The sequence below is a fragment of the Gymnogyps californianus genome, chromosome 2, assembly GCF_018139145.2.
Source record: "Gymnogyps californianus isolate 813 chromosome 2, ASM1813914v2, whole genome shotgun sequence".
Lineage (NCBI taxonomy): Eukaryota > Metazoa > Chordata > Aves > Accipitriformes > Cathartidae > Gymnogyps > Gymnogyps californianus.
This window is the reverse complement of record NC_059472.1, coordinates 121,097,691-121,168,566: the sequence shown is the minus strand read 5'-3', so window position 1 is coordinate 121,168,566 and position 70,876 is coordinate 121,097,691. Positions and strand designations below refer to the sequence as shown.

Genomic DNA, 70,876 nt, shown 5'->3' with positions numbered 1-70,876 from the left:
AGACATCTGTATGAATGACAGTGCATATTATATGTTGAAATTCCTTTTCCCAAGTTACCTGAAACATCAAACCCACTTATTTTAGGTACTGACCTGTTTGTTCATAGGGTGGGTAGGCAAGCACCATAAATATCTTTCTTCACACTATAACCGGAGAGATACAAACACATTAGCATTTATTTTAGAAGTGGTCTGCAGGTGAATGTTTTTAAAGTGCTGAAAAAAAACCCAAAACACCAAAAACCCAACATCCACAGCGTTTTAAAACCCATAATGAAAACCTGTGAGGAGATTTCACAGGCCTTCCTTCGGAGGAGAAATTAAGTAAAAACAAGCACATGGACCCAAAATTAGCGGCTGAACCTCAGAGCTTTCCCTCAAGCTCACCGTCGTCCCGGGTGAGAAAGCTTCACACAACGACTGTGATTTGAGAGAAAGCATGAAGTTTTCCCCCCCAAAATAGCGCGGAGAGACAGAGAGACGCCCCCGCCCCACCAACGGCCGCGGCGGCGGCACGCGCCCACCCCCTCGCCTCAGCGGGGCGGCCGTTGGGCGGGAAACCGCCCCTCAGCCCGGCTCCTGCCCCGGCTCTCCCTGACCCGGGGATCCCTCGGCCCTCCGCCGCCTTTCTCCCCCACCGTGGCAGCCCCGCGCCGCATCCCAACCTACCTCCGTAAGCCGCGGCTGCCCGGCTCCGTCCCGGGCTGAGGAGAAGAGGAAGGGGGTGTACCCTCGCAGCGGAGAGGTGGCGGTTGCGAGCGCCTCTCGCCCCGGAGGGGGTTTGTAGGGGGTCACTCGGTGGTTGCTCGCCCTCCGCTCCCGTATTTCCAAATAGAATTACAAAAAAAAAAAAAAACAAAAAAAACCACCAAACAAACAAAACAAAGCAACCTACAGGTAAAAAATCCGGATGAATTGATTCAAGTGGAGGAAGGAGATCTGCGGCGAGTCGACGCATCCGAAGCGTTACCGCACCCAGAGATGTGGCGGGGAGCCGGGGGATGCGGGGTGAGGCTGTGCCTACCGAGGGGTGCTGTGCGCCGCCGGGGGAGGAGTGCCCGGGAAGGGGGGGCCCCGGGGTGCAGTCCCTTCCTGTCAGCCCGGCTCATGCACTGCCGCTGTTGGACAGGCTCCGGGGGGGGCTGGGGAGGGGGGCAGGTCGCGCTGGGACAAACCATCCGCCTGCAAAAACTCCCGCAACACGGCCGTGTCTCCCTCTTTTACCCTCCACCAGCTGCTCTCCTCTTTCCGGAAACGCAGATTTGGCTTTGCCTGCAGCTGATAACAGGAGGATGTTGTTGGCTGTCCCTAAATCATATTCCTCAGTTCCCTCCCAAAGCAAAGACAGAAAGAGGGTTTTGCCTAGAGATGACACTGTGGGTGAAAGAATGATATATCTCTGCCTCTTCTAAAAGGAACAAATGCTTTCTCAGGAGGGCTTTTCTCAGCCCTCAGAAATTAGTAGCCCTCCAGCCTCAGGGCTACCTTGCCATTCAAGTTCAAGCGTACTGGCACAACTTGCTTTGTAGTTTTGCTGGAGTTCTTGCCAAACCTAGACGGCTCAGTGGAGCTAGCACATACCCAGAAACATACGTAAAAGCAACGTCACGGAGATCCTGCTCCCATCAGCTGTCGGACCTGTGTGATCAGCTACAGTCAAGGATCATCCTACAGCCTGCAGGATGGGTTTGCCAGAGGCATGAGCTCTGGAATCACAGTGAGACACTTCAACCACTTTGCCACCATTTGCTTATTGTTCTAGGATTTAGATTCACATAATACAAAAAATTAAATGCACCTCTTTGATTTCTTTTCTCATAATGATCTTGATGAATTACAGTATCTTTGGCCTTTGAATAAAGAAAGGAGAACAAGGAACCAGCTGCAGCCTTGTGAGCCATCTATAAGCATCCTTCCATAGTCTACTAATTTTGGGAGAGGAGGTAATTTCCTCTTTTTGATGACAACACATTATTAAAGCTGGTTTAATGATGATCTTGGTGGATCAGTTCAGCTATTTCTAGCACATGAAGACAAAGCCTCCCATCCCTCCTGATTCCCTGTCTGTTGCATGTAACTCCTTTCTTTTTTTCTGTATCATTTCCATTCCTGTGGCATCTTTTTCTTCTCCCATCCAAGTGTAGTTGTTTTAATGCATGTAGTCCAACTGACTGTATTGGTCTGCTCTGCTGCAGCAGAATCTGTCTTGGGTGTCCATTTAAAATGACAAGTTAGCTGGGTTGATTACCCCACAGAAAAGCATATTCTTTTTCCTACCATCAAACATAAACATTTTGAAATAAAAAATAAAACATCGACACCCACTTCAACCAGTCCTAAAACTAATGCCCTCCAGTGACTAAAATTTAATGCTTGCAAAGAAAGCAAACCCTGTCTCCTATATCATCTACTTCTATAAAAACAGACATAAGAGATTCTTTTTTTTTCTGCACCATTTGCAAGAGCTGGGCTGTTGCACAAGCTGCTTTTTTTGTGACATTTATTGCCATGCTAAAGCCATGATAGCAGCATAAGTGATATGGGCTATAAAATCCCCCAGCTGCTTCAAAGTCCAGAACACAGGTCCTGAATCAAATGAACTAGAAACAAGATTCCCCTCCAGGCCTGCCCAGTGCCTGTGGCACAGTAACTGGCTTCATCGGTTCCTCTGCTTTAACCCTGGGGACCCATCTTAGATCCACTACTTTATCTTCTTTTTTTCCTAAGCCTACCTCTTTGGCTTTTCTTCAGTTTCCTCCTCAGCCCTCTCCTCCCTTTTATAGTTCCCTTCACCTGATCCTTCATCCCCTCCTTGCTCCCAAGGCGTAGATTAAACTTGCTGCCATTTTCCCAGCCTTCGCCAAGCCTGTAGCATGCATACTTCTCCTCTCCATCACTTCCTTTGCTGCAGCACCTTTTTCTTTGCCCCCTTCAAGTATCCTTATTTGAATGCATTTAGTGTAACTAACTGTATTGATTTGTTTTGCTTGGACAGAATCTGCCCCAGGTGTCCATTTAAAAATGACAAATGAGCTGGATTGCCGACAGCCCGAAGGAAAAATTTATTGCTTTTGCTACCACTGAGCACGCATATGTGGAGTTAAAAGACAATGACTGATACTGGCAGATTCATAGATGAATACCAGTTGCTATGATCAATAGCAAATCTCTGGAAACTAGAAAATATTATGGACGTGAATAAAGTGTTTGTTACAGACACATTTCTGCAATGCATTTATGGTATCACATTTACACAGGATACACAGCAGATACTGCTCCATTTTCCTATAGAGTGACAGCAGTAACATCAGGAGAGGGGACGGATGATTATAGATCTCAAGAGACCATAGAACTGCACCTGCTCCTTGTGTAATGCTCGTACAGCATTTGATGCTGGAATATTAGGGGGCCTCAAAATGTTCTCTGAAGAGAGAGCAATAGGGTGAAATGGTGAGAAATGTTAATGTAAAAATGGAGGTAAGAAGGTACTGGTGGCTGCCATAAGATGAGTCTGGTTTCTTGCATGGTATTTTGCAAGTTCACAGGAGCGAGGTCTGTCCCCTGTTCTTGTGCATTCTTTGCAAAGTCCAGTAAACAAAGGGCTTCTCCCTTTCCTCCTGAGCTTTCACTGCCTTTTTCACCATTTGTGTTGATGTCAGCAGAAGGGTGTGGTGCCCTTTAGCTCAGTTCATCACTTCCGTCAATATTCCTGGACACTTTCTTCCCAGGACTTTTCATCAGTGTTGACAAAGACCCTTCATTCACTAGGTTTCTGCTCCCAAAGACCTCCTGTCTTCATGTTCACCTCTTTACCTCATGATCAACTGTGAGAACTGGTAATGCAGGCAGAGCTGTCTAAAGAATTTGGGACCCTCTGGGCCAGCAGGAGTCATGACATTTAAATAAAGTTTCTAGGCCATTTTTGGGTCCAACATTTTATTCCAAGTCAAAAAGCACTTTTTCTGTTTGTTTCAGACAAATGTTCTACATATTATGCGTCCAAAGAAGAGCATCGAAGCTGGTGAAGGGTCTAGAGAACAAGTCTTATATGAGGGCAGCTGAGGGAACTGGGGTTGTTTAGCCTGGAGAGAAGGAGGCTGAGGGGAGACCTTATCGCTCTCTACAACTACCTGAAGGAGGTTGTAGCGAGGTGGGTGTCAGACTCTTCTCCCAAGTAGCAAGCGATAGGAAAGAGAGGAAATGGCCTCAGGTTGTGCCAGGGGAGGTTTAGACTGGATATTAAGAAAAAATTCTTCGCCGAAATGGTTATCAAGCACTGGAACAGGCTGCCCAGGGAAGTGGTTGAGTCACCGTCCCTGGAGGTATTTAAAAGATGTGTAGATGTGGCGCTTAGGGGCATGGTTTAGTGGTGGACTTGGCCGTGCTAGGTTAACGGTTGGACTCAATGATATTAAGGGTCTTTTCCAACCTAAAGGATTCTATGATTCTATAATTCTAGCAGCATACCTTGTTAACTGCCAAATTTAGGAAGATAGCTCCCTAGGTTTTCAAGCAAGGAAATCATAAACCACATCTGAAATCTACATTTTGAAGAATGTCAGATATGATTCTCATCAGAGATCAAGAATGCAGTTTTTTGTTTCTTTTACACAGTTGCAAACCTCATTTTTAATAATCTTTAAAAGCATCTGCTGCCCTATAGTTTTCTATCATCACTGAAAAAAAAACCCATAAAGCAGATTCACAGCTATGGCATGAGAAATTCAGTTTGTCCCTCTTTGTTTTGAATAATGGCTAGATATAGATATTGCCTTTTCTCTTTTGGAGTTTCACTGATGGCTTCTTCGAAATACCTTAGACAGCTACTTGTTGGTTTATGTTTTTATTCCTTTACCGCAGCACTAAAGCTAATGATGTGTCTTGGATTCAGTTTCTGAATCTTCTGTCTCATACATATGACTCTGTGGTAATAACAGTTTTCTGGTCCACATCTTCTTCTTGTGAGGTCTTGAAACAAATAAGAATTTAATTCTGCAGCTGAACCAAAATACTTTCTAATCTATTTATTTCCCTTCCTGAAACTTCAAGCTTTATACCTTGCATCTCTTGTCCAAAGAATCAAGAGCTGCTTTAATCAATTGAAAACCCTCAGGGACAGCCTTGATCACATGGTTATGAGCCAGCACAAGCTGTAGGCATGGGTAAAACAAGCACGTAATCAGGGCAGCAGATTGCTGGGACAGCAGAAAAAGACAGCCCTTTGTCTATTTTGCTATGCCCGAGTTTTAGAAAGCCAAACTAGCTGCTGCGGCAGGAGAGGGTGTGGGACAGCCATGCTACGCTGCTGGAAGGAGAGGAGCTCTCCAGGAGTAACAGTGACTGCTCCCATCCCTCTTGCTCCCTGCCCTTAAGCTGCAAGCCAAGCTCACAGAGCTTTACAGCAAAGTCATTCAATTTTTCTTAGCCGTGCCTACAAACATATGTTATGTCCTGACATATATATTCCATTGTCATAAAACTGACCACAGGAATCTGATAAAGAAATACCATTCTCTTACAAGAAATTCACTGTTGCACTCAAAGAAATACACCATCTCCAGTGAATGGGGATAAATTCCAGAAACTACTCCTTGGGACTTAATCCTTTAAAAATTGTTATGTGCAAAACTGCTCAACATGGAATATTTCTGTGAGGCTGACAACTCTAAATGAATAATGTTTCACTTTTCATGGTTCAGAAGTAATTGCTGACACATTGCAAGTTCAGGAGAAGAGATTCATCCCCTATGTTTTCAAAAAAGTATGAAGTAATCCTTGTAGCAACATTTGTATCACCTTTTTGTGCTCTTCCAGGAATGGACCAAATTGGCTAAGTAACTCTAAAATTCCTAGATAAAATCCTTTCCAGTGCAATTCCATGCAGGTCAGGTTATCTCCTTGAGTACAAGATCTGTGGATGAAAAAAGTTCTATTACAACTCTTTCCAAGTCCACCTGCCAGTATTGTTATTCACTGTTGCTTTGCTTCACTAACTCTGAGTCAATGTGACAAGTTCTTTTTGTTGCTTTCTATGCACTCGCGTTAAACTGCAGTTGTTTGGGATCGTTCATAGGCTCAGAAATGCAATTATAGCCATTGAAGTCAGTTGTACAGAACAAGAAGCCTGTGGGAGAAAACAATCAGCACACAAAGGAGTAGAATGATCCCTGCAACAGTGATTATAACAACCATTTCTAATTTGCAGACTCACCCTTATGTAGGTCCTGCTTGAAAACAGCCTGTGCTAAATAGCGTGTTTGTTCACCAACTGAATAAATATAGAGAGACTTACTAAAATCACAGTTTTGATTCTAACAGATTGAAAAGCTTTTTCTTATCCAGTATGGGGGAAGAGAACATCTTGCTAACTGGAGTGCAAAGCTGTGTCTGGTGGAGGGCATGAGGTGCACGTTGATTGGGATGTTTCTACGATCTTCACTGTGTTTCATTATTTTCATTCACCTTTGCAGTCACAAGTACGCTACCATCTCTCCAGTTCATGGTGAATAATACACCTGATGTGAAGAATGCATCCAGTTTGGGTATATCTGTGATTTTTCCTTTTGTTCATTTGTCTCCATTTTGGTGCCCTGAATATTTATGACTGGCATAAGGGCACATCACACACACCGTTTTAGCATTGGATGATGGGTTTATGAACCCTCTCAAGGCAGCGCTTCTGCCTTATGTCAGGCAGGTTTGTGCCTTGAGTCAGCCCGGGGTGTAAGTATGAGTGCCAGAGACAATGTAAAATCTAAGTGACAGAGATCCTGCCTGCAACTTGAGTCGGTTGTGTCAGTCCTAAGCAATAGGTCCTGTCAACCATAGGATTTGTTGTACATGCACAGTAAAGCCAGACACATTAAAGGCAGCTGATGTATGGACCAGCCACACCCAAGGGTGCTGTCTCTCTCAAACACTGCGCTTACTTGCTTGGCCGTATCAGCAGTATAAGCACAAAATAAGAAGGGTGATAATTTCATGTGAACACTTTGAAAGCTGGTGTCAGTCTGCCTAGGTATTTGTTTCTTCCTCTGTCTCCCCAAGTCAGGTATCCTAACCATATCCTGTCCCACCGTTCCTCCTCCAAAGCCAAATCCACCTTTTGGCCCCTCAGCATGACAGTCATCCTGCACCTTCTTACTTGTCTTGCTTTGCTCCTCGCTCAGTCTTCTTCAGCTCTTCCCAATGGTTGTGCTGTTCTGGTGAAATGGTTTTCCTCCTCAAATGACTCACACATATAAGACCTCTCTCCAAAATGTTTCCATCTAGCAGTGGTGGCAGATTCTTTTAAATAAATTCAGGACAAAAAAAATCTTCTCTTTAAAAAAGCATATGTGTGCATCAAATACTCTGTGACAACGGACAGGGCACTGTCCTCTGATCTCCCCCCAGTCATGGACTCTCCTGTGAGCTCTCTAAGGAAGGGATTATCTCTGAAGTGGAAGAGGCATGGTGCCAAGAACAGTGGAGCCCTCATTTGGCCAGGGTACAGGACAGAACTGTGACAAAAGACATTAATCATCATAAACCTGAAACGGGGCTCCATGAAGCCACACATGCTTGTAGTCCAGCTGACTTTGATTAAGATCCATGAGCACAAAAGCTGACCTCCCTGGGGTCGCTTCACATCAGTGCAAACGATTATCACCCACAGGAAAACAAATCACTTATCTACGGTTTCCAAGCTATTTTATTTGCCAAGAAAAAAATTGCTTCATCTTGTACTTTATATATACAGTTTTTTACATAAACCTGTATATGCGAAGTTTTACATGTGAGAGGCTGCCAGACAGGCATTTTCATTTTGACCTCTATCTGCTGAGCAAGGTTAACTGTATTTTGGGAGCATGCCTATGCCTACTTTAATACTGTATTTTTCAGTTTGCTTCTCTTTCTTCACCTCAATAATTCAATGCTGCTTTCCCAAGACTAATACAAAAGAACTAACAGACGTACGGGATCAGACAGAAGGTGAATGTGTCTTCTCTCTAAACATTGGTAGGAGCAGATGTCTATGAGAAGGCTGTTGGGACTGGGCTACCACACAGGGTAATTCCTCTGAAATACCCTCTCAGCTGCTGCCATCTCAGGCCTTAGAGACTTCTTGAGCCAGATGTCGTATCCGCTCTAAGAACCCCTGATGGATCTCTCTGCCCCTGAATGTATTTGATGGCTTTTTGAGCCCGTGCATGTGCAGCAGGCAAATCCACGAGGTGCCTGTCTGTTTCTTAAAAGTTCCACAGCAGCTCGAATGCCAGAAAGCCATCTGGTTTAATCGGCTTGGCTCTCTTGGTAAGTTTCAGACTTGCACAGAGAAACCTTGTCCAAGAATATCTTTTTTTAAATTCTCTGAGACATGCTTAATTCTTTTATAAACTGAGGTATATTTATCCAGTGTTATAACTGTCGGGGGTTTTTTAGGGTATATTTATGCTTGCCTACTGCTTACAATTAGGTTATTAGTTTTAGTATAATGAAGAAAAATGAAAACATGAAATGCTTTAATGTTACTGCTTCAAATTCCTAAGTCTGCATGTGTAAGCCCAAATAGAACTAGAAAAGCCTGGGCAGTAATAATGGTAATAATAACAATTATTAAATTTGCAGGCACCCAGCCTTTCATCCTGTTTTGCACCAGGAGGTGCAGGTCCATTATGATAACAGTAAAAAACGCACACGGACTCTGTAAGGTATCATTTAAAATGCTATTTGTTATAGCTAACTCTATGAGGAGAGAATGGTATAGATAATCTTACGTCCCGTTAGCTGGTGGGAACCGCAGGTCGTGTAGCATCAAATGGGCCTCCGACCCATGCACAGCATGTTGGGCAGACACCTTCCGTAGAGGAGATATTCCCCCATTTCAGTCATTGGAGCTACTATAGGATTTTCTTACAAGAAACAACTCTATTCATCATTTCCCCTGCCAAACAGAAAGGATGCTCACATGAGAACTCGCTGCTGCACACCTAGATAACGGCGTGGACACGCAGGAGGCCTAATCACCCATGCCAAGAGGGAGCTGCCTGCAGGCTCCTCCACTACAATTAACTGCAAAGTTTATCCTGCGGCCAAGGGATTCGTGCAGCACAACATAGGCCTGAAGGCCAGGCTGTGCATGCAGCAAAGCGCAGCATCAAGCAGACTGGGCGACTGGGGACACCCAGCAAGGTGACAGTGGAGCATGCAGAGACCGGGAATCACCTTTGCATTGTGATTCCACTGTATATTACTATTGCGGTACCATGCTTGTGTTAACTGCTACTATCACTCTTCTAAATCAAAATCACATGTAAAGCCAAATATATCGAAGAAGTCAATTTGATATTAAACATCAAACCCTCCTTGTGGAATATCTGACGGAGCCTGGTCAGAGAATAATGGACTCTGACAGCATCACAGACAAAATCTTGGTGTGTATATATGGTCTTTGCTGTGGGTGAAATGTCTTTTCACGGGGTGCATACAGCAGTCAAAAGAAGAACTTAATGGGAGCGTGATGGGGTACAGAGGCTTTTTGCTGGCTCCCTGCACAAGCTGAATTTCATCACTACTAAACTCTCTTGTAATCAGCTTATTTACATGTATCACTTTTACAGCCAGACCTTGGCAGAGCTTTCTGACCCCGATGTGAATTTGAATCTTCAAGTCTTTTTGGGAGTCTGACTGTCAACACTTGCCTTGGACCTGATCTGTGACCCACGGGCCACCTCCTACAGGTCCCTCTGGCCACTCCTTCATGTTTCTAGCAGACCTTTAATACGCACTAGGTATAACTTTGCAAGGCTTTTGGAAAATCAAACACATGAGAAAACTATGTGAATTAGGGGCTTTCAGGGTCAGAATTTAACAACCAACAAGAGTTAAAGACCAGCCTATACACTCTGAGAAACATAAGATTCACTTTTGCATTAATTTATATACATTTGCGTGACTCTGCACAGACTTTTAGAACAACCTGACCTTATGAGGAAATTGCATCCATTCCTACTTACAGCCATAAGAAAAATCCAGAAGGAGAAGTAACTGTTAGTACCACCTCATCCTAATTACAAACCAAAAAAATAGAGAGAGAAAGTTCAAACATTCAAGCAAAACCACAATGATTCCATTCTGGTCCCTTTCAAAAAAGGGGCTTGCTGCTGTCACCTGGGAAGGGTCAAAAATTAACAAACATTACGCCTACTGCTGTCATGTCTGCCCGCAGGGGTTGTCCACATTCCTGCCACTAATCACCAAAGGTGATAGACTGGAAATTGAGGGACCACTTAAATGAAAAGTGCTCTCCTGAATTGCCAGGCTCCTCCGTGAGATACATGGAGACAGACACAGAGGCAGCTTTCAGAAATGAGGCCAGTGGCAGTTCTCTATAGCTGACACAATATGTATGTTTATTGAAGAAACAAGTGGGAATAGAAGAAGTACAGCATGCCCAGGGCAAAGAAAAGCATGTTTGTGCTCAGCACATCAGAGAGGTCACCAAAGAATTGTTCTGTGTGAACATATGACCTCCATACTGCTGCCAAGGGCATGGAAACATGGTATTATGAGAAGCAGCTTTCATTAAGCACCTTGTATTTCTAAGATAAAAACGACCGAAAATACACAGCAAATTTGTTGCACTCAGTTATTTCATCCCTTTTCCCTCCTCTTCCAAGTAATACCCATTGCATCCCTTTTACCTGGAGACATCCTAATACACTTTCCATGTCAGAAGGGCAATTTTGCCTAATTCAGAGCTGGGTACATTCACCCCACAATGAAACAGAAAATCCAGTCATGAAAGAAAATAATATTTTTTAAAGCTTCTGCTAGAGTTGTTTACAATTATTCCTGTTTTCCAGAGCAAATGCAGTTGAATTCTAGGAACTGACAGCCCACTAACAAACTGGTCTGTTGAAACCATGAGAGATATTTGTTCTTTTGAGGTCAATTTCTCTGTTGGTTCAACTCCACCGACTTTAATTGAATTCTGCAGCCATAAATTTTACAAAGCTAAACTTCACAGACAAAATTAAAATTCACTCATTCTTTGCAGAATTTTTTCATACATTGAAGCTAACAATGTGAACTGATTAGTTCATGCAACAAATTCATGTAACTTTTTCTTTAGTGATAGTTAAGGTTGCTTCAAGATACATTCTCTCCCTCTAAGGCTGGAAATGAGATACAAAGTAACACTCTCATGTATTCTTCACTTCACTCTTAAATAACACAATGTGACTCTCATTGACTAGGAATCCACTTTCTGCAGAGACTTCTAAAAACCTCCCCACCTAAAAGTGTTTTTAAAAATCAGTCTGCTACTAGAAGATGAAAATTTGGCAACAGAATGGGTATTTTTGATCAAGATTTTAATTCCAAAACAAAAATATCCATTTCAGCTTATGTCAGCACTGATTGACATTACATCAGTCCACAGACACAATGGTGAAAAGGCGAAAATGGGCTCAGTTCAACAGGAGAGACTGAAAATACTCCCCCAGCCCTTCCCTCTCGATAATTTATTGCCTGTTGGTCCCAACATTGTTGTGGGAGCTGGAAAGTGTGTATGTGAATCCCCACTGGAGGAGGCATGAACTGGATCTGGGTCTCTCATGTCATGGAAGAGAGCTTTTAACAGACCTTATTATTGGCAAAAAGGATAAAACACCTGCCATCTGCTTAGCTTCAAAGGGTGATTTTCCTCTGCCAGTTCCCAAAAAGGACCTTGACACCCACTTGCAGGAAAGAAGGACAAGCCACTCATCCTGAGCAGAACAAGGCGCTGCTCCATGACACCAAGTAAGGCTCTTCCCTCCCGGAGACAAACAGGAATTAAGACTTTCCCCTCCGTTGTCTGTGGCTGACATTTCTGAGGAGGATGTCACGAATCCTGTTTGGAGGCACTTCTCTGCCTCCAGGCACAATCTAGAGAGCCATGGGGACTAACTGATGGCTGCGCACTTCACCAGGAGACAAATGTGTGGCAGATATCTATATTCTCTGCTGGGTCTAGACTTCTACCCTTAACCACCAACTGAGCAAGGACATTAAAGGTTGGCACCACAGTATGTTCTCTCTGGATACAGGTGGTAAGGAAATAGCTATGGCAAAACCTCATTTCCTTCCCAGGGCTTGTGGTCTAGGCTCTTGGGTTAGACTGGTTTTGCCAGCTACTCCCACCCTGAAAAGCAAGATAACGTGGTCTGAGCAAAGAGGAAAAAACACCTATTTTTAAATAAGTGAACAAGATTTTGTCACCTAACAAATACTTGCCTTGCAAGCATTTATTCCCAGAGGCTTTTTGTGAATGCATTAGTTTTATATCTAGATCTTCAGGAGAGACAGCATGCAGCCAGGACAGAGCTGTGCCTCTGTGAACACCTGGGAGACCAGTTATTTCATAGTCTTTGGAAAGCAGAAGAAGAGTTTTAAAACTGTAGCCCCAGCTCTTCCTGTGCTTAAAATACAGCCAAGCTATCCCCAACACTGCCTACATTGTGACTTGCCAGGCTGGGGATTGAAATGTGGGGAGAAAAAAGGTTAATGCATTCAAGGCAAGAGGTGGGAAGAGCAAACACAGGTAGGACGGTGAGCCAAGCTAAGAAACACAAAGATTTTGCTTCTTTCCAAGTAGTTTCCTTGCTGGTTTTAGAATGTTATTTAGACTAAGGTGTTGGGGTCAATTTGAAAAAAAAATATTTCCTTGATATGGTCCCAACATGAAAGATCTGCCACATGTCTTGCACTGAACCACTGGTGCACTCTAATTCCCCTGGTGAAACGTGCTCTCAGATGTACTAATACTGACAAGCACAGGGAAACCATCATTGACTTTTGAGCAGAATTTTAAGGGAGGGTATGACCGGTCCTGCTTTGTGTGCATCTCTCTATATTTCCCACTTACTTGCAGAACATGGGAAAAGAGAAGCACTCATGCTCTTTTCCCCACTCTAGTTCTCACTCCTTGTGCTTTTTAGATCCCAGTCACCGTATCTCTGTCTCCACATACATCTATCCGGCACTCAGCAGGGGGGTCCTCCAGTGTGCCAGGGGGATTTAACTTGCATTGTCACTGCAGCCAGGAAAACAAACTGAGGGAGCACTGCCCATGACATATGCCAGCAGGTACTAAGATGACTGGGAATAATATATGCAAAAGCTTGAAAAAGGAAGCAGATCCTACTTTGCAGTGGTCAACTAGTGCAACAGAGGAACTAATCCTATTTAAAGATCCTTTTTTTTAACCTGCTGGAAAAGCAGGGCAAAGGAAGCTACAGAGGGCAAAGAGGAAAAGTTAGAAAACACAACTAGAAGACAGAATGAAGGAAAAAAAGAAATAACTCTCCTTGCAATGAGAGGGCTTAATAGAGAATTGCAGCCATTAGCTATCATGGAGCTCCTAGCAATGCCTCCTGGAAATAAATTCTGCATCAGACTTGTAGGCAAAATTCTCAATTGATATTAAGCAACAGAGCTCTCAGCTACTTCAGACCAGCACAGGATCTGCCTCCACATGGATCATAGATTGATTTTGAGAAATCCTGCGCCCCTCCAGGAAAGATGCCATTTTCCCTTGCATCAGTCATGTATTCCATCTAGAACCTTGTGTGCTCCTTGGACCTCGGGAGAGCTCCCCACTGCCTGCTGAACTGTCAGAGCACAGCAGCAATGTTCAGGTCTAGCAAAGAACGGTGGATCAGTGGATGATCCCTCTTTGCCTATGTTTATGTTTGCAATGTCTCATCTGTACATTTTTGCAATGTTTCAACTGTATTTGTGCGCTCATACTAGCGCTGTGACCTTCTCTTAGCATGAGAACATATTCAGATACAAAAAGCATCCCAGAACATTTTCCCACAAGCTCTTGGGAGCCTCTGCTAACCTCATGCCAGTGGCACTTTAAAATATAAAACAAACCTACCCCTTCCAGGAAGAAAAAGGAGATTTAAAGCAGAACAGGGGCTCTGGTGGGAGACAACGTTGCATTAGCACAGGGACAACTACTTAAGGTTTGGCAGCTTCTGATTAACACCAAGCTTATAGTCCACCTCTCAAGAAAGATATTTTCCAATTGATTTCTATGGGGTTTGGCTAAGGCCCACACTGTGTATGCTGTGGATTATTCCTCTCATCCTAGGCTCTCAAAAGTACTAAACAAATAGGAATGAAGTTAAAAGGGGGAAGAAAGGTCTCAGTTTTGCCCTCTTTTTGCATGGACAGGTTCAATGGGACTTTCAGGGGGTAGATCAACTGCCTGATGTCTTTTAATTTGATGTCTTTTTTTACAATTTTGAGAGTAGTATCATGATACACTTGCAACATCCATTCTCTCATGCCTCACCGGCTTAGTAATCATAAGTAATAACATTGTTCCGTTGAGAAGCAGTAAAAATATACAAAAGCTGCAATTTCTCTGATCACACACCCCTACTGTTAAAATACTGAAAAGATCAAAATCTTCTGTATATAAAAAAAAAATCTAATTTTTCTGTATTGCTGCTGCTCACTGAAATTTCCTTCTGACACCAGTTCGATGGTAACAGAATTGAGCAATATGCTCCACAGGAAAAGATAACAAAGAATCGACGTCTAAGCAATTTCAGGATCATCTCTGAATTTGATGTCCAGCTGATTAGTTTATATCATAATGGTTCCTTGGTCCTATTTTAAGCATCTTAGAGAAGAACACTTTGTAACCCAGTTAAAATGCTTCCTCACCGGACAGAAATCAATATCCAACAAGACAGCAATGACCTCTCTCAAATTTTGTTATGCTCACTACAGGAGCACTTAGAATATTAACCGCAGGGAACCTACTGCAATATTGAGCAGGTTTTAAATAATCCAGCATAGTAAAAGGAGCTTCTAACAATTCATCCAGAGAAGAGAAGATTGCCTGTTCCTGAGAAGAGCCTGGGAAGAGAAGATTGCCTATTCCTCCTTCTTTCACCCAGATTGACCAGGTCTGGGTGGCTGTGCCTATTTGACTTGATCTTGAGACAAGGCAACTCTCAACACCTGTCTGTCACAGAGGGAGGCAAGGCAAGCCACTCTTGAGAGCATATTCCCTGTGTGTCAATGCTACATAGTTTGGGGTGGAAGGGATGAGGGAGTTCATTGCTCCATTGCCTTTAATTCTCCACAGTCCCTTTGATCTTCAGGCAATCTCTGTTCCTGGAAATATGAGAGAATAACTCATATATATCTCATACATATATATGCATACATACATATATATACACACACATATTTTTATATATATGTATATTGTTCATATAGATATGTATATTCCTGTGTGCATTGGGTCTCCATACCTGTGTTTCTGGAGTAGGGCTCACAAGACAGTGTGTCGCTAGATGCCATGCACGGCACATAGGCTTGAATCTTCACTATACTGGCTAGACATATTATTAATACAGTTACAATAATACTAACACATACAGTCCAAGCTATCCAATTATTGCTCACTCCTATTAATTCTCTAGTTAAAACTGTTATGCACAGACTTTATGGTATTCTGTCCTTTCTCTGTTGTTAATGCTCACCCTTTCCTTGCCCTCCTGGGTCCTAAGGTTGACAGTGCCAGCCTTAAGAGGGAAAGTTTAAAGTGAGTCACCAGTGTCCCAAGTTTTTTGTTGGGAGGTATCTGCTCAATATGTGTGTGTGGGCAGGGGCATCTGTTCCTCCTTTGTTTGGCGTCCACTTAGCATTACTTTTACATGCTCTCTGTTTTTTTGTGGTCATTCATTCTTCCCTTACTGGCCCACAAGTTAGTTATTATAACTACTTAGCTTCATTAAACTTTTGCTTGGTTTTGTTAGACTTTTATCACAAATGGCCAAACCATTGCAGAATCAGCATTAAGCTACAGCAGAAGATGGTGCAATGGCACTCTGATGTTTTCCTGATTCTTGAGCAATGTTTTGCAGTTAGAGCTGAACAGGTTCATAACCACCCATGAAACTCCTGACAGGCTCAGAGGCCCGAGCTGTAATGTTAGTAGAAAGCCCGTGGCCTGCTGCTAGCAATGGCCACCCCATAGTTACTGTGATTCAGAGGAACATCTCTTTTGATCTCCCTGCCAGGGAGCCCTCCCAAGGCAAGGTAAGTTCTTGACCTTATGATATGAGGTCTAAGTGCGAATGACATATACAGTCTGTGCAATGTGATATTACTTGAGGGCTTTCTTCCTCCTTTATGTCTACTCCCTTGAAAAGGACAAATGGTAAGAGTCAGAAGCATCATTAGGCAAAGCTTGGATATGTAGCCATTTATAATGTAATATGAACAGCTACATGACCACAATAAAGGTTTCTGCGAGAGAAAGAAATCAGCTCACTAGAAGACCCATATGGCATGGAGTGCAGTCTTGGATAAAGTTCTTTTACGCAGCCCCAGAAGTGGCACATACTTACCAGTAAGTCAGGACACCTTGAATGATGGCCAATACTGAGAAGCAGATACCAACAAGCAGCATATCACACACAGCTCTCTTGGATTAAATCATCCTTGACTTGATTTCATTCTTCATTATACTCGTTTTTCCTAACATTTTGCTAAAGTCCACTCTGCTTCTACATACAACTTTCCAACCTTTACATTAACGTCCCTCATCAGCTGGTGGGTTTTTTTAATTCAGAGCAGCTCTAGCTACCTCCATTACACTCTGCAGATCTGCATTCTAACTTACCTACATTCTTATGTCCCTGGACTTCATTCAATGCACTCCTCTTGCCTAGCTATATGTAAGAGTAGCTGGACCTAGAAAATCTTAGTGCAGTTGTGCTCCTACCTTCCAGGGCCTTGTCTCTAATTCTGCAAAACACAATGTGTTCAGCCATTCAGAAAATTCCTCAGTCTCCTTTCCTAATGCACCTGAGTGGGGTATCAGCTGGCTATCAGATAATTTCCCAGTCCTAGCAAAAGCCAATATAGGAAAGAAAAATGAAGGCAAACTGGAAGAGAGGGATCTGGTCTGAGTCAGGCATAAAGAAGCTCACAACAACTTGAAGAATAATGGAAGAAATTATCTGCTTTGTTGATTTAACAGACCAAAAATTATTAATCTGGAATGGTGTTTGCACAGCAAAGTGTTCACAAGGGGAACGTTTCTCATCCCTCTCCCTCCCTAAACCAGAATGGATTGGGGCACTCTCCTGCAAACACTGCAGGAACAAAAATGGGATTCTCTTGTCCTGATCAGTCAAGAACACTTTATCTCTGGCAGTAGTAAAAAATGAGTGCTTGAGAAAGTATCGCACAAACTAGGACTTACGGGGCTTCACGATCACTCCTGTTTAGTACCAATTGTTTTAAATGATCCACTGTATCACTACAATCACTGATGGAATGGGGAATTAAAAGGATGGTTGGGTCACTTGTTTGAGAGATAAAAGGTATATAGGTTCACCTATTTGGTGTTCCAGGACAGGCACTGAGAAATTTTGTACTGCTTGAATTAGAAGCAGACAGACTCTGGTCTTTTTCCTCAATTGCAAGGGTGATGATTAAATTCTGAGCCAATTAAACTGGATAGTAATTAGTTTGCTTGTTTTCATGTGCCCTCTAAAAACTGTACCATTGTAGTCATCAGACTGGTGAGTGCTTGTAAAATACTTCTCTTTTTTGCTGTCGGGGGTCAGAGGGAGCTCCTGGGGGCTCTGACGTTTGCATCCATTGCTGCTCAGACCCACTTCTGTTGGGAGCCAAATGTCCCCGGGCAGCAGAGGAGCAGCAAGCACCAGACATTCAGGAACAGAGAAACCCCCAGGAAACCTGAAGAGAAGGAAGCTCAGTGGCCAAATAAAATTCTCCTGTTCAGCTGGTGAATCTGGAAACCGCAAGACAAGAATATTGTCTCCACGAGGAGGCAAGTACACACGTCCTGGTGTAAAGTCAGCTTGTGGCTTCAACTGCCTGGCTCATGCAACTGCAGGGCTCACGTGGGTTTATTTGGGTGGCACCACTGGCCTTCACATCCTGTGCCTGGAGCAGGCATCCGAGCAGGCGAGGACCACAGCTTGCCCCTGTCCTCCTCCTTGCCATCTTTGACCCAACTGATGACCACAGGGCTGGGAGGGCAGAGAAGGAGGATGCTAGCTGCTTCCAGTGCATCACCCTCTTGCTCCTCTCACAGGGAAGTGAGTAATACTGCTTTCACACTCTCCCCTGCTTGTACCGCGGCTTGTGCTTCCTCCACGAGCCATCCCACACAAAACCAGCCTTTCCTCAGGTAACACCACTCTGCCTTCAGTGGGAGTTTGAGTGGAAATGGAGTAACAATCCAGATTTGGGTTACAGCTGTGGGAAAACAACTTCATCCCCATAAGAATTTGGTTATAACCACATTTTCGTATTAGCAAGCTATTTAAAGCATAAGAGAAAACATCTCTCTTCTGCTCAGCTCTGGTATCTTAGTCTGTGTGCCAGCCAAGAAGTGCCTGATAAAGACTCAGTATTTTTCCATTAATTAAGATGCTTTAATTAGTTGGGACAGCTAATTTAAATTAGCTCTAGGAATATGTATAGCCCTCAAGAGAGCAAAGGAAAATGACTGCAGTTAATTCAGAATAGTTTGAGGGAAAGCTCTGCTTTAGGAAAGGCATTCAACCAGGTAGACCAAGGCATGGTTGGATGCACAGCTGGTCATTTAAATGCATCAGCTTTTATTTTATTTTGTTGCAGACAGTGCTTGTTGGTCCTTTCTGGAGTTACAGTCACAGTTTTTTTCCCCCCGTGATGTGATCCCAGCTGGATTTTTGCCTGGACAAAAAAGATACTTTTGACAACCTTGTATTACCTTCATACAACATGAGAACTAGAAAGAACACCCCAGCTGTGTCTTTCCAGTGACGGCATACTGCATTTCCCCCAGCCCTGAGACAGTCGGGCCATTAGCAGTTCTTTCCATTACTGCCTTTCTTTCGCCACACTGAGGGACCACGCCATGTGAAAAACCAACACGCTGATGGCACGTACCAGGGTTGGCTCAGCCAACTTGTTAGCGCATGGAGCAGGGGTGGAAGATGAGATCAGAAGCCTATAAAGGAGCAGGAGATCCAGGGCTGATGCTATAGAAGATCACCTGGTTCCTGATTCAGAAATGAGCAAAGAGCCTTTCCAAGGAGGCAAGCTGGACTAGAGGTGCAGAAAATAATCAGACATCTTTTCTTTCTCGTTTGCACAAGCACACTTCTATCAACAAAGGAGGGAAATGGAGAAAACAAGGTGCAAATTTTGATCAGCTGTTGTGATTATTCTAGCAATAGCTTTACATTTTAAACTCCCTGATGTGCTTATCACTGCAGGAAGAACTTGTTCTGCAGAACAGGTAGGGCCATCTGCAGGTGCAGACAAATCTATAGATCACTGTTCTCTATACTGAAACACGCCACACCAATAGGCTGGCCTGTGGAAGGATTTTGACACTAGATATGAAAAAAGAAAGTGTTCACTGAAGAGTGAAATGTTCTAGCTAACCAAAACCTGCCAGAGCCAGGATAAAGTCCTTATCACTGGCACAGATATGCAGATAACAGCTGCCTCCAAACCCAACAAAATACAGCTGTTTTAGAAACAGCAGCAACTTCTCATCCTTGCACAAACAGCTGCAGTTGGACATTGTTTGCAAGGGCACAACATACTTGCTTCTCCCCTGCGCTGAAATGAATCCTTCACATCAGATGTGAAGCAGGATCCCAAGCCAGCGACTTGGATTTCTTGAGACTATGCTGCTTTTTTCCCAGGAAATACCACTTTGAGCTTAACAAACACATCACCCTGTCGTAACAGAAGCCTAGGTTCTGCGGGACACGCATGTAAAACGTAAGACAGCAGATTAAATTTGGTTCTGCAGATCAGCTGATCCACTTTCCTCCAGGGAGCACATCAGAACAGGAACATGAAAATACACTTGCAAAAGTCTCCATGGGGTTAGCCACATTCAAATAAGGGTGTTGCATTCCCTACTCTCCACCCTGTCCAACGTTGTAAATCCCTGTCAGCCCTATATGAGGTACCTCACTCACCACTTGAAGAACCCCAAAGAGCTGGCCAGCATCAATGTGAGGCTGACATTTTTCAACACATTTTTCAGTTCATCATTTTTCCATTTGTTTGGGGGTTTGTTTGGGGGTTTCTTTGTTGGTTTTTTTTTTTTTTAGCTCTTGTGTTTTAAAATTGTAATCTGTTGAAAAACCTGATTGCTACTAAATACACCGGGAAGGCCTCTTCAAGCAAACAATTAAACAATTACAACGGAAGATATTAAAATAAGGCTTCTGCGATATGATGGGATTGATTTAAGAGGGTTACAGGAAGCTGGAGCCTGCTGTTCTGTGACAAATGATTGCCCTCAGAAAACCCAGTAAGTGAAACATAATCACATAATGGAATTGGTCTTGAAACATCACTAGCGCCAGGGTTTGGAAATCAGCAGCCCCCAGTGACCTTGTATTTAACATCTTTATTCATGATCTAGGAAAAGAAAAGGTAAACAGCATAAAGGATAAACCAGTAGGCAAGAAAGGCCTTCAACTGAAGCAGAAGCTGGCAATGCCAGGTTTGTTTAGTCCATGGGGAACTCAAATGGAAAGAGATCTGATTAGAGAACTTAAGCAAAATGTTACAGGCTACATCAAAAACCAAGTCTGACAAGTCATTTAAGGGCAGGACAGAATGGAGGGTTGTGGAATGGTAGAGCAAGGCAAGCAGAAGCAGAGGAAAAATTGAGCTCATTGATGTGATTTAGGGTCATGTGAGAAGTACACACGGTGCCCACCTGAACCTAAGAGGTATAGAAACCCTTTGCTTCCCAAACACCGCTGCACTCAAACATCAGCCCTGATCACCAAGATCAGAAAACCAAGAGTGGAAGTGCAAATTGTGCCTTCCCACCCCCTTCATCTTGAAAAATGAGAGTGGTTAAGGCACCCCATCATGAGCCGTCCCCTGGGGCTACTGGTAACATCAGTCAGCCTTCAGGGCAACTCTCATGGTGGCAAGCAGGTAGGAAAGCCTGCTTCTCTCCCTGAAAACCAAAGTGTACTTGGGGTCCCAGAGAGTCTGGCAGTGGCTGTGGCTCCAGAAGGGACTGATTTCATTCACAAGTGAACATGAGGGCCAGGAAATGCCAGGACCCTGTTCCCTAGGACACAGAAAACTGTGCCCAGAAGATGAGCAAAACCAGGGAGGCTACATTGTGGAAACCTTAGGCTTAAATTCCATGGCCAAAACTGAAGGGGTAACTATTGCGCTTAAAGCAACTACAAAATCTCTGTTCAGTGCTAAATAACACCACAGGGTGTTCATCCCTCCCAGAGGGGACGTGGGCTGGAGGAAGAACCAACTTGTCCCATGTATGGCAGAATGAGGAGATGGCGAAAGAGGCCACAGCCTTCCCAACCAGTAGCTTTCTGTCTGTATACCTCCCTGCGCGAAAATGCTGCCGGCAAACTGCAACTTAGACCAGGGTGAGCGGTACCCATGGTTTTCCAGCATCGGTGGTTTTCCAGCATCCCCCTTACTGGAGAGTGGGGAGAGGCTGCTGTCCCAGCTATAGCCTGTAGAAAAATCCAGAGATGGACAAAATGAGTGATGTCTGTTTTGGCTTTTCTTGCAAACTATGCCCAGCCTTACAGCTGCCCAGTATTCCCCGTGGAGCGAGAGTGGCACCTGGCGGTCACATCCCCCTCGAACTGATTTGTTATTACTTTTTTTTTTTGAATGCTCGTTACAGTGGAAATGATGGAGAAGCACTTTGTATAAAGCAGTCCTGATCAATTAGATCGGTGACAACCGCTGGCTGCAATTATTCCTGTAACTCACTATTTTTCAATGCCCCTCATCATGCAAGTAGCACCAGTTCACAATCTGTCGTTGCAGCACACCCACTGCACGAGCCTCCCTACCCACTCATTATGCTCCTGCGAGTGGGAAGGAAGGAATGAGGACCTGTCCTAGCTTGCTGAAAACATGTATTATTTTTTTCCTGACTGCTTAAAAAAAATAAAATCAGGGCTTCCTATGTGGGCAGAGATAAAATAAGCCTGTTTCCATTCAGCTACCAAATGTACATCCCTAGAGCTGCTTAGGGCCACATGTGCCTTGGAAGAAAATGTTGTTATTGTCCTTCTGTTTGTCTCTGAGGCATTCTGTGCCTTGGCAGGACACGACTTCTGTAACTCCCTGCACTCCGCAAACCCTGTGAATAATAGATGTGCTCTGAGGCAGAACTTCTGCCAGGGGTGCTCCTCACATCACTGACTTGTCTGGCAAGCTGAATTTTTGGTGCAGAAGGGCTCTTTCTGAGAGGTGAACAGAAAAACAAGCCCACACAAAGCACTGAACCTGAGACAGCCTGTTTTCATTGAATTCAGATCTTGCCACTGAGTGATTTTTGTACGGCTGGAGCGCCAGTGCTTCATTAGAGATCAGAGACTGAGGGGTTGTCTGTCCCCTTACTCCTGACAAATGTAAACTCCTACTGGAAGTTTTTTTGCAGCTGGGACACTGTCTCTCTCCTGGGCAGGGTCTTTGTTGTCTAAAAGCAGCTGTACTCAAACTTCTGCCTTTCCCCATTTGAGACTTATTTTTTGCCCACAGGAACATACAGTCACAGAGATCGGTATCTCTCTGCAGGCTTGGTAGGTGTTGCCCAACATGTTCAGCAGTCACTAGGATGGGCAGTGAAGGATGCGCACACAGTGGCGTAGGTGCACGATGTGAGAGCACAAGCTGCGCTACCTTAGGAAAACAGGCTACAAAGGCTGGGGCTGCATGAAACAAAATCCAGCTCTCCATAGCTGCTGTTCTGCAAAGAAATTACGAGAGCGAAGATGAAGCAATTATACAGCAACTGCCACAAAGCAAAAGCCACCGGAGCTGGCTTTCCTGTGTGCCAGGCTCACCTTCCCAAGCACCATAACTGCACTCAGAGAGGGATATCCACCTGCTTGGCATTGCACCAGCACAGGCAGCAACCGAAGAAAAGGTGACTTTATGTAAGCACTGCAATCAATTTTAATGAAGAGTGGGATCCGCAGGTGCAGCCTGAGGATGGCTTCTCCGGCTTTTTTACCCAAGAGACGCTCAAGGTAACAAAAATGTGATAGTACACGATGCAACTCTGATGTATCCTGGAAGGTTCATCTGGTGAGGAAAGCAAAGAAGTGCCAGCACCCTTCCCACTGGCAAGTTTTTTCTCCTGTCCTGCTCCAAGGGTTGCATCCCTGATGCAATGGCAGGGGCTGTGGAAGAAAGAGGTAAATGAGGGGAGAGAGGTGGCAGGCAGAGCACTCCATCACTGGGAACAAGTGCTAAGAATACAGTCATTCAAAGACAACAACGTAGGAGTGCAAGATGGAAAGAAAAACAGCTTTGAGGAACAAAGGATTTACTCTATCTTGTTTCTCCTTGAGATGTGCCTGTAGATGGCAGACGAGCACTAATATTCTTGCCCTGTCTTCTCCGGAGATACAGAGCTTGCCCTTAGCCTGCTCTCTTCCCCTCCCAGTTTTGCATCATATGGCCGGAGTGAGGAAAACACTGCCAACCCCCTAACCACAGTCAAGTACTGTGCAGCTGAGCTGGACCAGGTCTTGTCACTGGTTCAAAGATCTGCTTACACAGAAGAGCAGAGCAGTGGTAAGCCACAGAGCGAGCTCAAACTGCTGTTGTCACACCGGTGCAATGCTGAGGGTCGACCTCTTTTTCTGACACACAGGGATTTTTCTGGTTTAGCTTATGTCATGCTGAAACGAGTTTAAAACAAGTGAAAAAAAGTGTCACTTTTATTCCACAACAAAAACATCCACACAGGCCACCAGCCTAGTGGAAGGACTGAATTAAATTTACCGGTAATTGCTACAACATTTCTGCCCAGAGTCACTCAGTGGGGATTTGTACCGTGTTTTGCGAGGTCTGTGCAGAACTAGGAGGAGCGGTACAACCAGGGCCTGTTTTGGCATCCGTGTCACATGCTTCTGCAACAGTTCTAGCACTGCTTATGCAAACAGGGAAATGCTATTGCCTTCTCCATCCCAACACCTCCCAGGCCATAGCTGCCTTCAGAGCTCAAGAAGGGCAACGGTGCTGCTTCTGGGAAAGCACGTGGCTACGAGGCACGTTCCTGCACGGTGGCTGGAGCTATGCAATGTCTTCTGCAGGCTGAAGGTTAGCAGCACAGAAATGGTTACAGACTCGGCAGTGCAAAAGAAGAAGTACTAACCTACTTCATGTGAAATACACTGCAGGGTTCACATGTAAAGCCATAGGGTTAATACAGGACTGGAAAATACCATCCGGAACTGAATTTATTTGATAGTTTTCCTGTGCTGAAAGAGAACACAAGGAGGAAGAAAACAAGAGTGCTCCCAGCCTACAGACGGTGAAAGGATGGGAAGAAAGCAAATTAACATTAAACTGTAAACAATAATAAATATTAAATATAATAAAAAATCAGAAATAAATTGTAAAATGGACACGAAATAGCAGAGCTGCTTAAAGACAGCAGGATACAGCCCTTTCATCTGCCAGTCTACATTCAATAGTCATAACTTTCATGGGAAAAAAAAATTCTCAAGTACTCGACAGCCTCGAGAGACAACCTGCTTGGTGTTTGGTGAGACAGAAGTCCCTGCCAGAGGCGGATGGCAACGCAAACTGGTCCTCTGAAAGGAGCAATCGCTTCTGCGGTGGGAGATGCTAATGCACCCTGAGACAACAGGCCACAGAAATGTCACACTGACAAAATCCTCTTGACACAGCAAACTAAGAGATTTCAGTAATGAGGGAAACTATTTTGATAAAATCTCCTGTAACTGTTCGCTTTGTATCACTAGAGAGCTGCTATCGTTCAGAAGAGCTTTACAATGAGGGAAGTAAAACACTAGATCATAGGAAAGAAGCCAGATTTTGAATGTACTTACACAAAGATGAGCAGAAATTCAAGATTAAGTTGTTCCCACTGTATGTTCATATACAAGATAAAAAATTGGGGCCCAGGTACAGCCTGTGCAGTACAAGCCAGCATTCTTCCTTTGAAAACTGATGTAATATTTGGCAAGAGTTTCAAACCAGTTGCTGAAGTCACACCTGCAAGTACCTGTAGGTCTGTCAGCTGAGCAGATGCCCTCACAAGCCAAAGTGACCAAAGCCAGCTGCATGCTGGGACTGCGTGCACTGGGGTCTGTTTGCAAAAGCTCTCTCCCACTTTTCACGTGTCCAGATTTCATGCACATCAAATTTTTAGCTTTTTTTTTTTTTTTTAAATAGATCCCATACGTTTTGTCCCTCCAAGAGTCAGAAGGAGCTCAGGCAGCAAGAAGCTCGTCACAGTCTGTCTGTACAGACCTGGGCTCCAGGAGGTACAAGCAAAAGCAAGACATAGATACACACCCTAAAAGCAAGACATAGATACACACCCTCCTCCTTCCAATATCTGATCTGGAGGGGGGATTCACATGGCTGTCCTTTCCCTTTGCCCTTTCCTCCACCCCGAATGGCACAGACCATGCAGTGACATCTCAGGACCACACTGAGCGCGCAGCAGCCAGGGAGAGCTCGGGGCTGCCTCAGGAAGGGCCCAAAACTCACTTTGGCATTGGCCAGAGCCAAAAAAAAGGCAGGTGGATACATGCACAGACACAGCCACTTTAATAGTTCATCTCGCCTAAATGATGGCACATACTATTTGCGGAAACATGTAGAAAGAGAATTGCAAAATGAACGACAGATATTCCTCCTGGTCAGCGGGGTTACGAGCCTCGTGGGTTGGTGGCTATTCTGTTAGGCAGGGCAGGGAAGGAGGCTGAGTTTCTGCTGGACATTGTGGTCCCCGTTTTGTAGGGAAGGAACAAGCACAGCAACATCATGATACCTTGTAAAATAATTTGCATTCATTTGCATGAATATGAAATCTCTGCAGACCCCCGGACCTTGCACACTGTGTTAAGAAGCTACCACCAGCTGTAACCACCTTGCAGCAAAAAAGGTATTATTTCAATGATTCAGTGAAATACTAATTGCAGAGCACATCCTACTAGGGCTCCTCGGGGAGGAGAGAAAAGCTGTGGGGAGGACTGCACACGCGGTTCATTTGCATCAGTTGCCCTCATTATTCCTTCAGGTTCTCTTTTTTTCTCTTCAATATCAATTAAAGCTCATGCTGTGACAACCACAGGGCAGAGAGGGAGTGATGGGGAGGCACACTGAGTGACTGGCAGACATTTCAGCAGGTTTAACTTATCCCACTACATCTTATTTTTTCCCGATTCCTTATTTTTTCCTAATTTCCTTTTTTGTCCCCTAAAAACCTAAGTAGGATATGCTCAGGAATATATTGCACCTAGGGATAAAAACCTGATGGAAACAAATTCCTGCTTTCTGTGCATAAATAACCCTGTTGATTTCCTCCACGGCCAATGCACAAATAGCTGTGGATATCCAGAGCTTTCCCCCACGTTTGGGAAGCTCCCAAACAGGAGGTGTACTCCTGACTGCTTACTCTGTGCAGTTTTTGTAGTTACATCCAAGGGGAAACAATGCCTCCAAATCGTTGGGGGCTTCAAACAGGTTAACACTGGTCTCACTTCAGCTGCTCTGGAGATAGCTTTCGACTCCACAACTGATTTAACTTAAAAAAACGCCAGGGTTTCATTTAACACTCTCCTCTTCAGGAAGGTTAATTTTCATCTGAAAAGGTCAGGAACCAGCAGAAGTGTGAAATCTAGTAGCACCAGGAAAGCCCTGTGGCTTTCTACTCAAATTGCTGCAGGAAAGGTCCTCCCATCCTCCTCCCTCTTTTTTCAATTGGGAACTTGGTTTCAAAGCAAGGTCTGCCCATAGTGCCCAAGCATTCTCCTATGCACATACAGCCATTTGGCCATGATTTGGATGTACATCAGCAGAAAAACTTGCAAAGCTTTCCCTCCAGACCAAACTCACTTCTCTCCCGTGCTGCTTCGCCATCAGACTGGCCACACTGTGCTGATGGCACCAGGGAGACCCAGGCTGGGGCCCCTCCAAGGGTCATACCTGCAGCGTGCCGCAGCAGACCTGCCCGGGGCTTTCTGTCCCCTTTCTGGCAGAAGTATTTTTCTTCCATCTCAGGCCTGACAGTATGAAAACAAAGAGCAATCTAAGCTGTGCCACCTCACGGTGCTATGGTGAGAAGCTACAGACAATTCAGAGGCTGATTCCTAATGAGCATGAACACTGGCCTTTGCGTCTTTTTAGCAGTGAAAACCTTTTTTGTTTCTGACAGTAGGTTTCAGAGTTAATGTTCCCTCTTTAAAGTATGCTTTGTGTGCTCAGTAGACTCAGGAGACTTTCTATGACTCTACAGACTTTCTATGAGCTGGTTAGTGCTCTGCAGTAGATATTGGCCATCCCACTGCCCACTGGCTCAGAGCACACAGTGCACATTTGGGTGCTCTATCAATTATAGTTTTAATACAGGCTTTAATAAAAAAGGGCTTAATAAAAGCTGTTGGGAACAGAGGTTTATATTTTCCAGACAGTTTAAAGCCAAAGCTTGCTGTGACACTGACCCACACCGGCAGTGTCGGCCCTTCCAATTCAACTCTCACGTCTATCAGCCTCATGAATAGTTGAGAGGCTCAATGTGCTGTTTCTAAATTGCCGTGGGCCGTGCTGGTGAAGAAATGGGCTTCAGAAGTGCAAACTGATTGACTCAGTTCAATTAAAAATTAATCTAAACACCATAAATCTAGGTTTTACCCCAACAGCATTTGAATTAGCATCATGCTGTATCTAGAATAAGCAAGACCAACTTACACCATGCACACCAAAACCACGCTCCTGGAAATACTGGCTACTGCTCCTTGGTCATAGAATCGGCTTGGTATTCAGTACTGACTATAAAAAATGGAAACCTCAACAGATTTTAATTTGAAAATGTCTTTTTGACGGATTAAATACCTAGAATTGCAAGTGGCAGAGTTTTAAACTGACTCTCCTTCCATAAATTTGACTGTAATTTTGCTAACTGCCTTTGCTAACAAAGGCTTTCACGTGCACAAACCCAGCCATGAGATCAGGGACTCCTTCTCCTCATTTGTCAATCATCTGACTTTGTAACATTTAAGTCTTGATCTGAATAGCATGAAAAAGGACACAAGTTTTAGAAGAAAACTGTTTCTCCTTGTTCAAAATATACATGCTTTTTGAATGATAAACCATCACAATTGTTGTTGAAACTCTGAGTGTTGAGAAAAAATGGTATTTTTTGTGCAGAATGTCAAAAGTTTCAATAATTTAACAAGTGTTATGAAAGGCTGGTTGGGTTTTTTTTTTTTAGAAGGTCGTTTTGAGATTAAAAAGTAACAATTGCTACATGCTTCATTACAATTCCTATGTAAGATTTTTCTGTTTAGAAAGGAATGTCCTCCTCGGCTCACAAGGCACAGCTCGCAGCAAACCCAAACGGGTAGCGCAGCACGCACCAGCGCCTGGAAAACCTGCCCTCCGGCAAGCTCGGTCCCTGGGGCTTTAGGGGGCCCTCCGGAAGCCTCTCCCGTGGGATCCCCGCTGCCTCACAGCCATCTCTGCCCTCTTTTCTTGAGACCAGCAGAAACCGAATTTATCTTTGAAACCTCTTGCTGCCTGGTTGAAATTAGCCAACGGTCCAGAAGCTGCTGGAAGCGGAGAGAGACACACTTCTCCTCGTGGAGTTTGCATTTCCTTAGGGAAAGGGGACTAAAAGCATATACCAGAAGCAGACTTTCAAAAGATATGTTCAGCTACTAGTTGCTGTAAGGAGCAAGAGTGAGGAAGTCTTGCTATATAATCCTATGACCTGCGTAACAAGTGAACACAATTGTTCCCTCTCACCCTGAAATATTTATTCCTACAGAAGAGAAAAATCCCTAAAAATGGAAAACGGCTAGTCGGGAAGGATCAGAACCGCATTTATCGCTCTATGCGTTTTATGATGAATCTGACTTTGCCCACGCCTGTATTGGGAAAACTAAAGCAGGGATTCAAATGGAGCGCTGCACACGTCTTTAAAGGAAGGAGCTGCTTCAGCTCACCCGCTTGCTGCTTTTCCCCTCCGTATTGTGAGGGCAAGGATCTGCCCAGAGAGGCCGGGCTCTGCGCTGCCAGGGATCCTGTGCCGAATCCTGCACGAGCTGCATCTACGCAGGAATCTGACGTGGGCCGAGGGGTACTTTAACAGCATTAATGAATGGTGCCTCACCATTAATTGTTACGCTGTTGTTAATTCCAGCCTTCCATGGCTGTTTTGCTGTATTATACGCTATATATACATATATATTGCTTCAACGGCTCATGCTTAGGCATAGCTAGTGATAAGGCCTCCTCCTGCCTCATTCGAGCATTGCTTATGTCAGGGAAAGAGAGGAACTGCCTCTGTGCACGGGTCTGCAGTTCTGCCTGCCCGCATGCCAGCCCCTTCTCGCCTTTTTACTCTTGTATATTCCCAGCTCACTCTGCTCTGAGCGCTCCCAGCTGGGAAAAGCTGCACTATTTTACTTCTCACGGAATGTATTTACAATGCGTCACTGTTTACGTTTCCCTCGGAGGCGGCCAGGATGCTCACAAGCTCACAATGCATTGGCTTGAATTCAGCAATGGGACCGTAATCCTCCTCGCTTCCGCACGAGGGCCCGCAGGCCGTGCTGGCTGACGGCGTGTCCCTCCCCACAGGAAGCGGCTGACGCGCTGAAACGTGCATCGCTCCCTGCCACGGCTAACGCAGCCGTGAAAACGCTTGCTGGCGCGCCATGCGGTGCCGAGGCCGCAGGGACCCGGGCCAGCGTGCTTCCCTCCTCCCGAACCGATGGACGAGAGGAATAACCCCCTGCTCTACGTCACTCCCCCGCGAGGAGCCCGCGTGACGTACGCCACCGGCGTCCTCCGACACCACAGCACCGCTACACACCGGCTCCCGCGTGGCGGCGGAAGTAGCGAAGGGGGACGCGGCGCGCAGGCGACCGGCCAATGGCGAGCGGCTCCGCGCGGCGGCCCCGCCCAGACAGGCGCCGGCGGGGGGGGGGGGCGTTAAAGCGGCGGCGCGGCGGCAGGGCCGGGGCCGGGCCGATGGAGCTGGGCGGCGGCGGCGGCGGCTCGGAGCCGGGGGGCGGCTGCTTCCTGTACTACGCGTACGGCAGCAACCTGCTGCGGGAGCGGCTGCTGCTGAGCAACCCCTCGGCGGCGCTCTGCGCCGTGGCACGCCTGCAGGTGCGTGCGGGGAGGGGGGCGGCGTGGCGTGGCGGTGCCGCGGGTGGGAAGCGGGGGCCTGTGGAAGTCCGCTTGCCCCGGTGGGGCCTGACTCTGCTGCCTGGAGTCCGGTGCTGCAGGCCGGCCGATCCCTCCTACCGGTGACGGGGGCGGCCGTAGCACGGTTTGGGCGGGGGGGAAGGGTCGCATCACCCTTCACGTCACAGCGTGCGCCGTGACGCTTCGGGCTGCTGGCACCCGGCGCCTGCTTGTCTGGGCTGCCGTCAGCCAAAGAAGTGTTTGCCTTAGTCCCACCTCTGTGGGCTTTATCTTACTGGGCTTCACCAAGTCTGTAAGGCTGCCAGCCAAGACCCCGTGCGTAAAGAGTAACAAAAGCTATGAACCTGAAAATGTGAGTAGCAGGTGCTCAGTTGGGTTTATGGGACAAGTTTCTGGGAGTTTTAAAAGGATGAGGCTTCGTTAAAAAAATCAAAATTCCTCCTCCCCCTCTGCTATGCTGGTTACAAGCGAGGAGCCCTCCCCGTGCTGTGTGTCAGGCGGGATGCAAGCTTTCACCCGGTACTGCGCAACGGCAGTTGACGCCTTCCGATGCCCTGGCAGTTCTCCCCCCTGCCCAGGGTTATTAAATGTTAGTGTATCAACTTGGCTTTAATGTAGACTTGGAAATATGAGCTTGTGGTCATTAAGCTGTTGACGTACAGATCTGTACAACTGGAAGGATCCTTGGAGGAGCAGAGCATCGATTGATACCACTTAAGGATGACTTGAAGGTCTCTTGGGTAACTGGCAGGAAATTATCTATGTTAGGGTGTATGAAGAAGTTCCAAGAAGTTCCAAAAACTTGTCAGTAATAAATTCCCTATAGTCAGATACTTGGTGTCTCTTGGGACTATCAAGCTGGCCACTGAGGCCTGCTCCTGTAAAGTGTGAGGTGCTTACGGATACCTCTGAGGAGCTGAACGTGCCGAGAGCCCAGCACCTTGCAGAATCAGACCTTGGAGGTGAGGAGGAAAGCAGTAGTATCGTGCACTTATCTTTGAATAAAAGAAAGCCCTCTGCTTCAGCTTTCCGTCTGGGTTTCAGGCAGATTTTCAGGTTACACAGTAAACGTCTCTTGCCACGCCGCAGGTTAGCTGTTCAAGAGGTGTCAGTCAGGCGCGAGCTTTTCTAGCCGGCCTTTGACCGATTGCTGTGCTCCCTGCTAACACCGGGTGGCTTCACTCTCTTGCTTCAAGCTGGAAGAATCACTGATGCTTGGGAGTAAGGAAGGGCACAAAGGTTGGAGCTGATTTCTGTTAATTGCTCTATGGTAGTATCACGTTGGCTTTAAAAAAGTAAAAATAGCCTGTAAACAGAGTACTTTGGATGATAAACTAAAGTATTAAATTCAGTTCCTTCTGTTTTTACTTTTTAAAGCTTTGTTAATCTTCAGCCAAAAGCTGTAAGAAATGGCATGTGTAACAAGCACAGAAAGGGTATTACACTGGTACTTAGAAGAAGGGCCAAAGACTGAGCTCTTGGCCCAAGAAAGTATCTGATGTGTTTGTTCCCTCTTCCCTGCAGTGCCTGCTGCAGTTGCCCACGTGGCGTAACATAGGGTTTCCTGCTTCCAGAACTGGAGCTAACCACGCTATTTCAGTAGGGTCTCTGTTGCCCTTCTTGGGTGGTATCTGACTCTCTTACACATCTCCTTGCAGGTATTCAGTGCAGGTCAGGTCCAAGAAAATATAACTGGCGGTATAAAATAAAAATTAGTGCGCCTTTTTTTTTTTTTTCTTTTAAACTAGGCTGCTGTGAGCGTACTTGGTGCTACGGGAGTATTTCCTTGGGGCTGCCCTGCAAGCACTTGTCCACATCTATAACTTCAGTCTGCAACTTGACTGGACTATTTACTTGCGTACAAATTACTCGGGCTTGACTGTCTGTCTGCAGGGTCTAGTCCAGAGTCCTCCTCACACAGTAATCCAGTGACCCAAACATTGCAAAGCCATTTTGCAGCAGCTTGTCAAATGGTTGATGACTAGTGTGTCTAAGTAAACTTTTTTCTAGTGAAATTAGTTTAATGGGGGACATTTTATGGGGAAGGAAGATGACACTGTTGATGGAGTAAACAGTATGGCTTTGCAAGGCTGCTGATTATCACTTACACAAAAAAAAAAATTAGTGTTCTGATCAGTGCTATTCTTCTGTGGGTAAGCCTCCAACTGCTCAACTTTTGCAACCTTTTCCCCATATCTGTTAGGATATTATTACAAGAAGGTACTGTGTCTCAGAAAGTGAGTATTAATATGTACACGCATATATTTCAAATCAAAGTTATCTTATAGCTTAAAGAGGGTGATCATGAGAAATAAGCAAAGCTGTGGGGTTGTATAGGTTTGGGTTTTATTTTTGTTGTTGTTTTTAATCCTTTTTGCCTTTGCCAGATTTTGTTGTTGTGATTAAGCAGGTAGTCTTCCTTAAAGGGTTTGGGTTTTTTTTTTTTTTTCTTTCCCTTCTCTACTGCTAGGGAAGGATCCACAAATTGGCTAACAAGTAGGAGAGGAAACTGAGTGTATCGAGCCAGATGGGAAATTACACTGGAAAAATGCAAGAACCTGTTACTCTCTTTTGCCTATATAGTAATATTTGATATTACTTGTAAGAAAAAGAGATACTTGATTTCTAAAAGAATGTTTCAGCTTGCAAAAACCTGAATAAGCTCACTCAAGGAGGCATATGCCTTGGCTTAAAAATACCCAAGAATGTTCTAGTTGAGTGATGAGATGGCACAAAACACTGGAAAATACACAGGATGGTATTTTGTAATTGGGCAGTTGTATTAGTGCATGAGGACAAGACCCAAAGCTCACCATCTTGTAAGCTTCTTTACCCTTACTATTTTCCTGGACCCTGCATGGTAGCGTTTAAGTCTTATAACAGCACCAAAAGCTGCAAAGGAATGGGCACCAGGTAGGCATGTCTTTTGAGGAATGAGAAGGCGGCAGTGGTCAGTTCCCTCCTTCATGGTACACCTCAGCCAGGGGCCCCCCTTCAGATTGTGTAACGGGAAGCACATCAGCAATCCTGTCACTGCCAACTTGGACAAAAGTCAGGCTGACACTTCTTCAGCACTGCTGTGTTTACTGCAGAATTGGGTATGTGCGCTACTCTTGAAAATGGGCTACCTTCAGTTTCTTCTCACTGCTAGTAATTGTTAGATAATGTTTAGGCCAGACTACTGAGAGGTTTGGATGTTGATCCAGGTCTCTGCAGAGCAAGACTTTTATGAGTAGTGCTGCCTGCCAGACCTCTCTTCCCTTTGTCCCAAGGCTGCCGTCTCTCATGGGGAGATGGAAAAGGCTGACTTCAGCCCCTCATGAAATGGGAGCTGGATCAGATCCTGTTCCTCCTTCTGTGGCTCCAGCTGACTACTTGTAGACTCTCCTTTAGCTGCCCCTTTCATGTCAAGAATAGCCAACAGCCCTTATCTTCAGTGGAAATTGATTCTCTGCATTGGTTTCATTTGCAGGATTTTAAGCTCGAGTTTGGCCATCATCAAGGCAGGACAAGTTCTGTCTGGCATGGAGGTACAGCTACCATTGTGCAGAGCCCTGGAGACGAAGTATGGGGAATAGTGTGGAAAATGAACGCTAGCAATTTAAGTTCACTGGATAAGTAGGTGACTTAACTTTTGCTGTTTTCTACTGTTTTAGAGAGCAATTGAAAAGTAGTAGTTAACTTTTGGTAAAGAGCTGCGTAGAAGCTTTGGTGTTGGAATCAAGAAGATGCTTCGGATTTTAATACGTGAATTTCACTTCACAGTACATGTATTGACTAACACATTTGTGACTAAAATGGCTTTGTTTTCAAGCTAAAGCTACTTAGGGGTATTTTAATAAGGTCTGGACATTGATTTGGAGCTGATATATTGGTCAGGCTCCTTTTTTTTTTTTTTTTTTTTTTTTTAAATCCCTGTCCTTGCAATGTCCTGTCCCTTAAATTACTCTAAACTCTCTATTTGTCCTGTGACACTTTTCCCATTGCTTTAGGGAGAGTTTCCTTTGAGACTGACATCAATTTCTGTCTCTATACATCTGTAGACTCCAATTGTAGTGGAAAAGGAAGGGATGAGGACAAGACTTTGCAGAAGAGAAGGGGATCTTTAATACAGGCAAAGGGACCTTTTGAGGAGGTTATTTTGCACGTCTTCTCTTCTAAGGATTCAAACTTTTGTGAACTTGAGGTAGATCCAAGCAGGGAGCTGGGGTGGTTTTGTTTTTCCCTGTGAATGGGAGAGGCTGCCCGCACCATTACAATGCATGGTGGAGAATGTTTCGCCTGTGCCTGATAATTAAGATAAGTTTAAGACAACCTGAGCAAGTCGTTCCCAGGCTGAAGTCTGGAGGACCACCTGGGTAAACAAATCAAGGAGTAGCATAACTTCTTGCAGGGTCTAAGGCAGGACTTAGAACTTAATCTCCAAAACTTTGGCTGGTGTCATGTGTTTATTGCAGCTTTTGGGATGCGCCTGCACAGCATGTTGCTTCTGGTACACAAGGATCGTTTGTTCAGAGTAGTTCATCACTGTCAATTAATTCCAGCAGAAATCTGGGCTAGTGAGGCTAAGGAAGCTGGGCATATTAAACCCATTGAAAGCATTACATTAATACAGTTCTGCCTCTGGTACTATTGCAATTTTGGTTATGGCTGCACTGTGCTGTATAGACATGTCCTTATAACCTTGGCCATGAAACTTGAAGTTCCAACTTGCTTTTCATTGCCTACAGTGAACCTGAAATGCCACAGAAACTGTTGCCCAAGTTCTGTTAGCACATCATGGGAACGGGCGCTCTCAGCACTCTCAAGTCCTGTTTGGGACTGTTAGTCCCAAGCAGGAGGGCACCTAGCTGGTATGCTTCTGGTTGGGAAGAGCTTCACATATCCCTGCTTTATTATCTCCTCAGTTCCCCCTCTGTTGCTTACACTAGCACTTACCTCCTGGTCCCCTTTCTGCTGACCTTTACTGAAATCTCCTGATTTACCATGCTTTCCTGAAGCGTAAACTTCAGAAGTGTAAAGATGCTGTCTGGCAGCATCTGCTTTGATAGTAACATTTTGTTCCCCCTGTGGGGACAGCATTTTGTAGTTTAACTTCTAGAAGTGCTGTTTACATACTATAGAATTGCAGATCCCTGGCATTTGTTTGACAGGGGATAAACTTTAATGCTGGCTAAGACGCTAGAGACTTGAGTGCTATACTGTCACCAAAAACTGCAGGATGGACACTAGCATTAAAGATTGCTTTTTCCCAGCTGCCTCATTGATGTCATGAAGGTGGACTGGAAATGGAAGGAAACAGGATGTGTTCTTGGCTTTTGTAACCATAGTCAATAGTGTTCTTCTAAGGATTGCTCCTAACCAACTCGAAGGAGCTTGCATGTGTTCCTGCTGAAGATCTTGGGATTCTTTGGCTGTGCACAAGCAGATATATTTGTAAGTTCTCAGCCAAGTTATTTCCTGGAATTTCCATGTATCAAGAAAAAAAATTTTCACTATTTGCCCCCCCTCACCCCCTCCCCCCCCAATCTGGATAAAGAAGTCTGTGCTTTGTTGTCCAGAAGCAGAGGAGGGAATGTGTAATTGATGCTGCATGTTGTTCGTTGAAATACTAGTAAAACAACGTAATATATAGAAAACAAATATGGGAGGGGAATCTTTTGCTTAGATGGCTGAACTTTTTTGCTTCAAATGGATTTTGGTGCTGTCTCATGGTCAGGTATTTTTTTTTTTTGTCCTCTGTACTTCACAAATCCGTAAGTTACAGACTAAATCATGACTTTTCCTTATATATCCTAGCAACGGACGCTGCTTAACTGTAACGTCTTTCTTGCTCTCACAGACCCATGTGACTTATTTTGCAGTCTGTTGGCCTTGAATCTGCAGTTAGCTAGCTTCCAGTCTCTACTTGCACTTAACCTAGTTACTCATGGGCCATGGGCCTAACATGGGCCATGTCAGGTATGTTAAATAACTTGAAATGGTAGTAAGTCTTTGAAAGAAAGATAAGTTGCCGAATGGTATTTTGATGAGCAGCATTAAAACCCATGTTATCACTCATATCTAAAGCACATCTAAAGTTAATTGTGCTATAAAGTCTGTCTTGTATTGCTTAAGCTTCTTGTTTACTTCTTACTATTTCCTCAGGCTTTTATTGGTGGCTAAATGCTAATGGTTAAAGACAACAAGTAGCCTTGTTTTTGAGTTTGGTTTTGTTTTCCTAAGAGAGCATGATTTTGCTAATAAAAAAATAACAAAATGGTTTTTGCCCTGATCTAGCTCATTGTTGCTGTACACATCTTGCGCAAATTAAAGGGTGTCTTGGATTATTAATTGGAATGTGCATTGCAAGAGTTGTGCGAGTTTCACCTTATTCAAATGTAACTCAATGGGCAAGATAAAACTTTGCAATTGTTTCATTATCTGAGCGGAAGGTAATGAATGATATGTGCCTGGCTCATTAATTCTGATAATCTTGGTTGTGTTTCTCTTGTAGTTTACCAGACTTGCACGGTAATTAATTCACAAGGAGTATTCTCTCTCTAACTTTGCAAGTTAACCAATAGTCATCTTTCTTACTGAGCTGAAGTGATGAAAGTGAACGCTGCTGCTTCTTTAGAAACTTATTTTTGGATATGAAACAAGTTTGCACAAAAAGGACTGGAATATGTTTTGCTTTATTTGTTTTTCTTTAAGTCTGTTAACAGCGCAGACCAGTGTCCTGCCTTGAATTCTGTTATAATAAATGCATATGTTTAATTGCACAGTTTGTTTGAAAGATGCATCAGTTATTTGGCATGAAAGGAATATATGTCCTTTACAGGCAAGAGGGAGTTGAAGATGGCATTTATGTCCCAATAGAAGTTAATGTCCATACCCAAGCAGGAAAGGTACTGACCTGTCGAAGCTACCAGATGAAGGACTATGTCTGTGGTCCCCCTTCTCCTCAGTACAAAAAGGTAGGTGTTACATCACTGTAATTTTGGAGAGAATGAACAGAAATAGGTAATGCAGTACTTCTGTCCGGTTTAATAAGTACTTTATTTACAGTGGATGGAAGGCATGACTAACTCTAATGTAAAGGTATAACTTAATCCTTGTGCGATGTACTACTGTAATGATGCTCGCAGAAGATTGCTAGCTCTTAAAGGCCTACTAAATCAGGTTTATTTTTTGGCTTAGTTATGCCTTACATGAAGCCTCTATTTAACTCGTGAATTAGTTATGACTGACATAAGGATTTCTGAAGGATGTTGTTTACATATATGCAGCAGTTCTCTGTTTGAAAAATTAACGTGCTCCACTAAAAGGACAGAGGGAAGCTTCTGTAGGGAGAATACAGCACCTGGCTTGTAGTCTCAAGGACACAGATTATCCTTATTGTCTTATGAAGTATCTTACTATCATTTAATACAGGAGTCCACCTGCCTTCTTTTACCAGCTGCATCATCAGTAGTACATCACAGGACTTCCAGCAACATTGCAGAGCACTGCAGGGTTCCCACTTGATGGCTGGTGAGGCAGAAGTGTTTCAACACTGTTCTGCAACGCACTGACTCTACAGAGACACATGATCCAGTCACGCAGCAGGCCTGACCTGCTTAGCTTGTGAGATCTGATGCGGGCCTAGCCTCGGGTGGCATGACTGCATGTCTGGAATTGCGCAGCTATTAGCAATTGCAGACAGACATCACTGTAACATGTTGACTTTTTCTACCGAAAGCAAAGAAACAGGGCTTGAGCTTGTTAAATCCCAAGTGTGCCGCCTTCTCTTAACTGAGGAACTCGCTCCTATGAATCAGCTTCCAGGAGCATAGCTAAGGCTGGCTGCTGCAGGACTTCTGAAGAGAAAGCTTGCTTAGAAAGCAGGCTCTGCTACTTCACAAACCTCCTCCCTGCCAACCTGCTTCCTGTCAAGACAGATCTCTAGGGCTTTTCAGGGGGTTAATACATAGGCTGCTGCTGTGTGTCAGCTCTCACTGGTATGCTGTAAGAGCAGACCTCCAATATTGGCAACTTTATCTAGCTAAACATTCCGTCCTGCTGTTGTCAGGGTGTGGTGGATGCCAGGTGCCCACCAAAGCTGCTCTATCACTCCCCCTCCTCAACTGCACAGGGGAGAGAAAATATAATGAAAGGCTTGTGGGTCGAGCTAAGGGCAGTTTAATAAAGCTAAAGCAAAGGTCACATGCGAAAGCAAAGAAAAAACCAAAAGATTTTATTCTCTACTTCCCATCAGCAGGCGATGTCCGGCCACTTCCCGGGAAGCAGGGCTTCAGTATGCATAGCAGTTGCTCCAGAAGCCAAACATAAATAATAAATGCCCCCCCTTTCTCCTCCTTCTCCTAGCTTTTATTGCTGAGCAGATGTCCTATGGTATGGAATATCCCTTTGGTCAGTTTGGGTCAGCTGTCCTGGCTATCTCCCCTCCCAAGATCTCGCCCACCCCCAGCCTACTGGCGAGGGGGGAATGTTGGAGAGACAGCCTTGGTGCTGTGCGAGCACTGCTCAGCAGTAGCCAAAACACTGGTGTGTTATCAACACCTTTCTAGCTACCTATACAGAGCACAGCACTATGAGGGCTGCTGTGGGGAAAATTAACTCTATCTCAGCCAGACCCAATACACAGGGTCAGTTGTTAGTTCTCTTCTTCCCCCTTGCCCCCAGCTTTTTATTTAAGTTAACCAGGCAGGAGGGCTAAAAATTTAATACAGGTGACTGCATCGGCACACAGCGATCTACATCCATCTACTGTTGTGTACTTTTTGTGGCAAAGTTCATCCTTTGTAGACACCTTGTCCTTGAATTTCCTGGCTGTTGAATGCATGAAAGAATATTTACAATAGTGTCAGCTTTTAAAATCTGTGTATTTATCTATTCATTTCCATATGGGAGCTTGCTGGTGTCTCTTTGAAGCCTTGGCTCGTACAGCGTCCTCTTTTCCTCTCACTGTCACTTCTTTTCTTTTGCATCAATATGTAAGTTTATTTTGTATGTAGAAGGAAAGTTGCAGTAACAAACTCTAAGGAATCTGTGCTTTTTCACTGAGCTAAGTATCTGTTTCTGTTACTCCTATAACCTGTCTAGGTACTCACTGTTGTGCTTTGGATTTGAACAGCTTAGTTTTACAAATAACTTCAATAATATACGCCGCTTATCACTCAGATGTGATACTAGGCTGGCTAAAGGCATAAAAAGTAGTTCTCATCCTCGCTGGAAAAAAGAATGGAATAACTGAATAACAGCTTAATTGTACTCTTGTGCACGTTAGTAACATTTCAGTATCTTTGGGGTATGCCTTGGTAGTTACAAGCCTTTTCAGAGTAATTTTGTTGACACTATGAAGGTCTTCAGTGGTCTTCCAGAAGCCTTTGGCTATCTTTACGTACAAATAGCATTATTTGGGATTAATTATCTTGTTACCTTAAGTGGTTCTTCCCGTACAAGTAAATGTTTGGACGGGTCTGTCCTTCCTAACGCTATTATTGAAGGCTTTTTTTTTTTTCCCCTTTTGATTATAGGTTATCTGCATGGGTGCAAAACAGAATGGCTTGCCAACTGACTATCAGAAGAAACTAGAAGCTATTCAAACTAATAACTATGCAGGGCTGGTGCCAATCATGGAAGAGATTGAAGCTGCTATTAAAGCAAAGAAAACAAATTCTGCATAGAATACCTCTGCACTTGCTTGGCCATTCACCTTGATTTAGATACCTCTCCTCACTGTGTGCTGATCAGCAGTTTCTTTATTTATCAAGAAAAGATGAATTTGCTGTGCATCAACAGTAAGCCATTAGACATAATTTGCAGTCTGAAGACACACTGACATTGGTAACTGCTTTGCTTTGTATGTATAGCTTGAGTACATGCTGAAGTTTTTGCAGATTTAGAAATTATTTTTCTGTAATTGTCATGCAGTGCTGCACACAAATTTGTTTCATGTGCTGTTTACTGACCTTTTTAAAAGAAAAAGGCCATCTTGATGAGTATTGGCATCTGTTGCCTTCTGAGGAATAAGGGCTGCAGGATCAGGCCCTTTGTTCTTAAATGTTGTATACACAACTATCAAGAATTTCAAAGATTTGTTAGATGCAAAGTAGACTCAAAACTCTAAACCAAGACTAAACTTTTTCCTCTGCTGCTTCTCTTAATGGTTTAAAGCCCAACCTGTCTGAAGGTATGGAGTTCCTTTTTCTGTTTATATAGTTAACAAAGAAAGAAAAGTAATATTTTTTTAAACTATTTCCATGTTTTTAAGCAGTAGTCCAAAAGGCAATGCAGGCCTGAAGACAACATTCAGCAAAGGATCCCATTCAAAGCATAGCGGCCTCCTCCTTTCTATGTCTAGTAATCATCATAGGTGAACTGGTTAGGTATAACCAACAGATTTTAAAGAATTCATTTTAGTTAGATAATTCCAAGGTTTTTAAAATGTCCGTTTTGACTGGCTTGTTGCTTATCTAGGCCTTGGTCTTATGTCCAGTGAAATCAGGAAGTCTCCTGTGAGTCCTAGCACATTTGTTTCATGGTTTTGTCTGTCTATTAAACCCCAGATGAACAGACTTGGCCTCATTTTTTCTACAGCTTTGACAATCTCCTGTGAAACTGGAAGCTCTTTTAAGTACTTATCTTCATGGTACTTGGCAACCCCTGTAGTTAGTCTGTGGGGGACAAGTTAAAATTGACAACCTGGAAGATGTCAAACTGAACTTTGGCTTGTCTTCTGTACAGTGGGTTTTTTTTTTTTTCCCCTCTTCATGTACCGAGGGGTGTAAGAAATAATTGGTGTCACTGTGTGACTGCTTAGATAAACAAATGACAAAGTAGCAGACTTACCATATCTTCTCTGCATAAAATTTTTCTGTAAACTTCTGCCAGGGATGTATAGGCGCTGTCCTGATGTCGTACACCCGTTTCCAGAGTTGGGCACACTGACTACAGTAAAACATGGTACTTTCTGTATTAGCACTGTCTAGTCTGAAACTGAGTAAATAAAACTGCAATTGCGAAACCTCTCCCCTGTCTGTTCAATGCATGCTTCAAGAATATCAGTGTGGCCTATGTAAGCGAAAGCTGGTGACGTGGAAACATAACTGGAACTTCCATTGGCTATTTGTGGTTTTTAATTGTCGTGGTCTAACCCCAGCAGCACTAAGCACATGCAGCCGCTTCCTCCTCCCCCCTCCTAGTGGGGTGGGGAGGAGGAGGGAAACAAAAAAGTAAAAGTCATGGGTTGACATAAGAACAGTTTAATAACTAAAGTAAAATAAAATACTAAGAATAATTGTAATGAAAAGGAATATAACGAAAAAAAGAAATAACACCCAAGAAAAAGTGATGCACAATGCAATTGCTCACCACCCGCTGACCAATGCCCCAGCAGCAATCTGCCCCTCCCAGCTGACTCCCCCTGTTTATATACTGGCATGATGTTCCATGGTATGGAATAGCCCTTTGGCTAGTTGAGGTCAGCTGTCCTGGCTATGCTCCCTCCCAGCTTCTTGCACACCTGCTTGCTGCAGAGCATGGGAAACTGAAAAATCCTTGCCTTAAGATAAGCACTACTTTGCAACAACTAAATATCAGAGTGTTACCAACATCATTCTCACCCTAAATCCAAAACACAGCACTGTACCAGCTACTAAGAAGAAAATTAACTATCCCAGCCAAAACCAGGACAAATGGATATAATTTCAATATGGAGGGCAAAACTATGCATGAACACACTCAACATCAGCACCACTTCTTTTGCTTTACCCTTACCATGCTCCTTTGGGCTTTTGAACTTTTAAGTGAGTATTTTACTCTTGCAAGAAGAAAACAGAAAATAATATCCTGACAGCCTCCTTGGGGGGAACTGACAGAAGATACTTGATGCATCCTGTTGAGGAAAATGGTGGGAGGTCCTGAGGGCCGGGGGAAGGCTCCTCTGCCAAGGCGGGACCCCCGGCACCTCTCGGGGAAGGAGGCCTTCCGCCATACCGGTGTGGGGAGGGGAAGGCGGTGTTCATGAAGGAGAAGAAGCCTTCGGCCATGCCTGCGTGGGGAGGAGCCGCGTCCTGCCTGGGAGGAGAGACCGTGCGTGGGGCGGGAGCTCCTTCCCGGCGGGCCGGGGGGGAAACACCCGTGGGCCGGCCGCCACCCCACTCCTCCCCTCGCCTCCGTCCTTTCGTCGCCGCGGTGAGTGCAGGGGAAGGGCCAGGGGCGGAGGAGGGTCACCGGGCCCCTTACCGGCGGCTCCGTGTGTGTGTGTGTGGGCGGCCGCCATGTCGTGAGGGGCGGGCGGCGCGGAGGGACGCGGGGTTCGGGGCAGGCGGGAAGAGGGGCGTTAGGCAGCAGGATGTCAGCGGCGGGAGAGGGTTGGCGGGTGTCAATCAAAGTTTCTGCTTCTTGTAAACCAAAGTTTCTCTGTTACCACGTGAAAGGCTGCGAGGTGGAAGGGGAAGGGCTGCGCCCCGGCAGCTCCCGCTGGCGTCTGCCTCTCGGTGAACTTCTCGCGGTCCCGAGTTGAAAATTTGGGGACTTTTTCGTGTTTCTTCAGCAGGGGCCCCTCCCGCCTCCAGGGAGGAGGCTGCCGTGTGGCTAGGCGGTGTCAGGCAGGGAGTGAGGAGCGGGGCCAGCCCGCCGGCCGGGACAGGCAGCAGTGCCCCCGCAGCTCCTCGGCGAGGGAAGCAGCGCCTTCATACACAATATAGCAACGCTACGAGGCATAAATACTGTTACAGATGCTGGCCGGTGATGTAATTTTCCTGAAGGCCGTTGGGGAAGGGTGGCGAGGTCCTGAAGGGCGGAGGAGGTGGGAGGGAGCGCCCCGCAGCCGGGCGGGAGGCGCCGGGTGGAAGGCGTCGCTGACCCGCCGTGGAGCCCGCGCCCGCTTTGCCTTTCCCGTGAGCGACGGAGAAAAGAGTAAAAAAAAGCCATTTACTTGCCGTAAACTTGAGTGGAGATCCGTATCCGTGTGCCGGCTCACGCGGGAGTCGTTTGGGCCTCGGTGCTTTGCTCGCTTAACGCGAAAGAAGCTGGAAGAGAGGGAGGCGGGAGTGGTGTGCCTGGGCAGAGTTGGTGCCCCGTGGCTGTGGGGAGGCCATGGCATGGCATGGCATGCATGGCATGGCATGGCATGGCATGGCGGGAGGGTGGTCTTCCTCCATGCCAGTGTGCCCCTGGCACCAGCAGTTAGCTCTGTCTCACCTTGATACTTAGGCTGTCCCCGCTCAGGACCCCGTTTTGCTGGATCGCTGGATGCGCAGGCACGACCAAGCGGTGGTCTTCGGCAGGTGGAGTGGCCGCAGCTAATTAGGTTTGCTGTTAATGACCAGAACAAAGCCTGGGAGATAGCATTAGGAGAGCTGTGAACACGCGATTCCATCAATTGCAACTTTAATTGTAGAATTCACTGTCGGTTGAATGTGAAAATAGTAAACAATAGTAGAAAAGCAGTTCCATTTTTTTAGGTATACCAGTAAATTGTTCCCCTCCTCCTCCATCTCTTAAAAAAAAAAATCCCTCGGATTTCTCTGATTGAAGAAAATTTCTCTGCTTTTTAGTAGTGGTTCCTTCTTATTTATTGAACTTTTCTCATCAGGAAGCCACATAAAATCTTTTTGACAGGGGCTTGTTAATTCATCCAAACATTGTATATAAAGTTCTGTTTCTTTAAAAGTAAGCTGTTAAGAAATGTAGCAGCAAAACCTGTGAGGGATATGAATATTTCTGTAAAAGCCTGTGCCTTTTAAACAAAAGCTTGTCAGTTTACCAGGAGGAGGTAGAAATAATTTGTCTTCTTTTATATCTGTTGCTTTTCAAACAACTAGGGATGGCTACAAAAGCTTATGCTACAGTCAAAGGGGAGGGGGGGGAGAAATGACTGAAAGATGCTGATCTCATGACCCCAGAGCAATGCAAAATCACATGAGTTGTAATGGATTTACACTAGTGTGATGTTAACGTATGGCTCTTGGGGCATTTATTGACATACGTAGCATCATAATGATATTACACAGAGATTGTAAACTGGGGTATGATGAGTGTGTTTTAACTCATGGATACAGAATATCATTTAAGATCAGTACAGGGACTCTGTACAAGCTCTACCAATGCACCATTTGTGCGCTAAAAATAAAAGGCTATTTCTTAGTACCTCTGGGAAATACATCACATCACTTCTCATCAAAACATGCAGACTTTTTGTGTAGTATATGTGCCCATTTGCTTCTAATCTCTACACATTTTTTGCTGTTCTTGAACTATGTAAAATAGTTGAAGTTCTTTTAAAAGTGAGAGCTGCTGTGTGGAAGTACGTTCTGTCTTATTCATTTGTTATAGTCAAAGACTGGCTGCTGTGGCACACATGAAATAAGATGTGGAAAATCAGTCTCTTTTCTGTCTCTCCCGGTGATAGCGAAAAGTTGAGTTTGGACTGGCCTGACTGAGTCTAGATTACCATTGTTAATGAAAAAGCATGGCAAAGTCTCCAGTTCTCCTCTTGCTGTAATGACTCTGCAGTGGGGTGGATGGCACTGTAAAACAGCTTTTTTCAGGAAACAAATCTGACTTGGAGACACAAAGGGCACAGATTTTCATGTGAAATGGGGCACTATTTTCATACAGCCACCTCTTGAAGAGTAATTGCATTTTGAATATTACTGACAGAAGGCTATGCCAACAGGGACTCTGCTAGCCCTGGGCTGGCACTGAGGTTTGTGTGTGTGTGCTTTGCTGTTGTCCTGCCAGAGCCGGCTGCTAGATGCTGTGAAAATCCTGAAGGTATTCCAGCTACTGGCTGCAGGTAGCTAGGTATGTAGCATAGGACTTTTTTTCACAGGCAATTTAGAGGAACACGTTTTGTCAGAATAGCAAGACTACAGAAGAAATAGTATTGACTGAATTTTCAGCTTTTCAGAAATATTCTATTTTGATCTTAAATCAGCTGCTTTAAGGGACAGTTGTTAATTAATTTGCTCCTTTGTATTGCCTTTACTGCTTCATCCTATGCAGTCTCCTTGGGAGCAGCCAGCTCAATGAGGAGTGAATTCCCCAGTTCACGCAAAAGTGGAAATATTTTTTGGCTATTCTTTAAGATCCTTCAGGCCCTTTACCTACAGCGTTTACATTTGGTAAGACCTTGTTGTGATACCAGTGTATTCTTCACTGCTGGAGGACTTGCAGCACTGGAAGTTGAACAGGCATAGCAGTTTTGTTAGAAGAAGAGCAAGGAGATCTTAGTGAAAAGAGGATGTGAGAAGGGCAGGGCCAGGAAAGATATAAATGTATATATGCTTGCACAATGCTGAGAGTAGAGAGAAGTCAGAAGAACCACTAGATAAAAGTGCCAGTGCCTTCATGCAGAGGCCATCAGCACCACTGCAGCTTATTGACATGGATTATACAAAACCTTGCTGTAAGCACTGGTACTTTTACCGTACCTCTTGCTATGACAAATTTCATTTCCCTTTTTAATTTCCCTCCTTATCCCTGGCCTGATCCCCATCTTGCTTCCTCTTTGTTATTCTCAGTTATGCAGGCTTATGATATGTATCTCTTGCCACGCTTGCTGTTGCTTCTCACATCCCTTCAATCCTTATTGATATTTCATTTGGCCGAGGCCCTGTCTTCTCTCGCTTCTTTGCCTTTACAACTGATGGGTGAGCACTCTGCTCTCTGGTTCTTTTTAATTCCTGGTAGTCTGTTCTCCATTGCCTTCACTTGACTGAAGCTGGTCTCCTTAAAATGGCTAACTGAATTTCCTCTCCAACATCATTGGCAGCCTCTTGAGTAAATCATTGGTTTTTATTTTTCCTCTTAGGAACAAGAAGTCCATTCTGTTCCCAGATAGGAAGCTTTTCCCCATAAGCATCTCTCCCATTGTCTCCCCATACTAGACTCCTGCTTCGCCCAGGTATCATCTCTCTTGTCTCTCTCCATTCCTCCTTAGGTGTTCTGCTGTTTCAGCTACTGTATTAAGCTTGCAAATCTTTCATTTTCTCCCTGTGTACATACCTTTCTGTGTACAAACCTCAATGATAATGCTCATTTCCCTAAATAGAAGTGTTCACAAGCTATTGCTGTTAGAACAGGTGATCTGTCTTTACCGTAACTTAGTGATGTTTTACAAAGGATTGTAAGAGCCTTAAGGTGGCTTTCAGAAAAATTATTTTATTCATTAGCCCTTTCAGAAATGGAACAGTTCCAGAAATGAGGCAGTAGTTCTCAACAGTGGATGTTCTCAGACCTTGTTCAGTACACTGAGGTGTCTCACATTAATGTATGTCTCAGTCTTTTCTCACAGCGTCCCCATGACTGATGCCACATCAGTCACAAGAATTGCACTGGAAATGAATCCAGCATCTGGAGTGCCCAAGATAAGGCAAAGAACACTATATGCAGTCTAGCAAGGAAATGCTTTCAATGCATATTTATAAGTTGCATAAGCATTTACCTTTAAACATACCAGATGTGTAACCTAGCGTTGTAAAACTAACAGATCCTTGTAACGAGAAACTTCGTACTTCGTAACCTTGTGATTGCTCACTGAAAGGACTCATGTTAAAGCACTGTGGAAGCTAGGACTCTTTCCAGAAAGAGAGGTAATGGACTTGCAGCTAAGTTGGAGACCTCATGATGTCAACATATTGGCCTCGTGTTTAAAAAAAAAAAAAAACAAAAAACAACAAACCAACAAAAAAACCGCCCGAGCAAACCAGAATCGTATAAGTCAGAATCTTGCACGTCAGAATCTTACAGGCAGTGTGTTTCTCTAAGAGAACAAGCACGTTTCTCGTGCTGATCAGGACTTTCAGGTGCTGTTGCACCTAGAACTGCTACTGTAGAAAATTTTTGTGTTTAGTTTACTCTGAGTAGGACCTGAAGTTTCTTCATATAGCTGATACACTTTGCTACATACACATACCTGCCTTGCTCTTAAATACATGTGGCAGGAAGTCTTTCTGTTCCAGCACCGTTTAAGGTGTTCAGCCGCTCATCTGATGTGGCATTTTCTTAGTCTAGGGGTGGTGGAAATTTCCATTTTTTCTTATTAAAAGAGGCTGATGAAAATTACTGTTTTCTCTGGTACTGGGTGGTGTGGGTTTTTTGCCTTAAAGTTAATATTGCCACTGAAAATATCACTGAGTACGTCATCATGCACAGAATTCATATTGCCAGCTCTGACTTCCCTGCTTGGCATTTTTGCTCTTTCTCCTTTTCTCCCCTGATGCTTAGCCTTACTTTATGTTCTTTTTCGCTTGCTCTCTCGTTTCTCCACTCTCTTGCAGATCACCCTGTGTGAAAGGAAACATGCTCTCTCCTGCAGCATATGTATGCACACCCCTCCCAGTAGCAACCAGGTTCTGTACTGACTTGGACTTAGATGCAGGGCAGGCATCTTTGAGACCTTCTGATCTTTCTGTATTTTCCATGTTCTTGTCCTTTCGCTGTATTTCTTCTTTCTTTTCTTATCATCTTTGTAGATGGATCTGAAAGAGTGAAGAAAATACTTCTATTTGTTTTGTACACATGACAGCACTTTGGTTTATTATGGTTTCCTGGATTTTTGTCTCAGTTCTTCTCACAAAGTAGGAAGAAAGAAAATGCATTAGGATAATGTGGTCCAAGAATAACCAAAGCAAGCAGGGAACGTTGGGTAGATGCAGTATCTTGAAAGAAAAGGGTGAATATTTCTATGGCATGTGTTTTAAGGTGACTCTATCTCTTTAACTAAAAGCTTGCAAAAGCTTTATAGTAAATTATGTTTTCAACATTGTTTGGTCTTCATGATAGAGTTCATTTATGGAATGAGCTTTCTTGAACAAAGAGATGTGCCAGTGTGGCTTCTAGGAAACTGAGTGACTCAGATCAGCCACTTCATCTGGTGGGTCATGTGAATGGCGTAATGAAAGGTTGATCTGTCTGAGTAGATGCAGTTACTTACTCATGTGGTAAGAAAGTCAGATCACTTGGTTACATTCCCTTTGGTTGAAAGAGTTTTGCAGTTTGGGAGTTGGCTGTGATCCAAAACAGTTGTGCTGGGGATTTGCCTGGTCTCAGCCTTTGGAAGGCTCAACTCTTAATGCAGTTATCTGCATCTGTGCAGGTCAGCAACTGTAAGTTAGGACCTATTGGTCTCCTGAAATCAGAGGAGCTAAGCTGGTTTGCCCTGTGGTTGTAAGTGTAGACAGGTAGTATCACTAAAATGCAGTAGTATAAACCATGTCTTTCTCCAGCATCAAGCAGGAGAAGCTACAGTGATGCGGACTGCAGCTTCTGGTATGGAAAACCCATAGAAATGAGTTTGTTCCAGTAGCAAGTCACCTAGAAGAATCTGTGAGCTGGCAGGGCTCAGGTATAGCTTGTCAGAGGAGTGCTGGGGAGCATTTGGAAAGTTTGCCAGCACTGTAAACATCTTGGGAAATTGTGAGAATTTTGTAGCAGCAGAGCTGGCACCTTTACAGAATTGTTGAAGAAGGGCTTTGTGTTTTGTTTTTATTAATGTGACTGTAATCGGAATCTAAGAACATTCTTCCAAATATCCCTTGACCTGCTGAAGCAACAGTACATTTTACCTGTTACTGGAGGGTGCTGGTAATTTGTGTTGATCATGCAAATTCTGTCTATGTGGAGGTGATTCAGTTGTGATCTTGCAAAGAATCTGCTTTTTGCATGGGAAATCCTATGTGCAAGGTTCGTACCTAAATAGTACCTAAATGAACTTATTGTTGAATTGTAATTACAATATAACTTCGTGCCTGCTATATGGTATATTAACTGCAATTCAAAAAAACCCTTTAGTAATACAATAGAGAACAGTCTGATCCTGATTCCTACTGCTTTATGCCTTGTAAAGAAAAATGGGAATAAATGGCCATCTAAAAAGAGCTCTCAAGAGCTGGTATAGAGAACAAGGGCATACGCAGCATATACATTTGTAGACAAGGAGAGAGCGTTCATGCTAAAGAGTACGGTTTTTAAACAACGTCTCTACAGCAATGAGAGGGTTTCTTGAGCCCATAGCTGTCTGAGTTAGTGATCACGTTGTGTCTCTAGGTGTACATACGGGGGCTGAGGTCAGGCATTCAAGCCTAAGTGTTTGCACAGGCTTTAAATGGATATCTTCATTATGAGCTGTATTGTGTGCCATCTCTTCCCTTTATGAAGATGGAGGTGGGTTGGATGCCCAATCTAGTAATGAATATGAATTGTGATGCCATCTTCCAGGCCTAGTTCATCATATGGGGAAAGAGTCTGTGAATTCAGTTATTCTGTACAATTCCTGCTCAAGGAGAGGTTTTTTGTGTGAATCATTAGAGATGGGATCATGTATATTTACAGTCACTTATTTCAGTCCTTTCTGTAACATTGTTATTTTTCAGATTCTGAAAAACTGTATTTTTAACTTTTATGGTTACTCACCCGAATTTGATAAGATTAATGAAATTAAACCAATGCAATGATATTTTCCATGTTTTACACGCTGTCTGAACCAATAGCTGTAGGAGGTGTGAAGTGCTCTGTGCCCCTACGTGGTATATCAGCTCTGAAATCTACAGCAGCATTTTTACTGTTAGCATCATTTTACTCTTGGCTTTCTTAACAGAAACATCTGATCAGTGGTTTTCCCACAGTCTCACTACTGCCTCTCAAACCTGATGCCCTGAAGCTAAATGTCTTTTCCTAGTTCAGGTAAAACTGTCTCAGAGTTCACAAGGCCTCGCTTACAGGGACAGTTATCATATTGGCAACACTTTATACAGGGTCTGTTGTTGTAACAAAGAAAAAGCAAAGTGAATTGCTACTATAAATTAATTCCTTCTACAAAATTAATTGCTGTGAAATATAATTTTATTCAGTTTACTTCCTTGTCCAGATATGTTTGGACAGATGCCCTGCTTTGTCTATTGAAACATGAAAAGCTAATAAAAAATATTAAATTATGCTCTAAGAACAGGCAGTTAATAAAGCAGATGCAGTGGTGTTGTTTGAGGCAAGCTACAGTAAAGTACTGGTACAGAAGGGAGACTGCCTGCTGTAGATATTTTTCTTCCAGAACCTGAACAAATAAATGGAAGTACCTGAGGAAGAAACTTTTTTAATAAAGTTGGCCATGATATTATGCAGAGGTTGGAAGTATTCTTTGATGGCTAATTGAAGGACATATCTGCATAGGATAAGGTTTAAGTTGAGGTTCTATACAATTACTTTTTACAGGCTCGGTAACGTGAAGGACAGATTGCCTGTTTCCCCAAAGTTAACTCCAAGCTGACTTCTCACTGCAAATGGACAGTTTGTCAAAGATGAGGCTAGGCGGAGCAGCTTCTTGCTATCTCAACTATGGAAGGCCAACTTCATGCTAACTTGGAGATTTCTGTGGAAAAACCTCCAGGAGCAAGTCCTCCGTCCTTCATTGCTTTGCTGAAGGTATACCGAGAACTTCTGGTCAGTAGAATCAGAAACACGCGGTGTTTGATTGACAACTTGATTAAGAATGACTACTTCTCCACTGAAGATGCAGAGATTGTTGTCCAGTTTCCAACTCAAGCAGATAAGGTATTCTTTTTATTTCACTAGCCGGGGTAACCTTTTCGTTACTTTCAATTTACCACTGGGTTTTATGGGCTTACCTGGCAATTTTACATCTAGTGTCTTTTCTAATCTTTGTTATTTTGGAGTTTGCCCACCCTGTTCCTTCTGGACAAGTGTCTCTGGCACATCCCTTTCCAGCACGGCGGGCACTGCTTGTAATGCCCGTTGGCAGCTGTAGGAACGAGCAGGGTGTTAATTGCTGTTCTGTCCCCCCAGCTGCAGCTTTGTCCTCTGATAAGGAGGTGACCACAGTGGCTGTTAGAGTGCAGCTTGCTACATGTAAGCCTTCATTATTGTGCAGAGTATTGCAAGGAAAATCTACTTCAGGATGCTGTGGGACAGATCCTCCTGCTTTAGAGGAGGAGAGACAGAAATGAAATATTATTTTAGAAGTTAGTGATTATGTGTTGTCCATGTGCACACATTCCCTTCTCTTTACAATGTACGTAGGTCTTTAAATGTTTGTATGGAAAATTGATATATCCTGGCCCATTTGGGTTTTTGATTCATCTTTGGACATCAGTAGCAAAAAATATTTCCTGGTCTTTTGATAGGAGAAAATTATCACATGTACACAGTTGCTCTTTGCATCATGACAAACTCCTCATTTGTCTCCCTGACCAACCAGTCATGCAGCTTCAGAATAGTGTCACAGTTAGAGTGTGCAAACCGTAAAAAATTCAGAGACCTTGGACTTCACTAACAGTGCAGATTTTCATAAAATAATCATTCTTGCTGGCAAGTTGAAATGGTAACACAGTGCTCACTGTGTATAGGGTCAAAGCTGAATAAATGCACAGTGTATGATCATCTCCATTTCTTACTGTTCAGCATAATATACATGATTGTTGTAACAAAGCTGAGGGGGAGGCTATGCATCAGGAGTCTAAGCAGAGACAGAGAGCAGGCCACAGTAGTGTAAGTGAAGTGGACTCTGTGGGAGTCCTTCTGGAAGGCATAAAATTGCTTTTTAGAGCATACAGATTGTCAAAAAATACCATGTTTTTGCTGTGCTGCATGCACCTCACCCTGCTGTAAGCTCACAAGAGACCACAGTCTCTAGAAACCCTTTGTCTGGTTTAGAACTGAATTTATTCATTCATTTCTAACAAGAGGATCTGGACATTCAAAATGGGCCCCCAGATGATTGCTCTGTCTTGCAGAGGGTTTTGTACTAGGGTTGCCCTGTACTGGTTGCACAGAGATGACTCTGCCTTGCCTTTAGAGGTAATGCTTAGTCTTGAACTGCTCCAGCCACTGCCTGGTAGCCATTAGTGTTAGTAACAGTTGCAGGCAGTGAGTCCATTGTACAGAGAGAGCCTGCAGAACTGAGTTGCTGTGTTAAAAGGAAGAGTTGTAGGTTTTTGGATCTGCGTTAAGATCCAGAGGGATATTCTGCCTACCCTGCTCTGGATCTGGCTGGATCCTGAGGTAAATCTAGATGTGACTGGAGTATTTCTAAACTAGAGGGTGAATTTAGGGCACTGAGAAACCACCCCTTTTTTATTTTAACCAGCATGGGATTTAAAATATACTATCTAGCCAGGCTGAGGAAATCCTTTGGGTTCCCTCTTGAGGAGTGGTATTTATCCATTTTGTTTCTGGTTAGCACATGATTTAGTTACAAGTTCAGACCTTAACTTGCAGAGCCAACTCTCTTGCAACATCCAAATACAAACAGCAAGTGAGTTTTGTGCTGGTTCAAATTCAGAGCTAGATTTTGAATTCAAGTTTCTGAAGCACCAGTTTTGATCTTGATCCCCTGTTCCAGTCCAAAAAGGATCCCAAAGCAGTCTACAAGTGTAACTGTGATAAAATGGTATGTATCAATGATCTTTCATGTGGTGTTTCTTCAGGTTCGCAAGATTCTAGACTTGGTTCAAAGCAAGGGAGAAGAAGTTTCAGAATATTTCATCCGTGTCCTGCAGAAAGTCACTGATGCTTACTATGAACTTCAGCCTTGGCTGGATGAAATAGGTTACGAGCCTTCAGAGAACATTTGTAGTAAACTTGTGGTAAATACAGATCCAGGTAAGGCCATGCATCTATATCCCTTCCCTTAGAACTACCCTGCTATGTAGGAAAGCTCTAACCAGGTGATATCAGAGTAAGAGAGTCTAGGCAGTCACAGCCAGGGAAAATAATTCTGCGCATGCTGTGCTTGCTAGCAGTGGTAGCCAAATAATTAAAAGGCACACTGTGTAACACAACAGTCATGTTGATATATTACATCTGTTTTGCTGAAGTCAAGCTCTTTCTGCGTTTGTTTGTGGATGTGTAGCATAATGGCATAACCACCTTGTGCCAGCTGTAGTATTTTCTAGGCCTCTACTACAATTTATTAGCAACACTGTCATGTTTTGGCAATGGAATAGCCAGTATTTCATGAGAAGGCCAGTCAAGCAATGAGGCAGGTTGCCCAGAGAGGCTGTGCAGTCTCCATACTTGGAGGTTTTCAAGATCCAACTAGATGAAGCCCTGAGTAACCTCGTCTGATCTCATAAATGACCCTGTTCTGAGCAGGAGGTAAGACTAGAGACCTTCTGCAGTCCTTTCCAACCTGAATTATTCTGTGATCCTAAATGATGAGTTATACCAAAAGTCAGAGTTAAAGTATTGCAGAAATAATTTTTTTTCATCCTGAGAGGTTTTTTCATACTATATAAATACAAGAATTACTTTGCTCCCATCTGAAGTGAAGTTTCTGTTGCAATAAAAACACAAGCCAACGTTGCACAATAACTGAGACTCTCTTTTTTTTTCATCTTAAAAAAATCTTTTGAGGTGCCTGGCACCCGATTTCTAAAACACATGCCTTCTATTTACAATAATAAAAATTAACAAACAAGTTAGGAAAGAATAACCACCTACCTGATAGAAATCGCAGGTAGAATATAAATATAGTGAAAAGGCAGATGCCAAAACTAATCAGTGACCAACAACCCCAACAAGCCTTTGCAGAGAGTAAAACAGCCTTTAACAAAGGGTCAGGGGCTTGGCTTTGAGTCTCAGCTGAAAGATAGCAGCCCCTTAAAGCAATGCAGTGTCAGTACTGGCTTTCAGGAAATGGTGGCTCACACATTACCTTTCATTAGCATCTGATTTCCCAAGAGAGTGATGATGGCAGCACAAATAGAAGTAATCTGCCAAAGAACCAATTTTATGTTAGAATTACTTTTGCTTATTACCCCCTCTCAGTTCCCAAAGAGGTGGATCATTGTATACATAGGCTTTTTATTAATAGTCTTTTTAATAATAGTTCAATGTCTTTTTAGTTAGCAGGTATTGCCAGAAACTCAGATATGAACTGGGTCGGGACTCCAAGTTTGTTATGTCATACGCTCAGAGGGAAGAGATGCTGCTTGAAGAAATCTACTCTAACAGTGTTATGGAGCTGGTCGGTTTTACCAATGAGAGTCTAGGCGAAGTGTGTCAATTAGAAGCCCTTTTTGATGATGCAGTTGGGCTAATTAATGAAGATGGAGAGACTATTTATGTCTTTGGTGACGCAGGAATTGGAAAATCCATCTTGCTGCAAAAGATACAAAGCCTTTGGGCCAGAAAAGAATTGGACATAGGGGCCAAATTTTTCTTCCGTTTCCGATGTAGGATGTTTAGTTGCTTTAAGGAAGATGAAGCCATATGTTTGAAAGACCTACTCTTCAAATACAATTGCTACCCAGACCAGGACCCCACAGAGGTGTTCCATCACATCGTGCAATTCCCTCATACAGTTCTTTTCACATTTGATGGCTTTGATGAGATCTATTCCAACTTTGATCTCAGTAGTGTGCCCGAGATGTGTTCACCCAATGAACCCATCCACCCCCTGGTGCTGCTGATAAGCCTTCTCAAAGGAAAGCTTCTTAAGGGATCCAAGAAAATTCTTACTGCGAGGACAGGAACTGAGATCCAAAGAAACATCATTAGAAAGAAAGTGTTGCTCCGTGGTTTCTCCAGCAATAACCTGAAGGAATACACTGCTACGTTTTTCAAAGATGAGGGGCAACGAACACTGGTATTGAACCAGTTGGAAGCTAACCCCAATCTCTGCAGTTTGTGTTCAGTGCCTTTATTTTGTTGGATTATCTTTAAATGCTATGAACACTTCCATTCCATGTTTGACAGCCATGAGCTTCCAGACTGTTCTGTTACATTGACGGATGTATTTTTGCTCATGATTGAAGTCCATCTGAACCGATCTCTGAAGACAAATTTGCTGAAGAACAACACCAGGAGCCAAGCAGAGATGTTCAAATCAAGAAAGGAAACTCTTCTAGCTTTGGGTAAAATGGCATACAAAGGGATGGAGAACTCTTTCTTTATCTTTGAGCAGGAGGAGGTCTCATCAGTGAACATCTCTGAAGGAGATTTGCAATTGGGCTTTCTCAGGACAGTTAAAGGTTACAGTGGCTGTGACAATCAGTCCACTTACGAATTCTTGCATGTAACCCTTCAGTCTTTTTTCACAGCTTTGTTCCTGGTTATTGAAGAGAAAGTGAGTGCCAAGGAGTTACTTCAGTTTTTCAATGAATGTTCTTCCACTGAGACTGCCCAGCCTACTTGCCTTCGTATTCCTTGGTTGAAGAAGCAACTAGCAGGGGAGGATCCTTTCCGAAATAATGAACACTTTCATTTTACCAACTTGTTTCTTTGTGGCCTGCTTTCTAGATCCAAGCAGAAGCTCTTCAGACATTTAGTTTTGCCTGCAGTCATTAAGAGGAAGAGAAAGACACTCATCACATACCTTGGGGAGAGCATGAAATCCCACCTGAAAGGCGTCACTCGGTCCACGCTTCCAAACTACAGTCAGATCCAGGTCCAGCCAAACTTTGTTTGGATGCTGAGGTGCCTTTACGAGACTCAGAGCGAGAAAGTGGGGAAGTTGGCTGCCAAACGCATGCACGCCAATTACATCAAGCTCACATACTGCAATGCCTACTCTGCTGACTGCAGTGCTCTTTCCTTTGTTGTGCATCACTTTCAAAAGCGCCTGGCTCTGGATTTGGACAACAACAACATCAATGACTATGGAGTAAAACAGCTGCTACCTTGTTTCAGCAAGCTTGCAGTGATCAGGTAGGAGTCTGTGCAAGCAGGTCCTTGCTTATCCTTGGTCTATTCCACAAACTGCTGGGCTGGAGGAATTGATCTCGAAAGTGGAGAAAGGTGAGGATTCTTCCTGCTGCTGGAAATTAAAGTTTCAGATCTTCCGAAATCTTTGTTCAGCCAGTGTCGTGGTTTAATGCCAGCTGACAACTAAGCACCATGCAGCTGCTCGCTCACTCCCCCACCCAGTGGGACGGGGGAGAGAATCAGAAAAAAAAAACCCCAAACTTGTGGGTTGAGATAAAGACAGTTTAATAGGACAGAAAGGAAGAAAATAATAATAATGATAATAATAATAAAATGACAATAATAATACTAAAAGAATTAGAATATACAAAACAAGTGATGCACAATGCATTTGCTCACCACTTGCTGACCAATGCCCAGTTAGTTCCTGAGCAGTGATCCGCCCCTCCTGACCAGCTCCCCCCAGTTTATATACTGGGCATGATGTCATATGGCATGGAATATTCCTCTGGCCAGTTTGGGTCAGCTGTCCCAGCTGTGCCCCCTCCCAACTTCTTGTGCCCCTCCGGCCTTTGTGCTGGCTGGGCATGAGAAGCTGAAAAATCCTTGACTTAGTATAAACACTACTTAGCAACAGCTAAAAACATCAGTGTGTTATCAACATTATTCTCATACTAAATCCAAAACATAACACTATTCCAGCTACTAGGAAGAAAATTAACTCTATCCCAGCTGAAACCGGGACAGCCAGTCACAGGAGCAGGGACAAGGTGAATTTGGAAACCCAAATGGAAGGGGTGATAAGAAGTCCTTAGAAGCCAGGACTGTTAAACCTGTAGGTTTAGTTAGCTCCATCTCAAATTGTTTTGTCTCAGAAGAGGATTTTTATGGGAGAAGGTGCTTAAGGGAAAAGAAAGGAAACAGAATTGCTTCCTCCACTATCTGAAGATTGCCTGAGCCTATCTCTGCCCTTGGTCATATGGGGTAAGAGAGGATCTACTGTTCACAATAACCCTTGATCAAAAGCTGTGAATTTCTTCCTTTTGTGTCCTGCCAAGAAGTCTCGCTTTCGCAGAACAAAAGCTAACGTGTACTCCATGAAAGGATGTACTTGAAGTCTTTAGATGTGGTGCTTCCCTGAGGTGATGTGGAGGGAGGACTAACTCAACTTCTAACATCACAAGCCAGATTGTACCATCTCCACTCCATTGAGGTTGTGCCATGTAGCTATACCTTATTTGTCCAAACATTTAGGTGCAGAAAACCAGGAACTTCAAATATATCTTTTTTTAAAGCTCCTTCAGCCTCATGAGATTTTTTTTTTTTATAAATGAATTTATTCCTCCTGGTTGGCTGTGCTCTGCCTTGTTTTCCTCTAGGACTAAATCAAAGCAAGTGACATTTGTTTTTTCCAGTTAGTTGCAAATCAACTGACCTCCCAAGAGAAAGCAATAAGGAAACTTGGGGGAAAATGCATAAGTATGTAAGACAAAACAAAGAAGAAAAGGACAGTCTTTCATTCTTTGTCTCTATCATATGATTATGCCATACACAGTGTCATCTTAACACCATCCCCAGCACCAAACCAGTCTGTTAGGTTGCCTTTTTGTCTTTATGGCTCTTCTGATGTTAGGACTTTCATTTCTAATGACCAGTTTCTGCAGGTCAGGAAATGTTGTTTCTAACAGCTTAACCGTCCCTTTCAAAGAAGCAGACTGTTCTGATCTGTAGAAATTGGCTCTGATTTCTCCTATGTGCTAGTGCGTTCCAAAGTGAGCAAGTTACTAACTAGCAAGAGCCAGGGGAGGCTGTTGGTGATAAGGGACTCAGCTTCTGAGTTTGTGTAGAAATTAAAGCTGGTCAAAATGTTTTCACGGGGACAGCTTTACCCAGAAATGTGATTCATCAGAATTGGAATGCTTCACAGGAACCTGTCCCATTTAGGCAAGGTGAAAAAGCTTGAGAAGTTTAAAAAAAAAAAAAAAACCAAACCAAAAAAACACCAAACAACTGTGAAAAGAAGTATTTTTATTCTGTGAATGACTGACAATATTGTCCCAACTAAACACGAAACAAATCAAAATTAGAAACATCTAGTACACACATGGGACTGCAGTTCTATTTCCTGGTCAGGGCTTTTCACAACCTTTATTCAGTGAAGCCTGAATGTGTTGTGACTTTCAAGATGCCTGGCTTTCACTAGGTACTCAGAGAGAAGGTTGCAAGAAGAGTAGTTTGGAAAGCTTGCTTTTGCTAGGGAGTCAAGCAGAATTTCTTCCTGCAATCACAGTAGGCACGGGAGGAGGATGAGGTGTTTGTCTCTGGTTTCTGACTTACTACATTTAATTGTTTTCAGTTCTATTGACAGCTTCCAGAGCATTACCTTGGAGATGTGGGGCTTTTTGTTTTCTGTTTGTTTTTGAAGTGAGCCATATGAAACTGAGCTCACATTTCCCTTAACAGCTTTTAATATGAGGCATAAGGACCTGTTAAAATATCAGAGGAAAATGCGTAGACCTCCAGTCATTCATTAACTCATGGGTGATGAACGCTTGTAATCTGTATTGATTCAAACTTTCTTTTCATTCCCTTCATTCCAGGCTCAGTGTAAATCAGGTCACAGATCATGGAGTAAGGATCTTGTATGAAGAACTCTCCAAGTACCAAATTGTGACTTTCTTGGGGTATGTACCTATTGTGAGCAAAACACTAGATATTGATACTAGAAAATAAAACTGCAATGCTGACAGTACTGACACTGCAAAGGTGGGGTGCAAACCACAGTTACCTCCTCATTTACTGACCGTAAGCAAAGCAGCATTTTGTGTCAGAAATTATTCAGCTGCCGTCCTGTAACAGTTCATTGGGAAAAGGACCACAGCTTCCTGTCCCATTGCACTGCCTCACAGGGTGGCCTCCAGTGACATCAACCTCTTCTATAATACAGTGCGGACCGCTGTCACGTTACTGAACTGTGTGGGCATGCTAGTTTTATACCTAAAGCCTTCTGCTAGCTGTTGGGGGGGGAGAGAGCGTGAGCAAGAGAGTGTGCGCTTTATAGCTAGAGCCTCCTGTTTTCTGTGCTGTAAACTGATCTATTTCAACTATGCAAAGCAGATACAGCTTGGTAGAGACTAGTATCAGAAACATACATTGTCAAGTGTTATGTTCATGGTACCAATTTCTTCAAGACTTTAATAAGTTCTTAATCAAGTTGAAGCTGGAAGGCATGTTAGCTCTGACCTCCTGCTCTTTGTTAAGTAGCCACATAAAAATGACTTTGAGAAGTGAACATGAATACCAAGAATCGCCTCCTTCCTCCAGTGCTCTAATATAAGTACATCTGCTCAGGTATCTGATCTTCAGTAATATTTGCAAGGGGATTTTATGACTTTTAAAAGACCAAAAATATGTTCTTCTGGTGTTTTCTCTTCTGACTTCTGGCAATATTATTTCTGTACTAACACAGGAATAAAGGGAAGCTTTGTTTGCTTGGGAAGACCATTTATTAAAAAAATTATATAAATATTTTCCCATGATTTACAGTCTGGTCTCCTTGTATTTTATATCTAGCCCTTCACAGTATGAATTGTATATCAAAACAGAAATACGAGCAACTGTGAATGTGTACAAAGCCATACAAAAAAGATAGATGCTGTGTATGCATTATAAAACATTCAGGTTGTAAATATTAAAGTAACAGCAGGAATAACCTATTTTTACCAATATGATTTTTCTTTAAGCTTATACAACAATCAAATCACTGATGTTGGAGCCAAATATGTTGCAAAACTAATTGAAGAGTGTTCAAGCCTTGAATACGTTAAGTATGTTGGATTTTTTTTTCTTCCTTTCTACTGTATCCTAATTAAGGTAAAGCAACTTGAAATGGGAGGGAGAGTGGAAAAAAGATGAAAATTATGTTTCAAATAAAATATAACTTAGGTTGCAGTTGTATATTCTTTTACAGTAGTCTAGCAGTGAATGGCAGCAGGTGAAACTCTTGAATCCATAGTCTTTACTGGAATATAGTAGTAAGCAAAAGGAGAGCGTGAGACCTGTTCTTTACCTAAATCCAGTCAGGAGCACCTGACTGAGGCCTAAGTGGTGTGTGAACCTTGCTGCCCCTTGCAATGGCGAATTCACTTGGATTTAGTACCAAGCTTCTTTATATCTCGCCTTTTACTGGCCATTGGAGTCAGGCTGTGCTGGTGTCATACCTCAACTCTGGAATTCCTCAAATTCACTTGGTGAGTTGTTCCCTTTAATTCCTGGAACTTCCCCAGATAAGAGTGTCTGGCCATGCACAACACTGGTTTGACATAAAGGTAGATCATTAACAAATGGATTAATTGTGACCATAGCAGAAAATAGAGGTAACTACAGCAATGTCAGCTGTTGGTATGAGTGTAGCAACTGGCAGCCAGGGACTCTTGGGTTCTAGTCCTTGTTCTACCACTAACTTGTTTGGAAGCCCCACACTAGCCACATCCTTCCCAATGAAATATTTGTGGAGTTTTGAAACCCAAGAGCACTTTGGTTCTTTCACTGCTTTGACACAGTGCTTTGCTTATTTAATCTAACTTTCACAAAAAAGCCTGTTGGAAGATGGTTACTTTCAGGCTGCATAGTAACCCCAGAGATTATTTTGAGATAGAGTGCATATTCATGTGCCTGAAGTCAGTCAAACAAGCCAGTTTTACTTCATCTGAATGTAGTGAGTTGAGGGCTTTTGGGTTTTGGTTTGTTCTTTACATCAATGTATATGCAATTGAGACTTCTCTCTTCCTTGAACTCCAGCTGTTTGATATCCCCACATAGGCCAAAAAAAGAAAAGGTCTTCTGTAGATGGCAGCCAGAGACACTCACTGCTGCACTGACCTATGCCACTGCCTATAGCCTATGCTCAGAACAGAAAGACTTGAAATTATTACAATCTGTGCTTATCAGCTGCAGTCTCTTCTGGAGCCACACAATCAAGAAACACTCTGTTCCCTGTGGCGTCATGAAACATGCTGCATGTAATTCATGTACTCTGTAGCAACTGCTAATATTATAAACTATATTAAAAACTAGGCAGGGGTCCTTGTCTTGAGGATCAGTTCCTAAAGCTCATTTCTGACATACGGAGCACCAAACCCAAGACTCTACAGTGATACTTCTGATTTGGAGGGCTGACATGCAAAACATGTGAAAGACAACATAAAATGATGTCTTTTAATCAAAGGTCAAATGCCTGCAGCGTTTTTTTACTCTAGGTTAATCTTTGATAACTGTAGCTAGCCTCCAGAGTTATTAGCCTTAAATACTTGTATTGCTTTCTGAGCTGCTGTTCTAATAGCTGTACAGTTGTAAGTGATGTACCTCAGCAATTCATGTATTTTGTGCAGAATAGGAGCAAACAAAATAACTAGCGAAGGAGGGAAGTGCCTTGCCCAGGCCATCCAGAAGAGCAAGACAATGTTTGAAATTGGGTAAGTTCAGTGCTAAGGAGCAGAGCTCGGGGCTTGATCTTGGCAAGGCATCTGTAAATCCCTTAGAATTCCTTCTTTCATTCTTACCTTCTCTCCTCCTGCTATTCCCCCCCCCCCCCGGAGCATTAGAACAAACCGGTGCAGAAGCATAGCCATATTTTCCACTTAGAGGGAAAAGGAGGGTTGCTTTATTGTTCTCCAGTTCACACAATATTTGTTTTGGGTTTTGTTTTTTTGTTTTTTTCCCCTGTTCTGACAGAACCTTAAAGGAGGGACAAACTAGCAAGAGGACAGTGTATAAAGATAGCCACTTTCCCTATGGCAACACAGCTGTTCTAGAGATATTTGGTCATTTTTAAGTCTGGGTGGTTTTATGACTATTGACAATGTACCTAGTTATTGAGTGTCATTGTTATAATTGTCAAACCTTCTGCATCAAGTCCTGATAAAGTTGCGAGCTGGGAGAATAAAAAGGAATTCCCATCATCCTTCCCTCTAGTCTGTCCCTGACTGGAGGGTCTGCTATTATTGGAGAGAGGTCTGAATGTACTCCGAACCTTTAGTCCCTGTCCTCTTTCTCAGGAGAGGTGCTAGACTTGAGGGTTTAAGGTGGTGGGTTTTTGTTTTTTTTTTTCTCCCTGCTCTGGCAAATCCCAGTTTCTCTTTCCACTCTACAGGAGAACATTTTTCTCAGAATCTAATACTCAAATACATGGAATTAAAACCTCTGTTTGGCCATTCTGAATATCACAATAACCCTTAAATAGGAAAATCAGATTTGAACAATCAGATTTTTGGCCTTTAATTTTGTTGTTCTACAACATTTCACAAGTACAGTCAACAGCATGCACACTTCCATTGTCATATAGCTGGGTCTTGCTGCAATTTTAGTGAAGGATTCCTGTTTTCTCATGTGGAGGAAATAATCACTCCAAATGGATTTAGGATAGCTTGGACAGAAATATTTAAACAGATATATTCAGCATTTACATAACAAACTGCACTGGGTCTGAAGGACAAGGAAGTTCTGGGGAACTTACTGGAAGTGGATGTGTTTAGATACCACAAAGCTCAATTGATTTTAAAAGAGCTGCCAACTAATTACCCATCAAGCTGAGTGTGGCTCTGAGTCATCAAACCATGATCCCTGTAAAAAAAACCTTATACCTCAGCAGAGGCGCTTTCAAACCTCATAATATAGGGTGAATTTTGAAAGTGGTTGGTCTGCATGGAAAAGATTTGACCAGATACTGCTATTAAATGTTGATCAAATCTCTGTAGCTTTTACCACGTTACCTTCTCTTAACCCTTTATCTTACCAAGGGTTGTTTTGCCATTGGCAATACTATTCCCTACAAATGTGTGGAAGAGCCCAGGGTCATACTGTCCCTGTGAGATGTTGATCTTTCTCTTGGCAGCTGGCGAGAGAGGAGATATACCACTTGGGTATAACGCTGAAGGAACTGTAACCATTTTGCCAGACTGTTCTGAAGGAGAGGGGGAGCTTGTAGAGCAGTTAACTTCAGAAAGTCACCCATTTGGCTGTGGGTCCTCGTGCAGTTGTGCATCTGGGGAGTCTTTCCCAAGACCTGTACTTTCCACTGTGTTAAGGCCAGTCTGTGCCCAACAGGTAACAGGAAAACCGCAGCAGGGGTATGGGGAGGAAATGCTGAGCAGGGAAATGATAGGATTTAGGACTTGGTGTATTTCTCACGGCAGCTCACTGTACAGGACCGCAAGACTCCTTTACCCCATGAGGGTACACGGCTGCAGAGGGTTTGCCCAGTGCAGCAAGGTGATCCCAAAAGCACTCCTGCTGCAGCAGGCTGTCTCCTAGAGCCGCTTCGATGCTGTGGCCTTAGGGTACTGGTGAGTCAGCAGAGGCTGGTGGTGTGGTCTGCAGGGAGTGCAACATGGCTGGCTCAGCGGGGAGGGTACCTGCCAGGTTTCTCACAAGCCTGAAAGACTGTGAAGTGATGGGGGGGGATGGGAGGGTAGAGAAAAAGGGAGAACGCAATGCCAAGGGGCAGTAGGGCAGCACACCTAATATGTCCTGGTTTCCTCTCTTCACCAGGATGTGGGGTAATCAAGTTGGAGACGAAGGAGCAAAGGCATTTGCAGAAGCCCTGAGGAACCACCCCACGTTAACAAACGTGAGGTAAAACACCGGCGGAGCCAGGCAGCTCAGTGTAGTGCTGGCTTTCCCCTTGTGCTTTGAAGCGATGGCTCTTCCCGCCAAGCGTTAGCTTGGAACACCATCTGGTATTGTAGTCTTCGCTGTGTAACCAACAAGCTCCTGGTGCAAGCAAGAGGCCAGATTGAACCAAAAAGCCCTGTGCAGCCATTAAGCAAGTTAAAAATACTGCAGGGCTGGCATCGTTTCCTCTGTCTGCACCTCCTCCTCTCATGCTGCACAGAGTTACTGGCATTTGTGAAAGCACATGGTCAGCGGGTGCCATTTTGATCTGGGAGCATTAGCAGAACAATGCACCAGCTGTCACAGAATCAGGCTCCCAGTGTTAACAGTTTCTGTTGCAAAGGTACAGCAGCTTTTACCAAAGTAATTTTTAGGCGATAAACTGTTTGGGTAGGGACTGGGACATTCTTAAATTCAGGCTCATCCCGTACTCCAGTGGAGCTACGACACCACGCATTCAGTGCTAATGAGATGTAGTTCTCACTGGAGTTCAGTGGTTCATCTCAAACTAGCCTTCTGGAAGCCCTAGTATGGGTGAAGTTGGTAGCACAGCACAGGGAGAAGCCAGCAGTGTAAAACAGCCTATCCCCTGCCAGACTGTCAAATGCTGGCTAGGGATTTAAAGATGCGTATTGTGGCAGCTGCTGCTGTTTTGGAGTCCGTCCACACAGCTGGAGCACTGGATTCGTGGTGATCCTTTCGATTTGTCTCCTAGTTCCACTGGCCTCCGTGGTGAGGGAGCAGACAAGGCTCCTTGGTTTCCCCACAAGGTGGCACATGGCACTAGTTTCTTTAGAAATACAGTACTCGGGGAGTTTGGGGATCTCTGGAGAGCTTATTGCTGCCACTTCAGATCCAGGGATTTCAGAGCTGGTGCCTTGTCCTCCTTTCTGCGAGCGAATAGCCGGGCTTAAAAATTAAAAGCTGAACAGGTGCAGTGACCTAGATATACTTAAACTTAAAAGCTGTCTGAAATAGCCATCTTCCCATAATTGCAGAATCCATCCAGACACATCAGACTTGAAAGAAAACATTTTGACCCTGAATCAGAGCTGAGGGCTTCTCAGACAGGAACAAATATGCTGATGAATGTGTTTGCAAAAATAAGGAGGAGTAACTGTGCTGGCTAGAGCTAGGTTTTGCTGGCACCTGTGCAGGGTGAATCTTCTGCTCTGCAGTGTACTTGCACTTGGGTTCATTTCTTCCACTGGTTAATCTTGCTTCATGATATGAATTCATAGTTAGCACCAGTGGTAGCTTTATGCGAAGATTAAGGGAAGATAGTCCCTACCACATCAGTTTACTTCAGCATATTTTCCATTTTTAGGCCCAGTCATGATGGACTGAGAATATCTAGTTTCAGCTGAAGCTAGGAGGGACTCGTGCTAACACACATTTGTGCCATTGCCCTACTTGATGCCCCTTTCTACCTTTTTTTGAGATCTTGCATTTTTTTCAGGCTCTGGCCTGGCTTTTGAGGGGGAGATGCTTTTTGAACTCTCAAAGTCTGGAGCATAACTTTAACTGGATGATTTTGCCAATGTCTATTCAAAGAATGAAGGGCAGACTAAGAAATGTTTGTGGTTTGTAATGGAAAGCATGCATTTACAAGCTCATCTCTCCATACGCAACAGAAGGTGGTGTGTTTGGAAGAAGAATGAGGTATTCAGGCGTCTGAAGGACTTAAAGGACAAAGTGCCCGGTTTGTACAGGGACTTGGGATGACAAATGCATGTAAAAACCTGTGTACTGCTAAGCACAACTCTTTGTCCTCGTTAAAAGCCTTGACTCTCAAAATCACTGGGTGCAACTCTGCTGTCAGTCCCAAGAGTACAACTCGCTGATGGCAAACCTTATGGCCTGTATGATAGACCTGCACTCAGGCTGCAGCCTGTGAACTGTTCTCACTTGTAAAAGTCATAAGGACTTACTGGATTGCAAAGTATGTGAGCCTTTGAAACACCCAAATGCTGAACTGTACAACTGGGAAACAGATCATCCAGGATGTTCACTAGTATTTGGCAGTGGAAGGGCCAAGTGCTGCTGGCTGTTTCTTACACATTTGTATCTTTACTTCACAGTCTCGCATTCAATGGCATCACAACAGAGGGAGGCAAAAGTATTGCTGAAGCTATGCAACACAACAACTCCGTGAAAATATTCTGGTAATTGACAGTGTGATCTATTTCTCCTCTTCTTTCTCCAGAGAAAGCTGCAGCCTGATTTTATTTCCTCCAATCCCATTGCCTCCTCCTACTCTCCCCTCCTCCTTCTCTCCCTCCCCTCATCTCCTATGCTTTCACTACCAGCAAGCTATAAAATATATCCCTTTGGAAGAATGTGGAGATGAGTAATGGATCAGCAGCACGTGTCCTTTAGGACACATTCCAATGTCCCAATGTCATGCTTTGCTCTGCTCCCTCCATCTTGCTTTCCCCATCTTCTCTCACTTCCATCATCTGAAGTCAAGTTCTTTGTCCTCAGTTTTTGCACCTCTTCAGTGTTGTCTCTACCTTTTTCCACTACACCTCATCCACCTTTTAGACACTAAAACATCACGAGAAAGTATCATTAGAACATTGCTCTGAGAAGTAAAGATCTGATACTCTTGTCTCTTTTACCTCCAGGGCTTCTCTTCAGTATCTCTTTGTGTCCAGCCTTTAGAGATTGCTCAGGGCAGGAACAGCACATCCCCCTTTGGCTGTCTCAAGCTAAGTCACAGACAAGCTGGAAAAACAGGGGGCTGAAAAATAATGATAACATCTAAGTGAACATTTTCTCTCCCACTTAGGTTGACTAAAAACGAGCTGGATGATGAGGCAGCAATGAGTTTTGCAGAGATGCTGAAAGTCAACAAGAAACTGGTGCATTTATGGTGAGTTACATTCCACAGAGGCACAGGCTCTTTGGCAGTCACTGCATTAAAGCTTCACCTTCCAAGTCTATGTAGGTCACAGTAAGCTTTCTGCGCATGGTCTGGATGCAGCTGACTGGTTGTAGACAGTTCTAATGGAAAGTTAATAAAGCTGCTGTCTAGCATTTTGAACTTGCTTTCATACAGGGAAAAGTTTAAGCTGTTTGTGTGTCCTGGTAGCTTTTGAACTACTAATTGATTTCATCTCTCCCCTAGGGGTACAGTACTGGCCTCAAACACAAAATTTTCAAAAAAAAATACAAGCAGACAGCTAGACTAGAATAACCTTATTATGATTCTTACGATTTATCATCATACTATGAAATTAGCAAGCTCAACTCTTACTCTTCAACTAAGAACCTACATGACAGACACTTAAATACATGTCCCGTTTGCCTGATGTTTTCTTCTAGGGCTAGCACTTTCACTCATGCAAGACACTCACCTATAAGACACAAATCCCCAGGAAACCAGGGATTATTTCTAGCAATCACAAAGAGACTTGTTAAACTTCTAAGAAAACACAGCATTGGCTGTTCTAATCCAGAGGTTCACAAGAATTTGTCGATGGATGGGGTTGGGCAGATGTGGGCTGTGAAACAAATAGCCGTCTATTCATTCCAAGTGATCAAGAGAACGTAATAAATGGAGTCCCTTTACAAGCTTTACAAAGACTTTGCTAACCACACTCTAGCATTCTCTGTATTAATCCTAGTTCCCACACTTAGGAAGCGTGCTGGTTGTCAGAGGTGCCAAGTACTTGTAGCCTCTTTTGAAAGCAGTAGAAGCTGTGGTGCCCATCACCATGAAAATAAAAAGGTTAGGGAAGGGCTTGATTTCTTTGCGCACAGCTGTAGATATGCTTCACTGAGCAGTTTGGTTTGAATTCATAATAAAACTTTCCCCATCCAAAGCAGGCTTAGTAATCTAGATACGTGTCTTTACCGTGGCTCAGTGTTGTCCAAGGGTTTCTGCCAGTAGACAAATTTATATCCTACTTTGTTGGTTATACTAGTGGATACCTCCAAAAGGTAGTGAACTATATAGATAGTTGAACTTAAGGCAGAATTAAAGTGTCTTTCCAGTAGCTGAAAGAATCTACTGGATCCCTTTTCATTTTGATTCATTTACCAAGTGCAGAAAGTCTTTTAATGGGAATGCCTCCCTGCTTGCTTCCCTCCCTCCCTCCCTAAGAGATCGTTCAATTCATTCCAATTTTCAGCCTTATCCTGAATCCTATGGGATTCATGCAGCCAGTCACATGGAATGGTACAGCTATGGGGCACACCATGGTAGACTGAAAGGTAACTATTGAATTAGGCTAGGCTGATGAGTATTTTTTATACTGATGCAGATGAGGGGGCTTTGTTCATTTTTAGCTAGGGGGATGGTCTACAGTGGTTAATAAGAGTTACCTACTGCTTCATCAGTTGTGCTACTTGAGGATCTTTTGTATCATTTTTTTCCCTCAGTTCAGATGAGACATACTTTGTAACTGCTAAGGTGGCTTCACTGGGACTTGCACCTGCTCATACCAGAGTCAAATTCAATGCCTTATTTTTCAAAGATCTTGCTGGTCTGATAAACAAGACAGGAGGATTTGGCAACCTCTAGATCATAACTGCTAAAACACTAGGGCTACACAGGTTCTGTACTCAGAATTTTCTGTACATCACTTAAAAATGTGTCACAGTGCTCTTAATAAGAAAACAGAGCTAAGAGGTTAGTCTGTCTCAAAGAGTCCAAATATCACAATCCCATACCAGTAGTAAACAGTTCTTACCAGAAATTTGTCAGCTATGTAATTAAGGGGAAAAAAAAGGAAAAGACTAATACTCTGGGCTCTGTTTCTGAAAGTGCATGTGGAGCATTTGACCAGTACTGTGTACCGTCCTCACACATACAAATCACAACCGTCTTCTTGTGGCAGACGGACAGCTTTGCTCCTTGATGTTAAGCTGAGCGTAGGTTGGTATGCACTGTAAATTAGTTTGCACGTTAGTTTGACATGAAGTGCTTTGTTTTTAGGCTTATCCAGAATCGAATTACAGCCAAAGGGGTGAAGTACCTCAGCGAAGCTCTCAAGGAGAACACAGCTATTAAAGAAGTCTGGTAAAGATCCCTTCCTCAAAGGCTCACTTCGTAAACTTTCTTTCCCTTTAAAACACTTCTGGCATTACTGCTTTGCAGCCTAAAAAATTCAGAGCAAGTTTATGTGAGGCAGGGGTTGTAGTTCCAGCTGTGGGTTTCAAATAGGGAAAAAGCCTCTGTCATTGAAACACTTCCCTGTGTGTTACGAATGTCAAGCAGTTTTATTAGTTCACATCTGCCTGTACCCTTGATTCGCAGAACGTGTGTGTTTGCAGAATTGGGGCCTAAATTTATAGGCCAAGTTTTGCTTGTCCTGATTTATTTTTAAACTTCTGAACACGTTCATGCTTTTCAGGAGCTAAATCCCAACAAGCAGGAGATGGTTACATTTAATTAGCATTACTAATTTGGTTCATAGAATTTGTGCTTGGATTTTCTTTGGGCGGTGCTCCAAACACACTGAAAGTGCTAAGCTACAAGATTAACTTTCTGTAAGATTTGCTTGTTTTAGATTAGGTAGGCATCACGTAGTCACACGTGTGCGTTGTAAGGCACAAAGCCAAATGCCACATTCCTTCCCTCACCTCAGGGAGCTCACGGTTTTATGACTGCTGCTTTATTATTGAACATGAAATTTATTTTTAAATATATATATTTGTTTTAGTGAAAGGACACTGAATTCTTGCTTAGAAAGACAATGACTCACTATCTGACTAGTGGGTTCCCTGGAGATGTGGAAGAGATGCTTTTTTCAAAGACCACTGTCAGCTTTCGTCTACAGAAGAGGCATCAATTCCCAGTCGAATCATTCAGAATCTTCAGACCGAAATCTGTCTTTTGATTCTTGCCTGAATTTTCAGAGGTGTTCATTAACCCCAATAATTTCATAAGTCTAAATGGTTTAATAGATTTCAACATTTCTGAAAGCTGCGCTTACCGGGCTGCTCATTTCCAGGGGTGTAAATATCGATGTAGATTGTGTAGCCAGACTTGAAAATTTTGCTGTAAATCATTTCACATTAATAATGCCTGAGTGCTTACCAGAGTTTTCTTCCCATGTTGTCATGGAAGACACAAAATGCTCTGAAGACTATTTAAATTTCTTTAAACTAGCCCACTGCATGGTAGGACCCTTTGTCAGCTCTATGCTGCACGCTGAAATGCAAACCGCTAGGTATCCAACACCGATTTTAGTTCAGTGGAGTTTAGGTCTTAGTTCATCTTTTATTTCTGAAGAAGCAGCCTTGTTCCTCATACGTGCAGTGGGAACAGCAGTGCTGTACCCTGCCTGTCTGAGGCCGGTTCCCGGCTGCGTGCCCTTGAGAAGCGTGCAGCTCATGCGGCATTGCAAAGCTGTGATGTCTGCTCCGAAACCTTGGAAAAATAGAAGATGGGCAACAGTCACTACCTTACTTTCACATCCCTTTTATTTTTCCCCTCCAGTTTGAACGGGAACCTGATAAGCCAGGAAGAGGCCAAAGCTTTTGAACATGAAGAACGGATCATTTGCTTTTGAATGAGGACTTGCCCGTTTTGACAAGCTTCGTGTTACAAAGGTTACTCCTACCCTTGGAGTTTATAAAGGCGTAAATGTGCAGTGCTCATGGCAGGAGAGAGATACGCGATTAGCTGCCTTTTTATGAACATGCTGTGCTCCCTCAGCTCCATCTCTTACCCTGCCTATTATTCTTAATCCTTTTGGTGAGCGGGAAGTTGCCTGGGTAAATAAATAACTAAAGTTTGTATGGTGCTCTGAAGATGAAATGCAAAGTGTTAACAGACCAAATCCCCTGGCAGGTGTATGCATTTTGATAACTGAGTTTAGCTTTATTCTGTACACTGATGTAAATAATCTCTAACTTATTTATATACATAAATATACACACACATATATATGCAAGAAAGAGCGCAAGAGGCACAAACGCCACAAGCTCACAATATTATCTGCCTCATAACTGAAAACGAACATACGTAGCTTTACTGGAAACATAATCCATCTATAATAGTTGCATGGTACCAATGTTTTCAACATGAATACCTTTCTCCTGCCTGGAAATTAGGCCCTTATTTTTCCACTGACTACAGGCAGTGTTGTAGACACTTTTTTTTTTTTTTTTTTTTTGGAGAAATGGATACATCAGGCTCAGATTACTTTCAATAATCTTTTTTTTCCATATTGAAGCCAATACATTTTCTTTTCTACAACCAGAAGTCCTTACTGCCATCACTGTAAAAGCATAAAACTGGCAGTAAAACACTTTTGTGTAAAATTTCCTGAGGGCTGCATAGAAACTGCCA

At 43.6% G+C, this 70,876-nt stretch overlaps 3 protein-coding genes across 5 annotated transcripts in view; 2 read left to right on the top strand and 1 right to left on the bottom strand.

Annotated features, from left to right (window-relative positions):
* ENTPD3 (ectonucleoside triphosphate diphosphohydrolase 3) overlaps positions 1-120 on the bottom strand; it is a 22,477-nt gene extending 22,357 nt beyond the window's left edge. Inside the window, 1 exon segment of the mRNA XM_050892596.1 lies at positions 94-120. Coding sequence (XP_050748553.1) covers positions 94-105 — 12 coding nt within the window. The 5' untranslated portion in view covers positions 106-120.
* A 29,949-nt stretch (positions 121-30,069) lies between these two features.
* On the top strand, positions 30,070-41,264 carry GGCT (gamma-glutamylcyclotransferase). Its single transcript, XM_050890916.1, has 4 exons — positions 30,070-30,210; positions 33,722-33,867; positions 37,073-37,208; positions 39,771-41,264. Exons 1-4 carry the CDS (start codon positions 30,070-30,072, stop codon positions 39,918-39,920), a joined length of 573 nt encoding a protein of 190 aa, XP_050746873.1. The 3' UTR covers positions 39,921-41,264.
* Positions 41,265-42,384: 1,120 nt separating this feature from the next.
* On the top strand, positions 42,385-70,671 carry NOD1 (nucleotide binding oligomerization domain containing 1). 3 transcript variants are annotated; one of them, XM_050892246.1, is made up of 12 exons: positions 42,385-42,429; positions 50,452-50,790; positions 52,683-52,857; positions 54,102-55,905; positions 58,503-58,586; positions 59,646-59,729; positions 61,293-61,376; positions 63,451-63,534; positions 65,655-65,738; positions 66,365-66,448; positions 68,516-68,599; positions 70,022-70,671. In XM_050892246.1, the coding sequence occupies exons 2-12, from the start codon at positions 50,575-50,577 to the stop codon at positions 70,092-70,094; spliced, it is 2,856 nt and encodes a 951-aa protein (XP_050748203.1). In that variant the 5' UTR covers positions 42,385-42,429; positions 50,452-50,574; the 3' UTR covers positions 70,095-70,671. The 3 variants fall into 3 exon arrangements, with proteins under 3 accessions (XP_050748203.1, XP_050748204.1, XP_050748205.1); XM_050892247.1 differs by lacking the exon at positions 68,516-68,599; XM_050892248.1 differs by lacking the exons at positions 66,365-66,448; positions 68,516-68,599; positions 70,022-70,671 and adding an exon at positions 66,201-66,354.
* The last annotated feature ends 205 nt before the right edge of the window (positions 70,672-70,876 follow it).

What these genes read in the sequence shown, in the direction of transcription:
- GGCT (XM_050890916.1), top strand. Translation starts at nt 30,070, where the DNA reads ATGGAGCTGGGCGGCGGCGGCGGCGGCTCGGAGCCGGGGGGCGGCTGC. An exon ending in AATTTAAGTTCACTGGATAA is followed by an intron (nt 33,868 to 37,072) that starts GTAGGTGACTTA and finishes TGTCCTTTACAG; the next exon opens with GCAAGAGGGAGTTGAAGATG. An exon ending in CTTCTCCTCAGTACAAAAAG is followed by an intron (nt 37,209 to 39,770) that starts GTAGGTGTTACA and finishes TTTTGATTATAG; the next exon opens with GTTATCTGCATGGGTGCAAA.
- NOD1 (XM_050892246.1), top strand. Translation starts at nt 50,575, where the DNA reads ATGGAAGGCCAACTTCATGCTAACTTGGAGATTTCTGTGGAAAAACCT. An exon ending in AGCAAGCTTGCAGTGATCAG is followed by an intron (nt 55,906 to 58,502) that starts GTAGGAGTCTGT and finishes CCTTCATTCCAG; the next exon opens with GCTCAGTGTAAATCAGGTCA. An exon ending in CAAATTGTGACTTTCTTGGG is followed by an intron (nt 58,587 to 59,645) that starts GTATGTACCTAT and finishes TTTTTCTTTAAG; the next exon opens with CTTATACAACAATCAAATCA.